The 70,155-nt window shown below is 44.0% G+C and overlaps 1 protein-coding gene across 1 annotated transcript; it reads right to left on the bottom strand.

Moving 5' to 3' along the window:
* Positions 1 to 18,699: 18,699 nt before the first annotated feature.
* LOC139562551 (alpha-2,8-sialyltransferase 8F-like) lies at positions 18,700 to 43,250 on the bottom strand. The gene is made up of 6 exons (XM_071380315.1): positions 43,069 to 43,250; positions 41,498 to 41,584; positions 33,145 to 33,402; positions 32,798 to 32,881; positions 19,269 to 19,551; positions 18,700 to 18,967 (listed from the first exon to the last, which is right to left on the bottom strand). Exons 2-6 carry the CDS (start codon positions 41,560 to 41,562, stop codon positions 18,791 to 18,793), a joined length of 867 nt encoding a protein of 288 aa, XP_071236416.1. The 5' UTR covers positions 41,563 to 41,584; positions 43,069 to 43,250; the 3' UTR covers positions 18,700 to 18,790.
* Between the last annotated feature and the right edge of the window lie 26,905 nt (positions 43,251 to 70,155).

The following is a 70,155-nucleotide window of genomic DNA, read 5'->3' as shown; positions in this document are numbered from 1 at the left end:
CCGATGTCCACCCCTCCATCGTCAGGACCCAGTGGGATTCGGCTCTCGCTCCCAGGATCGTGTGACGGAACAGCAGCCGGGTGCCAGGGGTTCCTACTACAGCTAGAGCTCTACCTGGCGGCTGTTCATCCGTCCCCTTCGGGACGCGAGAGGGTGGGCGCCCTCATCTCCTGTCTGACTGGTAAAGCCCTGGAGTGGGCCAACGCCATCTGGGGAAGGGAAGGCCTAACTCTGGATGACTATGAGGACTTCTCTCGCCGCTTCCGGGCAGTCTTTGATCATCCACCTGAAGGGAGAGCTGCGGGAGAGCGATTGTTCCATCTAAGACAGGGGATGAGGAGCGCTCAAGAGTTCGCACTGGACTTCAGAACTCTGGCAGCTGGTGCGGGATGGAATGAGCGGGCCCTGATCGATCACTACAGGTGTAGTTTACGAGAGGACGTTCGTAGGGAGCTAGCCTGCAGGGACACCACTCTCAACCTGGACCAGCTGGTGGACTTATCTATCCGGCTGGATAACCTGTTGGCCTCCCGCGGACGTCTAGATCGGGGTCCGCCCGTTCCATTTCCCAGCACCTTGGATCCAACACCTATGGAGTTAGGAGGGGCTGCTATGAGGGGGACCGGAGGGGGGACCATTCCCTGCACCAACTGTGGCCACAGAGGGCACACTGCTGGTCGGTGCTGGGGTGTTTCTCCTGGAAGTCGAGGTAGCAGGCGGAGCACTGGTGGGTCATCCCAGGTGAGTAGGCACAAAACTCACCCAGAGCCCCCTGTTGCACACATGTTGTTACCCATAGAATTTCCTGAGTTTTCCCCGCATCCCCAGCATAAGGCGCTAGTAGATTCAGGCGCAGCTGGGAACTTTATTGACCGCTCTTTGGCACATAGATTAGGGATCCCTATTGTTCCTGTTGATGTTCCCTTCCCTGTGCATGCCCTAGATAGTCGTCCTTTGTGGTCGGGGCTGATTGGGGAGGTCACAGCGCCCATAGCTATGAGAACGCAGGGGGATCACGAGGAGAGAATTAGTCTCTTTTTGATCGACTCTCCTGAGTTTCCTGTTGTGTTGGGTCTTCCCTGGTTGGCCTCTCATGATCCGATTATTTCGTGTCAACAGAGGGCTCTCAAGGGATGGTCCTGTCAGTGTTCAGGGAGGTGTGTAGGTGTTTCCTTAGGTGCCACTACGGTGGAAAGTCCAAACCAGGTTTCCACCATGCACATTCCCCCAGAATATGCCGATTTGGCACTCGCCTTCTGTAAAAAGAAGGCGACTCAATTACCACCCCATCGACTGGGGGATTGTGCGATAGATCTCTTGGTAGACGCTGCACTTCCCAGGAGTCACGTGTATCCTCTGTCACAGGAGGAGACGGTGGCTATGGAGACATATGTCACCGAATCTCTGGGACAGGGATACATTCAGTCTTCCATCTCACCTGTCTCCTCGAGTTTTTTCTTTGTGAAGAAGAAGGATGGAGGTTTGCGCCCGTGTATTGATTATCGAGGTTTAAATAAGATCACGGTAAAATACAGTTACCCGCTACCACTCATAGCCAGTATGACCGAGTCATTACACGGGGCGCGCTTCTTCACAAAATTGGACCTCAGGAGCGCTTACAACCTGGTGCGTATCAAGGGGGGAGATGAGTGGAAGACAGCATTTAGCACCACTTCTGGGCATTATGAGTACCTCGTCATGCCGTACGGGTTAATGAATGCTCCATCAGTCTTCCAATCCTTTGTAGATGAGATCTTCAGGGACCTGCACGGGCAGGGTGTAGTGGTGTATATAGATGACATTCTAATATACTCCGCTACACGCGCCGAGCATGTGTCCCTAGTGCGCAGGGTGCTTGGTCGACTGTTGGAGCATGACCTGTACGTCAAGGCTGAGAAATGTCTGTTATTCCAACTGTCCATCTCCTTCCTAGGGTACCGCTTTTCAGCATCAGGGGTAGAGATGGAGAATGACCGCATTTCAGCCGTGCGTAATTGGCCGACTCCAACCACGGTAAAGGAGGTGCAGCGGTTTTTAGGGTTTGCCAACTACTACCGGAGATTTATTCGGGGTTTTGGTCAGGTAGCGGCTCACATTACCTCACTGCTGAAGGGGGGACCGGTGCGACTGCAGTGGACAGCTGGGGCGGACTAGGCTTTTGGTCACCTGAAGGCTCTGTTTACCTCGGCTCCCGTGCTGGCTCATCCTGATCCTTCCTTAGCATTCATAGTTGAGGTGGACGCGTGCAAGGCAGGGATAGGGGCTGTGCTGTCTCAGCGCGCGGGTACGCCACTAAAGCTCCGCCCCTGTGCATTCTTTTCGAAGAAGCTCAGCCCGGCGGAGCGAAACTATGATGTGGGGGACCGGGAGTTGCTGGCTGTTGTCATGGCTCTGAAAGCATGGAGACATTGGCTTGAGGGGGCTCGACACCCTTTTCTCATTTGGACTGACCACCGCAATCTGGAGTACATCCGGGCGGCGAGGAGAATGAACCCTCGCCAGGCAAGGTGGGCCATGTTTTTCACCCGTTTTGTTTTCACCCTTTCCTACAAACCAGGTTCCCAGAACGTTAAGGCAGACGCACTGTCCCGGCTGTATGATACAGAGGGGCGGTCCACAGATCCCACTCCCATAATTCCAGCCTCTCGCCTGGTGGCACCGGTGGTGTGGGAGGTGGACGCGGACATCGAACGGGCGTCACGTGCAGAGCCCACTCCACCTGACTGTCCAGCTGGGCGTCTGTACGTTCCGTTTGATGTTCGCGATCGTTTGATCTGTTGGGCTCACACGTCACCCTCCTCTGGTCATCCTGGCATCGGTCGGACGGTGCGCTGCCTTGCTGGGAAGTACTGGTGGCCCACTTTAGCTAAGGACGTGAGGGTTTATGTTTCCTCCTGTTCGGTATGCGCACAGTGCAAGGCACCTAGACATCTGCCCAGAGGGAAATTACAACCCCTTCCCGTTCCACAGCAACCGTGGTCACACCTATCGGTGGATTTTGTGACGGATCTTCCCCCGTCGCGGGGTAACACCACGATCCTGGTTGTTGTGGATCGGTTTTCTAAGTCCTGCCGTCTCCTTCCTTTGCCCGGTCTCCCTACGGCTCTACAAACTGCGGAGGCCCTGTTCACCCACGTATTCCGGCACTACGGGGTGCCTGAGAATATAGTTTCTGATCGGGGTCCCCAATTTACGTCTAGAGTCTGGAGGGCGTTTATGGAACGCCTGGGGATCTCGGTCAGCCTTACCTCAGGTTTCCACCCCGAGAGTAACGGGCAGGTGGAAAGAGTCAACCAGGATGTGGGTAGGTTTCTGAGGTCCTATTGCCAGGACCGGCCGGGGGAGTGGGTGGCTTTCATCCCCTGGGTAGAAATGGCCCAAAACTCCCTCCTCCACTCCTACACTAACATATCTCCTTTTCAATGTGTACTAGGTTATCAACCGGTCCTGGCACCATGGCATCAGAGCCAGATTGAGGCTCCTGCGGTGGATGAATGGTTTCGGCACTCAGAGGAGACATGGACCGCTGCCCATGTGCGGCTACAACGGGCCATCAGGAGGCAAAAGGCGAGTGCCGACCGCCACCGCAGTGAGGCCCCGGTGTATGCACCGGGGGATCGGGTCTGGCTCTCGACCCGAAACCTGCCTCTTCACCTGCCCTGCCGGAAGCTGGGTCCGTGGTTTGTGGAGCCATTTAAAGTCCTGAGGAGACTGAACGAGGTTTGTTATAGGTTACAACTCCCCCCTGATTATCACATTAACCCCTCGTTCCATGTGTCTCTCCTCAGGCCGGTGGTGGCTGGTCCACTCCAGCAGTCTGAGGTGCGGGAGGTTCCTCCGCCCCCTCTGGACATCGAGGGGGTCCCGGCGTATACCGTACGAGCCATCATGGACTCAAGGCGTCGGGCGAGGGGCCTTCAGTACCTCGTGGAGTGGGAGGGGTACGGCCCGGAGGAGAGATGCTGGGTACTGGTGGAGGACATTCTAGATCCTTCAATGTTACAAGAGTTTCACCGTCTCCGCCCGGATCGCCCTGCACCTCGTCCTCCGGGTCGTCCCCGAGGCCGGTGTCGTCGCGCTGCTGGAGCCGCGCGTCAAGGGGGGGGTACTGTCACGACTTCCGCCGAGGTCGGCCCTTCTCCTTGTTCGGGTGGTGTTCGGCGGTCGACGTCCCCGGCTTTCTAGTCACCACTGATCCATTTTTCAGTTTCGTTTTGTTTTGTCTGTATTACACAGACCTGGTTTCAATACCCCTATCATGTTCCCTATTTAACCCTCTGGCATACATTTCTGTTCTGTCCGTGATTGTTTGTTTTGTTAGTGGTTTTCGTTGGTGCATGTGTGTTTATATTCCCATTGAGGAATTTTGCTTGTATTTTGAGTAAACGCAGTTGTTTTGCTCAACACCTGTGTCCTGCGCTTGACTCCGCTACATCTCTGCACACAAACCCTGACAGGGAGGGAGGGAGGGAGGGAGGGAGGGAGGGAGGCAAAGAGGTGTGAGAGAATGAATGACAAGTTGCCAACAGGGACAGAGCAATGTCTATCAGACATTACCGGCAGAGCTCAGAGAGAGACGTAATCAGACATTACCTTTAGAGCTCAAATAGAGAAAGCAGTAATCAGATGTTACATGGAGAGCTCCGAAAGAAAGAGATTACCTGTAAAGCTCAGATAGACTACAGGGATCAAACATTACCTGTAGAGTTCTCTCTGGGTGATGTTGGGTCTGTGAGGGCAGTTCATCAACTGTCTAACGACCATTATTAGAGTCCTGGTGTTGATACTTTAGAGAGGGAGATAGACAGGGAGAGGGGTAGGGGGGAGAGAGAGTGAGGGGGGGAGAGAAAGAGGAAGAAAGAGAGAGAGAGAGAGAGAGAGGTGGGCAAGAGACTGGATCAAATGTTCAGACATTACCTGTAGAGTTCTCTCTGGGTGATGTTGAGTCTGTGAGGACAGTTCATCAACTGTCTAACGACCATTATTACAGTTTTTTTTTCTCAATCGCTTTGGTGCAATTTTCACAATGAAGTGGTCAATTTTCACAAGTCTTAGAACAAAACTCAAAACAGATCATCAAAATGGCAGTTGTTTCAAAACTCTAAGCACATTTTCAATTGACTAAGTACAACACATAAAACTCAGTTTTTCACCCAACTTAAAAAAATCTATGTTTCATCTAGAAATGCATGTTTCCCATTGCAATACATGTTCATATAAAGTCATTGCCTTTCACAATGCAATGCTCACATTACTTGTGTATGATTTTCTCCTCATTTGTTAAAACACATACTATTACTTAATCCGACTGCTCTTAATTGATAATCCATTTGGTAAACCTATAGATTTTTGACTGGTTGGACTACTACAGATTCTGAGGACTACATAATGAAAAAGCACGTTTGTGAAGTAGAAACACATAAAGTATGATATATGCTGTAATGTACTATTATAGCTATTATCATTTTACTTCACTGTAAAAATTGAAATAGGAGTAATATTAATACTAACATTAACAAGATCAGAAATGTACTGTATGTAATGCATCCCCTATACAGTAAACATGAATCCAAAATGAAGTTACTGGGGTCTTTTTGATAGGGTGTTTCACACTGCTTTTACTAAAATTGCGTTGGCCAATGCAGCACTGTAACACCGTTATATGCTATTTAGAAGGCTGCCGCTTTTATACATTTTCATATGTGACTCCAGCGGAACTCGAACCCACAAATCTGGTGTTGCTAATGCCATGCTTTCACTATCTGAGCAACACAGGAGTTATTCTCTGTAACAGACAAGTTCCTCTCTGTCACCTGAGTTAAGCAAGCAGACAGTATTTTCAACCACCTAAGTTATGCACCCAAGACAAACTGAAGTCTTATCAGACACATGTTTCATCGATTACTCACCAGTCAAACTGATGACACTTGGACATTTTGGGAACAATCTTTCCAATGCTTTAGGGTTATTACATTTCCTCCCCGACACGGTCCCTAAACATCCTCCTAAACATCCTTTACTGGTGACCGTGTTAACTAGATTACTAATGCATTCATTCTATCGATTTAAGCCGTTATTCTGGTGAGCACTGCTTTATTTAGTCTTCAAGTAATAAAAAATGACAAACTTTTTAATTTGTTTTGTCTAAATAAAGGGGGGTTGCAGGAACAAAACAATTAAATAAGGCATATAAAGATCAGCCCCCATCCACCCGCCCGCATCCTCCCCCCACCCTGAAGAAAGCATGCCTCTCACCCCTTCCCATCCCACTAGGCAACCGAGGTTGCTTATCAGTCCCCCTCCCACCCATCCATCCCCTGAGTCTCCCCTTAGATTCCCCCCAATCCCCCCGCCCTAGGGCATCAAGTTATAACAGAAGAGAAGCTGCATGTATCTAGCTATAGTTGTCAAACAGATGAGCTACCAAATGTCGAAAATTATAATATGGCCTCCCAAGTGTTGGAAATTATAAACATAAATGTATCTAAATTAGGTGTGAAATTTGTCTAAGCCAGGAGGCTATACAGTCCAGTACGGAGTATCAGCAAAAATACTATTATGGAATTACTATGGTGGATGGAACTGTAGGTAGCCTACTTTTTGAAGTAATTTGTTCGAAAATCAGATGAAAACATCACACAGACTGCGAAAAACTACAGTAAACGAGATAAGATGTTTACATCCCACAGTATTCCGTCTAAGATCGGCATATCCCAGGCATCTTATCCATGTTTCTCATAACTGGAATACACACTTTTTTGGGGTTCTTGTAAACTGGACATTATGTTTTATATGCGTCAACTCAACAAAACAAAAAATACTTGAGTATCCCGAATAAAAACGGGATATTGGTGTGCATGTAAATGTGGTCATTGATGGAGACATTCGGAAATTGTAGACATGCAAAAGTGAGTTGTCAGTGGAAGTAATGGTAGCAAAAAACAAATGATGAGCTCTTGTCATGTCTAGAAGACAATGTTGCATGGTCCTATTCCATTTCCATACACAATCCACAAGTGTAAGTTAAGATAACTATAGGGGCTAACGGTTAGCAAAAATGGGGCAATAAAAGAGAGTAATGTCATGAAGAAAGAATAAGAGTGAAGGGGGGTTGAAGTTGAAAGGAGAAGGGAAAGGTCGGTGAGTCGAGGAGTGGGAGTGTTAGATTATACAGTATGTGTTTGGATGAATATTCATGACAGTTTATCCGTAAGCTACTCTACCGACTAACTTTTCCATGAGTAGCGTCTCATTCTCGTCTCCTTCCTTAACTCCCCGAATACTGAGCTTATCTGTCTTACCGTCTCAAGTCAGTGGTTCAATATTCACTTAAAAATGTTGCCCTTGGTGTTTACCCACCTTTTTACTCAATTACTGCCATCACAGCAGTAAATCTACCTCACCAGGGGCTCCAATATCTCAGACAATGAATGTACTCTAGAAGAGGAAGAGATGTAGAATGATAAAAACAAGAAGTATGTTATGTTTGGAAAACAAATAGTTCAGATTGAGAAAAGCCGCACTCCCTCACCCGACACACAAATGCACACGCGGACCACGCACGCACAGACACACACCCCATTAACCTTTCATTGCTACTAACCCCGGATCCGGGAGCACCCCCCACCCCCCACACACTGATTAGCATAGATAGCATAGCTTCAGAAGTAGATAGTAGCATCTAAATATCATTAAATCACAAGTCCAAGACACCAGATGAAAGATACAGATCTTGTGAATAAAGCCACCATTTCAGATTTTTAAAATGTTTTACAGGGAAGACAAAATATGTAAATCTATTAGCTAAACACGTTAGCAAAATACACCACTATTCTAACTCCATCAGTTTCTTACTCCTTCAGGTGCTATCACCAATTCGGCTCAACTAAGATATTGATAGCCAATAACCTATAAAAAAAACCATCAGATGACAGTCTGATAACATATTCATGGTATAGGATAGTTTTTGTTAGAAAAAAGTGCATATTTCAGGTAGAAATCACAGTTTACAATTGCACCGACCATCACAAATCCACTAGAATTACTAGATAGAGCAACGTGTATGACCAATTTACTCATCATAAAACATTTCATAAAAATAGACAAAGCATAGCAATGGAAAGACCCAGTTCTTGTGATTTCAGACCATATTTCAGATTTTCTAAGCGTTTTTCAGCGAAAACACAATAAATCGATAAGTTAGCATACTACATGTTCCAACGTTACCAGAGCATCGATTCCAGCCAAAGAGCGCTATAACGTAACCACCGAATCTGGAGCTGGGCCCTGGGTGGCTGCACAAACAAACTCAGCGGGCCCATTAGAGACAGGCCCCTCTGTGGCGTCACTAAGGTGTACCCTCCCTCCGTGCTTCCCTCCATCCCCCTGACCAAACTTGTTTCAAAGACTAAACACTACACGTTTCTACTTGAATCCTTATCCATCTTGCATTGGACACCACAGGAAATGATGGTATGGTTGTTTGATTACGTACTTTTGATTCCCCTGCCTATGTCATGTCTTTGACTAGTCTGTTTACTATTCTTGGCAATGCCATATAACGCCCTAGTAAACAGAGTGTCCCGGTACCCTAGTGTTGGCTATGCCCTAATTCCTTGTTCACTATACTGAATAGGCTGTCCCAGTACCCTCCCTGTCTGTGTGTCTCGGTTTACTCTGTTGTCTGAGGTGACTCAGTGTCTGGGCCAGTTATATAACTGCCTGTGGAATAATAATCTCTCTCCTTTCCTTTCTCAGCTATCATCTCCCTTCCTTTCTCTTCTTTTCTCTCTCTTTCCTCTCTCCGCTGTTCTACCACTGTTCTGTGTTTGTCCACCTGACTCCTGCACACACCCCCCCCCCCACACACACACACACACACACACACACACACACACACACACACACACACACACACACACACACACACACACACACACACACACACACACACACACACACACACACACACACTTAAGGCCTCCTGGCAGAGACATCAGCTCAACTGACACAGAGACCTGAATGGTCTTAAAGGTGCAGTGCACACATTATTAGACTCTTAACCTGTATTGAAACTGTATTTGACTGAATTGCAGGAATGGTGATGTAACCAAGGAAAAACATGTGCAAGTTATAATGAAGTGCCAGTTCTTCCTGTGATTTTAAAATAACAAAGAGAGATACAGGCCAGTGTTGACTGCATCACCTGTAGACCTGGAAACACAGGGTTGGAAAAGGATTGTCTGTGGGAACTTTGGGACGATGATAAATGCTGGGAAGATGTGGTAAATGTGTCCCTCTGGTCCATGGTGTATCTTGTTTTGACAGTGATTTCCTTGTGAGGTTGTGAGGATAACTACTGCTACCCTGGATATCATGTAAGGTGTGTGTGTGTGTGTGTGTGTGTGTGTGTGTGTGTGTGTGTGTGTGTGTGTGTGTGTGTGTGTGTGTGTGTGTGTGTGTGTGTGTGTGTGTGTGTGTGTGTGTGTGTGTGTGTGTGTGTGTGTGTGTGTGTGTGGGGGTGGGTGACTAACCTCTGTTCCCAGGGAGACGTAACGGAAACAGGTCTCATCCCAGAATCTCACCTGTTTTTCTGTCTTTCCCAACATAGCCTCTCTAATCCTGGGAAGACTGTATAAACACACAGACACTATGTACGGGTAAAGGAATACAAAACTGTTGTTAATAAAATAAAATATTTGATTAATATATTGACATTATTTTATATTTTATTTAACTTTTACTTAAGCAGGGAGTCATGATGAGATGAGTTGCCCTGGCTGTGTGTTTCGGGTCGTTGTCATGCTGGAAGACCCAGCCACGACCCATCTTCAATGCTCTTACTGAGGGAAGGAGGTTGTTGGCCAAGATCTCGCGATACATGGCCCCATCCATCCTCCCCTCAATACAGTGCAGTCGTCCTGTCCCCTTTGCAGAAAAGCATCCCCAAAGAATGATGTTTCCACCTCCATGCTTCACGGTTGGGATGGTTTTCTTGGGGTTGTACTCATCCTTCTTCTTCCTCCAAACACGGCGAGTGGAGTTTAGACCAAAAAGCTCTATTTTTGTCTCATCAGACCACATGACCTTCTCCCATTCCTCCTCTGGATCATCCAGATGGTCACTGGCAAACTTCAGACGGGCCTGGACATGCGCTGGCTTGAGCAGGGGGACCTTGCGTGCGCTGCAGGATTTTAATCCATTACGGCGTAGTGTGTTACTAATGGTTTTCTTTGAGACTGTGGTCCCAGCTCTCTTCAGGTCATTGACCAGGTCCTGCCGTATAGTTCTGGGCTGATCCCTCACCTTCCTCATGATCATTGATGCCCCACGAGGTGAGATCTTGCATGGAGCCCCAGACCGAGGGTGATTGACCGTCATCTTGAACTTCTTCCATTTTCTAATAATTGCGCCAACAGTTGTTGCCTTCTCACCAAGCTGCTGCCTATTGTCCTGTAGCCCATCCCAGCCTTGTGCAGGTCTACAATTGTATCCCTGATGTCCTTACACAGCTCTCTGGTCTTGGCCATTGTGGAGAGGTTGGAGTCTGTTTGATTGAGTGTGTGGACAGGTGTCTTTTATACAGGTAACGAGTTCAAACAGGTCCAGTTAATACAGGTAATGAGTGGAGAACAGGAGGGCTTCTTAACCTGTCTAGCCCCCGCCCCCACATTCCACTGAAAAGGCAGCGCGCGAAATTCAAAAAATATTTTTTTGAAATATTTAACTTTCACACATTAACAAGTCCAATACAGCAAATGAAAGATAAACATCTTGTGAATCCAGCCAACATGTCCGATGTTTTAAATGTTTTACAGCGAAAACACCACGTATATTTATGTTAGCTCACCACCAAATACAAAAAAGCACAGACATTTCTTTCACAGCACAGGTAGCTTGCACAAAACCCCCAAATAGAGATAGAATTAGTCACTAACTAAGAAACAACTTCATCAGATGACAGTCTTATAACATGTTATACAATAAATCTATGTTTTGTTCGAAAAATGTGCATATTTCAGGTATTATTCATAGTTTTACATTGCAGCTACAATCACAAATATCACCAAAGCAGCTAGAATAACTACAGAGAGCAACGTGAAATACCTAAATACTCATCAGAAAACATTTATGAAAAATACATGGTGTACAGCAAATGAAAGACAAACATCTTGTGAATCCAGACAATATTTCAGATTTTTTAAGTGTTTTACAGCGGAAACACAATATAGCATTATATTAGCTTACTACAATAGCCAACCACACAACCGCATTCATTCACCGCAAAGGTAGCGATCGCAAAAAAACAGCAAAAGATATAGATTTATTCACTAACCTTGACAAACTTCATCAGATGACAGTCCTATAACATCATATTACACAATACATATATGTTTTGTTCGGAAATGTGCCTATTTAGCGGTACAAATCATGGTTTTACAATGTGAATACGTAGTCAAAATGCACAAAATTGTCCGGAGAAATCTTGGACAGTCACCTAATCTAATCAAATAACTCATCATAAACTTTAATAAAAAATACATGTTGTGGAAGTGGTCTGTGGTCACCACCTGCAGAACCACTCCTTTATTGGGGGTGTCTTGCTAATTGCCTATAATTTCCACCTTTTGTCTATTCCATTTGCACAACAGCATGTGAAGTTTATTGTCAATCAGTGTTGCTTCCTAAGTGGACAGTTTGATTTCACAGAAGTGTGATTGACTTGGAGTTACATTGTGTTGTTTAAGTGTTCCCTTTATTTTTTTGAGCAGTGTATATATATATACATACACAGTTGAAGTCTGAAGTTTACATACACCTTAGCCAAATACATTTAAACTCAGTTTTTCACAATTCCTGACATTTAATCTTAGTAAAAATTCCCTGTTTTAGGTCAGTCAGGATCACCACTTTATTTTAAGAATGTGAAATGTCAGAATAATAGTAGAGAGAATGATTTATTTCAGCTTTTATTTCTTTCATCACATTCCCGGTGGGTCAGAAGTTTACATACACTCAATTAGTATTTGGTAGCATTGCCTTTAAATTGTTTAACTTGGGTCAAACATTTCAGGTAGCCTTCCACAAACTTCCCACAATAAGTTAGGTGAATTTTGGCCCATTCCTCTTGACAGAGCTGGCGTAACTGAGTCAGGTTTTTAGGCCTCCTTGCTTGCACATGCTTTTTCAGTTCTGCCCACAAATTTTCTATAGAATGAGACCAAGCTTTAACTTCCTGACTGATGTCTTGAGATGTTGCTTCAACATATCCACATAATTTTCCGTCCTCATGATGCCATCTATTTTGTGAAGTGCACCAGTCCCTCCTGCAGCAAAGCACCCCCATAACATGATGCTGCCACCCCCGTGCTTCACAGTTGGGATGGTGTTCATTCGGCTTGCAAGCCTCCCCCTTTTTCCTCCAAACGTAACGATGGTCATTATGGCCAAACAGTTCTATTTTTGTTTCATCAGACCAGAGGACATTTCTCCAAAAAGTACGATCTTTGTCACCATGTGCATCTGCAAACCGTAGTCTGGCTTTTTTTATGGTGGTTTTGGAGCAGTGTCTTCTTCCTTGCTGAGTGGCCTTTCAGGTTATGTCGATATAGGACTCATTTTACTGTGGATATAGATACTTTTGTACCTGTTTCCTCCAGCATCTTCACAAGGTCCTTTGCTGTAGGTTCTGGGATTGATTTGCACTTTTCGCACCAAAGTACGTTCATCTCTAGCAGACAGAACGGGTCTCCTTTCTGAGCGGTATGACGGCTGTGTGGTCCCATGGTGTTTATACTTGCGTACTATTGTTTGTACAGATGAACATGGTACCTTCAGGCGTTTGGAAATTGATCCCAAAGGTGAACCAGACTTGTGGAGGTCTACAATTATTTCTTAAGTCTTGGTTGATTACTTTTGATTTTCCTATGATGTCAAGTAAAGTCGCATTGTAGATGTCTACAAAGTAGATGTTCTAACTTACTTGCCAAAACTATAGTTTGTTAACAAGAAATTTGTGGAGTGGTTAAAAAACGAGTTTTAATGACTCCAACCTAAGTGTATGTAAACTTCCGACTTCAACTGATATATATATATACACACACACACACACACACACACACACACACACACACACACACACACACACACACACACACACACACACACACACACACACACACACACACACACACACACACACACACACACACATTACACTGGATTGCCCTATAGAGACCAACTCAACCAACTTTAAGAAGTTTTGGAAATCATTCCACAAGAGGTGCAAAAAAACTAAAAGCAGATTTACCTAACTCGGTGGAGATTGAAGGAATCTCCAGGGTTAGCCATCCCTGAGTCTGGGTCTGGTAACTTATACGTCTGAAGGTTGATAATGAGGTAAGGTATGGCGGAAGCTTATGCAAGAGGGCTTTATAAACAAAAATGGTGCAATGCGTACATCTACGAGACTTCAAAGAGGGACAGCCTAATTCCTGATACAAAATGCAATGATGTGTACTTAACGTATCGCCCGTAATAAAGCGCAATGCGCTATGATAAACTGCATCCAATGGCTTCAATACAATGGCAGCTGCATTCATATAGACGGTATTGCCATAGTCAACAACAAGAATGAATGTTGACTGAAGGATTTGTTTTCTGCCGTTTAACGAAAGACAACAACCTGTTCCTATAGAAGAAGTCTATTTGAATTCTTCATTTCTTAACCTGTTGGGGATGAGGGCGCTGTTGTGGCTATTTATGCTAATCGTGTAATTTTTTGAAACGGCTTCCCACAAAGTTCTTGATCGTACAATATGCATATTATTATTATTATTGGATAGAAAACAGTCTATAGTTTCTATAGGAGTTGAAATTTTGTCTCTAAGTGGAACAGAGCCCATTCTACAGCAATTTCCCTGACATGGAGTCAGATTCCAGAAATTTTGGCCACTGGTCTGGAGTCAGTTAAAAGGCCACTGTTATTGCTATGACTATACGGACACTGCTTACGTCTTCCCCTGGATGTCTTTACGTGATGACGATTTGAATCGTGTCGATTGCGCGTTCACAGGCACTATAAATTAAAAAACCCTGAGGCTAATCAGTCTTTCCTTGCTGCGTAACGCGCGTGCTGGACACCGACCCGCTCCTGTTCCAAGCGTTAGTTTAGCCTGTTATATTTCTCCGGTCATCTTTTCACTCGTTATAGGAGTTAAAAACATCATAAGGTAGTTAATTTAAAGCGTTTTATAGCAATTTATATCCGTTTAGTGCGATTTTGGGACATTTATTTTTGCAACGATGTGAAAAGTTGGGCACGCTTTTCAGTTCATCCCGAACGCAGTTGACATTTCCACATGGCAAGAGGACAGCTTTCCACCAAAAGACGATTTCTCCCAAGAAAGGATCCTTTGCCCAAGATACTGATGGAAGAACAGCTCAAGGTAGGACATTTTTATTATGATAAATCGTGTTTCTGTCGAAACATTTTAGTGGCTTCGGACGCCATGTTTTTTGACGTAGCATCGCTTGGCGCAAGCTGTATTGAAAAGTAAGGATAATTTAAAAAATGTAATTCCGCGATTGTATTAAGAATTAAATTGTCTATCAATCCCTGTCCACCCTATATTTTTTAGTCACGTTTATGAGTATTTATGTATAAGAGTAGATCACTGTCTAAGTGGCGCACAGACTTTTTCTGACCAGCTGAGCTACATTCCACATTGTCTAACCATGATTTTGGTGGCTAAATATAAACATTTTCGATCAAACTCTATATGGATTGTGTAATATGATGTTACAGGAGTGTCATCTGAAGAATTTTGAGAAGGTTAGTGAAAAAATTAATATATTTTGGCGATGTTTACTTTTATCGCTCACTTTGGCTAGAATCAATGCTGGGCTGCTATGTGCTATGTGCTATGCTAATATAACGATTTATTGTGTTTTCGCTGTAAGACACTTAGAAAATCTGAAATATTGTCTGTATTCACAGGATCTGTGTCTTTCGATTCGTGTATGCTGTGTATTTTTACGAAATGTTTGATGATTAGTAAGTAGGTAAACACGTTGCTCTAAGTAGTTTGTCTATTCCATTTGTGACGGTGGGTGCAATTGTAACCGATGCCATCTACCTGAAATATGCACTTTTTTCTAACAAAACCTATCCCATACCATAAATATGTTATCAGACTGTCATCTGATTAGTTTTTTTCTTGGTTAGGGGCTATAAATATCTTAGTTTAGCCGAATTGGTGATAGCTACTGGTGTTGGTGGACAAATAAAAGATGGTGGATTATGCTAATGTGTTTTTAGGTGCTAATGTGTACATCTTTACATATTGTGTCTTCCCTGTAAAACATTTAAAAAATCGGACATGTTGACTGGATTCACAAGATCTGCGTCTTTCATTAGCTGTATTGGACTTTAATGTGTGAAAGTTAAATATTTAAAAAAAAAATTTTTTGAATTTCGCGGCACTGGTTTTTCAGTGGGGGTGGGGGGGGAGTGCCGCTAGCGCCACTCTCATCCTAGACAGGTTAACTAACTCGTCAACATGCTTTTTGAAAGATAGCTTCTCGTCATTCCAGATGCCCAGATATTTATACGTTGGACACGAGCAATGAGGGCACCATCCAAGCACGTATGCATAAATCGTCACATAAATTTTTACATGATTTGGAAAATAACAAATACTTGGTTTTCCCTGCATTAAGTAGCAATTTTAGTTCAACAAAGGCGTTCTGCAGGACAATATAGGCAAAGTAAAGCTCTGGCAGAGCCTGGTCAGCTATTGGGGCAATAGCATACACCACAGTGTTATCTGCATACAGGTAAAAGTTTAACCATTTTATTTTACAGATAAACCAATATTGTTAAAAGAACTGGACAAAGAATAGATCCCTGTAGGACACCCTTTGCTATGTCCAGAAAACCATCAGTAAATACACACTGCGGTCTGTCCTTTAAAAAATGTTCATACCAGCTACACTCAGCCTGGTCCAGGGCAACTGATGAAAGCATCTGAATAAGTAATGGCTGATCCACAGTGTCAAAGGCTTAAGGCAGGTCAATAGAAAAGGGCCACACTCTGCTTCTTCTTATCCAAACAAAATGTAATACCAAAGAAGTAGCAGAGATGGTGCTATGAGCTGGTCTGAAACCTAACTGGTGTACATGTATAATACATTTTGTAGTTTAACTTCTTGCAACTATAGGGGGTGCTGTTCCGCATTAGCATATTTGGGTCTCCATATTAAACTGCCTCGTGCTAAATTCTTGATCGTACAATATGCATATTATTGTTATTATTGGATAGAAAACACCTTCTAGTTTCTATAGAAGTTGGAATTTTGTCTCTGAGTGGTACAGAACAATATCTACAGCACTTTTCATGACAGGGGTCAGATTTCAGAAATTTTTACCCCTGATCTGGAGTCTGTTTTTAAGGCGACAGTGAATGCTATGAAGAAACCGACACTGCCTACGTCTTCCTCTGGGTGTCTGTACGTCATCACGTTTTGAATGGAGTCTATTGCACAATCCCAGCCCATATAAAACCACAAAACGTGGGACGACCTTTCTCTCTCTCCGCGCGCCACAAGCAAGATGGACATCGGACCTGCCTCATTCCAAATCGTTGTTTAACTAGTTAGATTTCTCCGGTCATGTTTTCAGTCGTTATAGTTGTTAAAAACATCATAATGTAGTTAATTTGAACCGTTTTATAGCAATTTATATCCGTTTAGTGCGATTTTGAGGAATTTCTTTGTCGTGCCCTTTTTAGCTTTGGAAACGTTTCGGGGTGTCGGTCGTTGGTGGTGGACATTTCGAAGGACAGAGGACATCTATCGACCAAAAGACGTTTATAACATAGAAAGGATACATTGCCCAAGAATCTGATGGAAGAACAGCTCAAAGTAAGCAATATTTAATATGATAAATCGTTGTTCTGTCGAAATATTTTAAACGCATATTTCGCCATTTTGTTTGTTATCGCGTCACTTGGCGAACCCTGTATTGAAAAGTAAGGATAATTTTAAAAATGTAAGTCAGCGGTTGCATTAAGAACTAATTTGTCTTTCGATTCCTGTCAACCCTGTATTTTTTAGTCAAGTATATGATTAGCTTTCAATTAAACTAGATCACTCTGATAGATGACGTCAGACATATTGAGGCTTGATTTCCTAGTATTTTTATTGTGTAACCACGGTTTTGTATGGCTAAATATGCACCTTTTCGAACAAACTGTATATGTATGTTGTAAAATGATGTTACAGGAGTGTCATCTGAAGAATTCTGAGAAGGTTAGTGAAAAAATTAATATATTTTGGCGGTGATTACGTTATAGCGCTCTTTGGCTGGAATCGATGCTCTGGTAACGTTTGCACATGTGGTATGCTAACTTATCGATTTATTGTGTTTTCGCTGAAAAACGCTTAGAAAATCTGAAATATGGTCTGAAATCACAAGAACTGGGTCTTTCCATTGCTATGCTTTGTCTATTTTTATGAAATGTTTTATGATGAGTAAATTGGTCATACACGTTGCTCTATCTAGTAATTCTAGTCGATTTGTGATGGTCGGTGCAATTGTAAACTGTGATTTCTACCTGAAATATGCACTTTTTTCTAACAACACCTATCCTATACCATAAATATGTTATCAGACTGTCATCTGAAGAGGTTTTTTATAGGTTATTGGCTATCAATATCTTAGTTTAGCCGAATTGGTGATAGCACCTGAAGGAGTAAGAAACTGATGGAGTTAGAAAAGTGGTGTATTTTGCTAACGTGTTTAGCTAATAGATTTACATATTGTGTCTTCCCTGTAAAACATTTGAAAAATCTGAAATGGTGGCTTTATTCACAAGATCTGTATCTTTCATCTGGTGTCTTGGACTTGTGATTTAATGATATTTAGATGCTACTATCTACTTGTGAAGCTATGCTAGCTATGCTAATCAGTGTGTGGGGGGGGTGGGGGGTGATCCCGGACCCGGGGTAGAGGCTCGTGAAAGGTTAAAGGGATCTAAGTTGAGAATTTACTAAGTATTCACATTTTTTAGGTCACACGTGTCACCACCTTTGTGAAGTGGGAGTATATGGGCCACCTTCCAGACCCTGGGGATGGTACCAGAAATTATTGTAAGGTAAAAAATATGTGTTAAAGATTCTACAATCAGAGGAGCATAAATCTGCAGCAAGAAAGGATCAAGCAAATTAGCCCCAGTAGATTTTTTTTACATCAATTTTGCACAAGGCATCTAACACATCACAAGTAGAAAGTTGTTGAAATGAAAACAAAGACTCACTAGAATTTGACAAAACTTCCATCGAGCCCAAATAGAGACTGGGATAGGGAAGAGCAGTCGATTGACTGACCAGGGTCAGCTAAACCACATTTTCTTTAAAATAAAAAGCCTGCCAAGATAAAATGCTGATTAAAAGCATCACTTATTTTTTTTTCGCAGTAATGATGCCAGTCTGACACAATGTGCTTAGGTAGGTGTGCACTTGGTGTGCAGTGTGCACACTTAGGTGTGCAGTGGGTGGGTGGTGAATCCCTGCAACAGATAAATGTGTGTTTTGTCATATGGCCGAAACACAATATATACACTCCACTTACCATCAGTAGACTGGCCAAGCCAGCCAGGGAACAAGAGAGAGGGAGAGACATTCTAATATTAAGAAAATGTTTATTTTTTTAATCAAAATAAAACGCTCAACAATAAAGATGGAGTGTGTGTGTGTGTGTATTTGTGCATGAGTGTTTGCGTGTGTTGGTTCAGCAGCGTCCCAGGTGTAGTTGCAGCACTCCCTGTGTGTGTAGCTTCAGTAGCAGTTGGAACTCATCAGGCATGGAGTGGACGCCTTTTTTAGGGCCCACATTGTCATAGTAATGATGGGGCAAAGGATTGTGGTTTAGATCCAGAGAGAAGGGCCAGAAACCGTAAATATGAACCTGACAGAGATAGAGGTAGAACCTTAGAGACACACACACAACACAACACAAATATGCACATACATACATACTCACTCACTCACTCACTCACTCACTCACTCACTCACTCACTCACTCACTCACTCACTCACTCACTCACTCACTCACACACACACACACACACACACACACACACACACACACACACACACACACACACACACACACACACACACACACACACACACACACACACACACACACACACACACACACACACAGTCAATCACTTACTCACTCTCACACACACACACACCCTTACCTCTTCGCAGAGTTCCATGGCGACACTAGCCAGCATCAGCCCGGTGCTGAGGCGTGGCTCTTTTAAGCCCTGCCCTTTCCACTTCCTGCCCAGATTAAGCATGAAATTGGGGTTGAAGAATACCACCTTCTGATTGGGCCTCAGCGGTTGAAGGGCGTGGTAAGCATTCAATGACAGTCCAGTACAGAATTGGTAGCTGAATGCCGGCAGGAGCAGGGAGGCGTTCCCATAAACTGCGACACGATTGGCCAACGGTTGAGGGTCCTTCGTCAGATTGCGGTAACTATGGAAACACGCAATGGTAAGCTAGATAACTTTACTACTACTGATGAACAGAAGCTTTGTATTTATTAGTTTAATAAATCTATATTCAACCACGACAGCAGCCACACTTGATATTGTACAAATTATTTCTTACTTATAGTTAGGCGGGACTTGTGAAGCAAAAGTCACAACTTTAAATCTTTGTAAACAGTATGAAAATGAAGGTCTTAAGTTAAACCATTCGACTGCAATAGTTTTACGAGTGTAAGGGCTGTGGAATAAGGATCAGTTGCTCGTTGGATTGTACAACCCAGAGTGAAGGGTTTGAAAGGATAAGGTGTCTGGTTTTATGCATTGATTTCACTTACAAAACTAAATGTTTTGATAGTTTAAGCAATAATCTAATGCTAATCTTAAAATGTAATTATAGTTATCACATATGGTGATAAAAGGAGGGAGTGTAGTAGACATTTTTTGTGTCCTCTGTGTATCACAAATGCGTGACTTCATGTAGCATATTGTTTCTTGTTATTGTGTTACGACGTTCTGTGACTTTGCTCTCAGGGAAAGTGCTGATAGAAGAACAGAAAGATGAAAGAACACATTGTTACTTTGGCCCAACGCCTATAAACTTTTGTGCAAGGTCATGAGCAGCCTATTGCACCCTGAGAGCAGAGACGCCTAGTTTGTGCATGAGTATAAAGAGTGCTGAAGGGAGAATTTACTGAGTCAGAAATCAGAATATAAATACAGTTCCTGTAGAAAAGGCCCATGGAGTTGGTGGAATAATCCTTTAATTCATGGCCACTTACTCAGCTGGGCCAGGGGCGCTTTAATTAGGTCAGGTGGCAATGACCGACAGATCTCATCCCCATAAAAGAAGGAAAACGCCATCGCATTATATCGCTGCTTTCTCTTCCTTAACTCCGTCTGCTCCAGAAGTTCTGTGCGTCCATGAATCCACACTACTCAGTAAATATACCACTTTATGGTTAAAGGAATTCCTGTCTCAGTCTCATCCATTCCTCTGTCACCTGACTCGTGACCACCTGTTCACCTTCACTATCAGTCATCCTACCTGTCCAGCTACCCACACAGATTCCACTAATCTTTCAATGGTCCTTCGAGCTGGATGATGACTGAACCAAAGACAGGTGAAAAGGAAATGGAGGAGGAGAGGGAAGAATTGTCTCCACTGGAAGGAAGAAGAGAGGAGGAGAGAGCAGCTGAGGGAAAGGTCTTGGAACAAAGGAAATATCCAGGAGCTAAGCCTAAAGCAACAAAGGCTTCATCCTCAACCACCAGCAGCACCAGAAGAACCAGGCAAGCACCTGGTTATCTTAAGGATTATGTGGTCGAGTTTCCGACATCAAAGGGCAAGCCCACCAGAGCTCAAAGTGGTGATGGATCAAATGTACGTTTCAGCCATCAACCATCCCCTCTGAGCCAAGGACCGGAAACTGCGTTGGAGCAGGAAAGTGGTCTACAGGAAGAACCCATGGAGGTGACTCCCACAGCACAGGTCGACCAGCTTCCTGAGGCAGGCTCCGCTCACCCCTTAACTAATGTGAAATCGTCGAGGCACTCTAGACGGAGTGGGAGTTCGACCAGTGGATACCCCTTTGGAAGTGGCCATGGCAGCCGCCATTCACTAGCCCTCAGCGATTCACAGACCTCTGTCCTACAAGAGAGGATGAAACTATTAGCTTTGGAGGAAATTGAGTGTCAGATTGAGGAGGAACGACAGGCTGACAAACGTTGTCACCTATTGGATGTGCAGGCCCGTAGAGCTCTACAGGAACGGGAATTCATTGCCAAGGACCTGGTACAGCAGCGACGGCACCGTCAAGCCAGAAGGGAATTGGAGGAGGCACGGATGGTCTCATCATTCCTGGAGAGGAACGAACAGGGAGTTGACCTGACCACCCCTCCACATGGACCTGACCTGTCTGCCTTTCTTTCCCAATCTGCCCCTCTGGTACAGCATGGCACACAGTCCCCGGAGGCTCCGGGGTCAACAGCCATCACGGAGCACAGGGGACAGGCCGCTCCACCAACACCCTCTATGCCAGTGACACAAGTTAGTATTCCTCCATCTGGACAAAGCATCACTCCTTCGCCTTTCCGCCAATTACCAACCACGGCAAATCATTCCTCTCGTCCAGGCCCAGGCCAGTCCTCAAACATCAGGTGGGAGGGCTCTCACCCAATTCCGGCTGCCACCAATGGAGGGTCTGGGACAGTAGGGGACCGGCCCAATGAGGCCACAGTGGGCTCATCAGAAGTCCCGGGTTTATCCTTCACGCAAGCAGAAGAGGGAGCCAACATTATGAAACTTCTAGTAGCCTCAGCCTATGGAATTCCCAGACCCAAAACTGCCATACTTTGTGAGCGGAAAGGAGAGTGAATTTGTCCTTTTGGAAATGGCATTGGAGAGCCTACTGGGTATTCACAGTCATCTGTCAGAACGCTACAAATACCAAGTATTAATGGATAATTTACGGTTTCCCAGTGCATACAGGCTGGCCCAATCCTTTATGAACTCCTCAACACCATACACTGCCGCTCTCCAGGCCCTGAAGGCGAGATATGGTGAGCCACGCCAGCTAGTCCAGAATGAACTAAACAACATCCTGAACACGTCTCCAATTAAAATAGGAGACCATGTTGCCTTCCAAGAGTTCTCCCTGGCTGTCCAATCCCTGACCTCGATGCTCCAATCTGTTGAAGGAGAAGACGGGAATGAGCTGTATTGTGGTTCCCACGTGGACAGGCTTCTTAGCAAGCTTCCAGTGTACCTCAGAGACAGTTTCATTGAACATTGTTTGAAAAAGGGCATCCTGAAAGAGAGCTCGAGAGCCCTGGCCGCATAGTTGGAGGTGTAGGCAAAGGTGAAGAGCATCACTCACCAGGCCACAATCTCAGCCATAGCCACCGGGGGAAGGAAGGAGTTTGAACGCCAGGAGGGACAGAAAAGGGCAAATCCCACTACCATGTACTTAAATAGTGAAGCTGGGGAGAAGACCCCTCTCAAGAGCAAGAACATCAAATTCCAGCCTTACTGCCCATATTGCAATAGTAAGGGGCACTTCCTTGGCTCATGCCCCAGGGTAAAAAAGCTCACTCAAACTCAATTGAAGGCCTGGATCACTTCAGGCGAGCGATGCTACAAGTGTGCCCGCAGCCATAAGGCGGAGACCTGCACATTGAGGAAACCCTGAAATCGCTGTAAGGAAATCCATCTCACAGTGTTGCATGATGTAATTCCCCAAGCACAGAAGGAGCAGAGTATGCTCATGGTAGGAGCTGCAAAGGAGCTGTACCTCGACCAGCAGAACCGTTCTCCAAGGGTCATGTTGAAGGTGGTCAAGGTCACTCTGCAAAGTGAAGGGAGAAGCATTGATACATTCGCCGTTCTAGATGATGGGTCAGAAAGAACGATCATTCTCACGGCGGCCACCCGTCAGCTAAACCTGGGGGGGACCCCCGAGACCCTTAATCTCAGAACGGTGCGACATGATGTTATCCAAATGAAAGGCTCTGCTGTGACCTTTAGCATTTCACCTTCAGGAAACAGGGACCAATGCCTTCACGGCAGATGGCCCGGTTAATTGGCCGTTTCCCATCTGTAAAATGATTAGCCCCTCTGTTGTCCCGTACCCTCGTAAAACCCCACTTTTCATAGCCATACCTTCTGCCCGAGACGATACCGGGGAGCCGGGGTCCAATGGCAATCCGCTTGTCGTCGATACCTGGAGGTGGTCTTGAGGAGGGCCGACCGGGCTCTCCTCCAGGTACAACAACAGCGGTGGACAAACATCTGGGCAGAAGGTACGCCAACCTCTTCCTCCTGCTTGGGGAAGAGCGGGAGCTGTTACCCCAGGGAACATTCAAAGGGCGAAAGACCTATAGCAGAGCAGGGAAGGGTGTTGCGTGCACCCACACAAGCTGCTGGCTCCAGGTGGTGGGGTTGGTGGAGACCTGGCAGTGAGAGTTGTCTCAAGGTCCTGGTTGGCTCGCTCCGACTGGCCATTGGACTGGGGGTGGAATCCAAAGGACAGGCTGGCCGACAACCAAATGAGGGTGCAGAGAACTGAGGACCAAGGTCGGACCATGTCCACGGGCAGTCCATGGATCCGGAAGATGTGCTGCTCCATCTCCTTGGCCGAGGGTAGTTTGGAGAAAGGAATGAAGTGGGCGGCCTTGGAAAACCGGTCGACCACAGTCAGGATGGCAGTGTTACCCTCAAACGGGGGGAGACCCGTGACAAAATCCAGGGATATGTGGGACCAGGGACGGTGAGGGACAGGCAGAGGTTGCAGAAGGCCAGCCGGAGCTTGCCGAGGAGTCTTGTTCTGAGCACACACTGTGCAAGCGGCGACGAATGTGGAGACGTCATGGTGGGACCATGGTGGGTCACCAAAAGCGTTGTCGCACAAAAGCCAGGGTCCGGCGGGAACCCAGAAGACAGGCCAGTCTGGAGCAGTGGGCCTAAACCAGGACCGCGGAGTGGACCGCCACGTCAGGCACGAAAATCTGGTTATCTGGACCCCCCGGGGTTTGGCTGGGAACGCTGTGCCTCCTGGACCTGTTTCCCTATACCCCAGCTGAGTGCAATTGCCAGGCACGTGGTGGGAAGGTTGGTCTCGGGCTCCGGGGTAATAGCTGTGGGGCTATAACGGCAAGACAGTGCATCCAGCTTGACATTCTTGGATCCTGCCCAATATGAGAGGGAGAAGTTGAACCGTGTGAACAGCAGGGCCCATCTAGCTTGCCTGGAGTTGAGGCATTTGGCGGTACGGAGATACTCCATATTTTTGTGGTCGGTCCATACGATGAATGGATGTTCTGCCCCTTCCATCCAGTGCCTCCATTCCTCCAACGCCATCGTCACTGCGAGAAGCTCACGATTTCCCACATCGTAGTTTTTCTCTGTGGCGTTGAGGCGATGGGAGAAGAAGGCGCAGGGTTGTAGCTTCAGGTCCAGGGAAGAACGCTGGGACAGGACTGCCCCCACTCCTACATCCGATGCATCGGCCTCCACCACAAACTGACGGGAAGGGTCAGGATGAACCAGGATGGGAGCAGTGGTGAAGCGGTGTTTGAGGTCCCGGAACGCATGGTCAGCAGCATGGGACCACGTGAACGGAACCTTGGGAGAAGTAAGTGCTGACACGGGGAAAGCCATGGTGCTGTAACCCCAGATGAAGCGGCGATAGAAGTTGGCGAACCCCAGCAAACGTTGCAGCTGCACCCTGGACAAAGGCTGGGGCTAATCCACCACCGTTGTCACCTTCCCAGGATCCATCTGGACACTCCCAGCGGAGATGATGTACCCCAGAAATGGGATGGTGCAGCGATGGAACTCGCACTTCTCTGCCTTAACAAACAGCTGGTTCTCCAGGAGGTGTTGAAGAACCTGTCGGACGTGGAGCACATGTTCTTGGGGGGAGCGGGAGAAGACGAGGATGTCATCAATGTAGACGAAGACGAACCGGTTCAACATGTCGCGGAGAACATCATTTACCAGAGCCTGGAACACAGCAGGGGCGTTGGTGAGGCCAAATGGCATGACCAAATACTTATAGTGGCAGCTGGCCGTGTTGAAGACTGTCTTCCACTCATCCCTCTCCCGTATCCGCACCAGGTGGTAGGCGTTCCGTAGATCCAGCTTGGAAAACACAGTGGCCCCCTGGAGCGGCTCGAAGGCCGAGGAGATGAGTGGTAACGGGTAGCGGTTCTTCAGCCTTATGTCATTGAGTCCCCGGTAGTCGATGCACGGGCGTAGGATCTTGTCTTTCTTCTCCACAAACAAGAACCCTATGCCGGGAGAGGACGAAGGACGTATAAATCTTGCACGAAGGACGTATAAATCTTGTAATAATGCCTACCCTAGAGAGATTAACAAGAAGTTAACCTCTCTAGGGTAGGCATTATTACAGACATTATTTTAACAGTTTTGGAAACTTTAGAGTGTTTTCTATCCAAATCGACCAATTATATGCATATCCTAGCTTCTGGGCCTAAGTAACAGGCAGTTTACTTTGGGCACGCTTCTCATCCAGATGTCGAAATAATGTCCCCAAGCCATAAGGCTGGTTTACAGTTGGTCTATTGACATGTCAAATCAAATCAAATTTTATTGGTCATATACACATGGTTAGCAGATTTTATTGCGAGTGTAGCGAAATGCTTGTCTGTAGACAGTTGCCGCAGTGACATCATGAACATTCTATTGTTGTCCGGCATCAAACTTGTCCTTGTCGTTATGAAAAGTATAAACACAAAAACGACAGTCTGCATGACCTCAGCAGCCCGGTGGTCCAAATATCATTCCTGCTGTATTTTAACACCAATAAAACCATCCATTTAAAAATGAATACACTTAGTACGTATATGTCAATCTAACCAGGCGACTAAAAGAAACATTCTAAATAATGTTCTGGTACGTTACTAGCTTGGTAGCTAGCTGGCTGGCTTGCCAGTTCAAATAATGACCAGAGCATAGCTGACAACCCTGCAAACAAAAATAAGTCATTAGAACGTCCCCGGAATGTCACAAAATGGTTGACTAAAGTCGTCAGGACGTTGTGTCATCGTCCTGTGGAGGTTTTGTCTAAATATCGGTTTGTTCCCGGGAAGTCCCCAAGGACGATTTTAGAACGTTCTTGGGACATTGAGTCATAGTCCTGTGGAGGTTTTGTCTAATTTCTGGTTTGTTCCCGGGATGTCCCCAAGGATAATGTTTGGATGTTCTCAGGACGTTGTTTCATGGTCGCATGGAAGTTTTTGGTCTACTTCTCGGTTTGTTCCGGGGAAGTCTGCAGGGATGTTTATAGGATGCTCTTAGAACTTTCTGTCATGGTCCCCTAGAGGTTTTTTGTAGTATCCTTTTTTTCCGCAGATGTCCCCACGGATGTGTATAGGACATTCTTAGAAAGTTATGTTCTGGTCCTAGGGCACGCGCAGCCATGTTTTGTTACACATCACCACTTGTTACTGTTGCCAAGCCCATCAAGGCCTGGATTGGTGAACCATTGTTTCATTCACAGCTCTTTGTATGTTGGCAATGTTAGGGACATCCCCCCCATGCACACAGCGCTTTCAACGTACATGGTGTATATTTATTTAAACAATAATTATTATTCAACATGTCCTCATCTGGGATTTGAACTCACAACCTCTTTGTTCATGGCATTCCAATCTTCCTATTACACCACCATGTCTGTCAATTATTGATTTCACATGTATTCCTACACTTTACATTTCAAAGTAACTCTAAACTCTGTTAACTTCTTGCGACTACAGGGGGTGCTGTTCCGAATTAGCATTTTGTCGTCTCCAAATTAAACTGCCTAGTACTCAATTCTTGCTCGTACAATATGCATATTATTAATTATATTGGATAGAAAACACCTTCTAGTTTCATACAACGTTGAAATTATGTCTGTGGGTGACCCAGAACACTTTCTACAGCGAAATCCATGACAGACAGTGAAAGGTCTGAGAGCGAAGCTCTGGTTTCAGATCAGTTTTTAAGGTCTCTGTCTATCCTATGGAACGACACGAACTGCACCCGCCTTCCCCTGGATGTCAGTAACCAATGAGAAGTGGAATGGGCCTTCTAGGTAGCTCTCAGAGGTTATAAAACACCAAGGAGTGAGAGTAGCCCCCCTTTCGACGCTCGCCCTTACGCAGGATGGGACCTCCGGACGCCATTTTCACAGGCTCGGTTATCAACTTGAAATGTATCCGTCTGTAATTTAATTCGATATAGGACTTAGAAACATCATAAGGTAGTTAATTTAAACCGTTTTATAGCAATTTATATCCGTTTAGTGCGATTTTGAGGAATTTCTTTGTTGTGCACTCTGAAACTTTGGACACGTTTTGTGGTCCCGTTCGATCGTTAGTGGATATTTCGAAGGACAGAGGACATCTATCGACCAAAATACGTTTATAACATAGAAAGGATACATTGCCCAAGAATATGATGGAAGAACAGCTCAAAGTAAGCAATATTTAATATGATAAATTGTTGTTCTGTCGAAATATTTTAAACGCATATTTCGCCATTTTGTTTGGTATAGCTTTGGTATAGCTTCACTTGGCGAACCCTGTATTGAAAAGTAAGGATAATTTTAAAAATGTAAATCAGCGGTTGCATTAAGAACTAATTTGTCTTTCGATTCCTGTCAACCCTGTATTTTTTAGTCAAGTATATGATTAGCTTTTAATTAAACTAGATCACTCTGATAGATGACGTCAGACATATTGAGGCTTGATTTCCTAGTATTTTTATTGTGTAACCACGGTTTTGTATGGCTAAATATGCACCTTTTCGAACAAACTGTATATGTATGTTGTAAAATGATGTTACAGGAGTGTCATCGGAAGAATTCTGAGAAGGTTAGTGAAAAAATTAATATCTTTTGGCGGTGGTTACGTTATAGCGCTCTTTGGCTGGAATCGATGCTCTGGTAACGTTTGCACATGTAGTATGCTAACTTATCGATTTATTGTGTTTTCGCTGAAAAACGCTTAGAAAATCTGAAATATGGTCTGAAATCACAAGAACTGGGTCTTTCCATTGCTATGCTTTGTCTATTTTTATGAAATGTTTTATGATGAGTAAATTGGTCATACACGTTGCTCTATCTAGTAATTCTAGTCGATTTGTGATGGTGGGTGCAATTGTAAACTGTGATTTCTACCTGAAATATGCACTTTTTTCTAACAAAAACTATCCTATACCATGAATATGTTATCAGACTGTCATCTGAAGAGGTTTTTTCTTGGTTAGTGGATATCAATATCTTAGTTGAGCCGAATTGGTGATAGCACCTGAAGGAGTAAGAAACTGATGGAGTTAGAATAGTGGTGTATTTTGCTAACGTGTTTAGCTAATAGATTTACATATTTTGTCTTCCCTGTAAAACATTTTAAAAATCTGAAATGGTGGCTTTATTCACAAGATCTGTATCTTTCATCTGGTGTCTTGGACTTGTGATTTAATGATATTTAGATGCTACTATCTACTTCTGAAGCTATGCTAGCTATGCTAATCAGTGTGTGGGGGGTGGGGGGTGCTCCCGGATCCGGGTTTCTGAGGCAGTAAAAGTTAATAATACTATTTTATTTATCATAGTGATTCAAGAGCAGTGGGGAAATGTGAGGTCCTTTTAGAGGCCTAAGGATAAATAAAATGTCTCTATTTTGTGTAATAAAATGTAGTCTTAGTTTTCTATTTCATCTTTTCAATAACTCGGATTTCAGATTTCATCTCTTCAGTTTGTGTTGGAAAGAGAAAGATTAATACTCAAGAAAAACATATCCAATCATGATTTTTCTTTGGTGGTCTCTGGGTAGAAAAATCTAGCTAGCTCAGCCAGACATTGGCTAGGCCTTCAGAAGCTGGACAGAAGGCCTCTGCCATTCAAATCAAATCAAATGTATTTATAAAGTCCTTTTTACATCAGCAGATGTCACAAAGTGCTCTTACAGAAGCCATCATAAAACCGCAAAGAGCACATTAGCTAGGAAAAACTCCCTAGAAAGGCAGGAACCTAGGAATAAACCTAGAGAGGAACCAGGATCTGAGGGGTGGCCAGTCCTCTTCTGGCTGTGCCAGGGGGAGATTATAAGGCCATTAAGGCCAGATCGTTCTTCAATATTTTTGTTCATAGATGACCATTTTATTACAATGTGTTTTGTACTGTTATGATTGGGGCCTACTGGAGTGAATGGATGAGCTGCTTATAATTTAACATGATTTGATGCTGTGTGTGTCTGCTGTCTATCTGCCGGGTCTATGTGTTCGACCAAAACTGCACTCTTTCAGTGGAGTCCACAGGTATTACGCTCACTGTCCTTTCAGCACCAATACCCTGTCACTTTTTTTTTTCGCTATTAGTGATAGTGGTGTTAGGCTACCATAGGTTGTGTAAATGTTAATTTTTTTGCTGTTCGCATTATGTTATGCTGTGTGTCACGTTTGTGTCCGTGCCGGTTTTGTCTCTGTGTGAGCGACAGCCCGAAGCGTGGCCAGCCTGTTTGATTCATTCATAATGTCATCAAAAAGCATTACTCCTCCTTCACTACAACTAGAATGGTCCGACTACAGAAGATACAACGTAGGCTATTGGAAGATTTTTGGATACCTCTACAGTATAGTCACGGTTCGCCACTATTCAGGAGAAACATTAAAACATAACAATATGCCCCATCAACATTAGACAACTGTAGAGAAAACCATCAAATTGCTGAAATAACTAAATGAAATCATTGATGAGAGTCAGATTAACTGATAACTAAAATAGCAGTGCAGATTCTCTAAATGCAGAGATGTATTATAGGTAATGAATGTGTAGGGGACTTTAGAGAATGATACAAACTTTGTGGCACAGCAGAAAGATAAGTGAACCTCAAATCCAGAAGTTGTGAGTTCAGTGATGGGGTCATATTGAAAAGTCATTACTAAGTACTCATGTCAAATGTTATCATATTGCCCATTATTTGGTTGTTGATTTATTTATTTTATCATGTTATAATTTATCAAATATTTTTTACACAATTTTAGCTGTACAACCTCCCGCTTACCTTAAAACCCCTTTAATAACTTTACATATAATGATTTGGGACTTCTGGGACCATCACATGGCGTCCTGATGGCTGGTAAAACAAATGTCATGAGAACGTCTTACAAACGTCCTACCATTGTGGCGAAATCCTGCACGGAGCCTTCACCGTGCGCTGCCACTTTAAGAGCGCGTCAGCAGTAAGGAAGGAGGAAATAAAGACAGCTCGTTCAGCTCTATGGGGAGGAGCTCTTGGTTGGCGCGACAGTTTGATTGTGTGTGCGATGCTGCATAAGTTCTGTTTGTTTTCAGCGTGTGTAGTTCATAAAGTATTTGTACTGTTCCTTAATGACGTCCTGGTAACGTACAGGGAACTACACAAAGGTCCCCCAGATAACCATCGCGTGACGTCCTGAGAATGCCCTATAAAACTCTTGACATGGTTCTCCTCAGTGATGTAACTACACAAAAGTTATCCCTTAACGTCAGTGAGGTAACATCTCGCCAAAACCCTAAGAGGGACCTAATAGGAGCGTCGTCTAATGTCCTTAGGACGTCCCCTGTTTGCTGGGAACGTAGGCTATTTTTGATATTTTTCTTCATTATTCCAGGAAAATAAACTCACAACAACATAATTATTTACTAGGTAAATGCTAGCTTACGGTTATTAGTGTGCCTTGGTTCACAAGACCACTAGAATTCCACTGACTTCTGACTTATAGTTAATTAGCCTTACTTCACAAGACCATTCCAGATATTCAACTACTTCTACTATTAGGTCTACCACCACACTCACCACTACCATATCAGGGGTCTCCGACCTTTACTAGCATGGGAGCTACTTAAAAAAAAGGAAACAACTCGTGACCTACAATTTTGTTTCTAGCTTTCAAAAAGGCACATTCTCCAACTCTTCCCCGGGTCCTTACTGTACAAGAGAAAGTACGCGGGAATGTTCCGTTTTAATGTGCCGGTCTAGCGAGGGTTCTGTACTGCTGCTGCTCATTTCATGGCAAAGTTAGCAAATTACAAATAATATATGCAAATTACATACTTACTCATGATATACTTCTGCCAGGTAAGCCTATTTGAAGTTAACATTTAATTGAGAAGGTTTTGGGGAAAGTATTTCTGTCAACCCACAAGATGGTTATCACATCAACTAGCAACACATGGAGTGATAGACAAACGTGAACACCACACAGGCAGACAGGGACAATATTGCTGGAAATGAATTGGCAGATATTGTGTTAGGTTAGGCTTTTTAAGCCAATAGTGTATAACCAGGGGTGGGATAATGTCAAGAAGGAGGGGAAGAGAAAGAAAGAACAAAGCGTGAGCGTGCTGTATTTCTGATACAGTATATCCACAGTAAAACAAGTACTGTATCAACATAACATGAAAGGCCGCTCAGCAAGGAAGAAGCCACTGCTCCAAAACCGCCATAAAAAAAGCCAGACTACGGTTTGCAACTGCACATGGGGACAAAGATCGTACTTTTTGGAGAAATGTCCTCTGGTCTGATGAAACAAAAATAGAACTGTTTGGCCATAATGACCATCGTTATGTTTGGAGGAAAAAGGGGGAGGCTTGCAAGCCGAAGAACACCATCCCAGCCATGAAGCACAGCATCATGTTGTGGGGGTGCTTTGCTGCAGGAGGGACTGGTGCACTTCACAAAATAGATGGCATCAAAGGGACGGAAAATGATGTGGATATATTGAAGCAACATCTCAAGACATTAGTCAGGAAGTTAAAGCTTGGTTACAAAAACACATGTACTTTCAGAATTGTTTGGCAACCTACTCATAGTTGGGCTACGAGCTACTGGTAGCTCACAATCGACCTGTTGGAGACCCCTGCACTATATACTACTACTACTTCTATTACTACTGCTGCTACTACTACTACTTCTACTACTTCTTATATTACTGCTGCTGATACTACTACTACTACTACTATATACTACTACAGTTTTTTTACTTTAAACTTCAACACTTCTTAGACAACTATAAAAATAATTCTGGCCGGCTGAAACGACTCACACAGTTTTTCTTCATGGAAAATGACCTTCTAGTTAGATTTATTATGATCCCAATTGGTCTCTCTTCCTTTCCTCCCTCTCTCTCCCCTCCCTCCCTCTCTCTCTGTCCCCTCCAGGAGAGAATGACTGCTAACTCTCATTGAAGCCACAAAGTTCAATGCTGACCGCAGTAGTGCAGGCATTGTTTTCAGGAAACAGGTTCCCCTTTAAAAGTGAATGGGGAAATGGTCATATTTGTGTACATATTTTTTTTAAAGACAATCGTGGTACCAATAATTGCTTCTATTACACAGATTATTGAAAAATTCGCACACAGAAGAAGTTATAAGGATAATTCAGTGGCTACTGGCAACCAACAGTACCCAGACGGCCTTGAACTTGAGATACTCAATGAGAGGGCGCAGCACTGAGCTAACCTGCAACGTCACTTCCTGGAGTAGCTCCAACTGTGCATGTTATGTCTACATAAGTTTCCCCCCCGAGACGTCATCTTAGACGCTAAACGCGACATTCTTGGCTTCAAGTGTGCTATTGAGTCTTCAATTAGGAATGAATGTGATCGTCGGCTTTGTCCGTTCATATAGTGAGTCATTGGTCCCCTTCCTCTCTCTCTCTCTCTCTCTCTCTCTCTCTCTCTCTCTCACCCTCTGATCTGACTGGGGTTGATGGTCATCAGGTGGGTTTTGTTCCCCACATCCTTACTGTTGGTGACCGGACCCAGGTTAAACCTAGAGAGAGCGAGAGAGAGAGCGAGCGAGAGAGGAGGGAGGCGAGAGAGAGAGTGGAGAGGGGGAGGGGAGAGGAGGGAAGGAGAGAGAGGAGGCAGGGAGAGTTAGGGGGAGAGGGGGAAGAGGATGGAGGGAAAAAGAGAGAGGGGGAGAGAGAAGTGAAGTGAGGGGGGAGAGAGAGGAGGAGAGAGAAAGAGAGAGATGTTGTTGAGGATGATGGTGGTGATGCTGGTAATGATGATGGTGATAATGATGAAGGTTACCTGATGATGTAATCAGCATTGTCTATCTCTGCTCCACAGCTGCTATTCTGCAGGATTCCTCCGCTTCCCACCACGGCACAATGACCCAACAAACCTTTACTCCAGGGTAAGGCCTTTGGCAGCATGCTGTGTAGTTTCTTGTCGACCGTTTTAAATAGCTTTTGGTTGTTCTCATAGTGGATCTTCTGGCCCGACTTAGTGTTCTGATTGGTCAGGATCATCTCGCCTGTAGCATTACAACAGGAACGTAAGATCACCCTGGGATAGGAGAGGAGAGAGGAGGGAGGGAGGGAGAGCAGGAGAGGGAGAGAGAGCGAGAAAGATGAGATGCTCAAACTCACTAGTGCACATTTTCAATTGGCCATATTAAAACTGTTTAATTTGATCCTGAGTGTAGGTTATTTCCCTGACATCTGGAATCAAGGACTCATAACCCCCAATCTTTAAGAACGGAGACAAATTTGACCCTAACATCAAAACAGACATTTGTGTGAACAGTAACCTGGGGAAGGTTTTCTGTAGTATTATAAATGTAAGAGTTCTAAACTTCCTTAATAGGCACAATGTCTTGAGTAAAAACCAAATTGGATTTATACCCAAACATCACACGACCGATCATATATGCACCCTACACACCCTGATAGATAAACATGTCAACCAAAATAATAACAAAGTGTACGCTTGCTTCATCGACTTCCAAAAAGCATTTGATTCTATTTGGCATACAGGACTTTGGCATACAAGTTATTGAAAGTGGTGTAGGGGGTAAAACATATGACATAATTAAATCAATGGCAATACTTGCAGCATCAAAATTGGCAAGAAAATAACAGAATTCTTTAAAAAGAGGCGGGGCCTTCGCCAGGGTTGCAATCTGAGCCATACACTCTTCAATATTTACATCAACGAATTGCCCACTATTCCAGAAAAATCCTCAGCCCCTGGTGTTAGTCTCCACAATTCAGAGGTTAAATGCCTGCTCTTCGCAGATGAGCAGGCATCTTTAAAAGTGCTTTCCTCACCATCTTAAATAATCATGCCCCATTCAAAAAATGTAGAACTAAGAACAGATATAGCCCTTGGTTCACCCCAGACTTGACTGCCAGAACAAAAACATCCTGTGGCGTTCTGCATTAGCATCGAAAAGCCCCCGTGATATGCAACTTTTCAGGGAAGTCAGGAACCAATATACACAGTCAGTTAGGAAAGCTAAGGCTAGCTTTTTCAAACAGAAATTTGCATCCTGTAGCACTAATTCCAAAAAGTTTTGGGTCACTGTAAAGTCCATGGAGAATAAGAGCACCTCCTCCCAGCTACCCACTGCACTGAGGCTAGGAAACACTGTCACCACCGATAAATCTATGATAATCGATCATTTCAATAAGCATTTTTCTACGTCTGGCCATGCTTTCCACCTGGCTACCCCTACACCAGGTAACAGCTCTGCACCCCCCACAGCAACTTGCTCAAGCCCCCCCGCTTCTCCTTCACCCAGATCCAAACAGCTGATGTTCAGAAAGAGCTGCAAAATCTGGATCCCTACAAATCAGCTGGGCTAGACAATCTGGACCCTCTCTTTCTAAAATTATCCTCCGAAATTGTTGCAACCCCTATTACTAGCCTATTCAACCTCTCTTTCGTATCGTCTGAGATTCCCAAAGGGGGAGAACCTCTAGACCCAAACTGTTATAGACCTATATCCATCCTACCCTGCCTTTCTAAAATGTTCGAAATCCAAGTGAACAAACAGATCACCGACCATTTAGAATTCCATCGTACCTTCTCCACTATGTAATCTGGTTTCTGAGCTGGTCACGGGTGCACCTCAGCCAGGCTCAAGGTCCTAAACGATATCATAACCGCCATCGATAAAAGACAGTACTGTGCAGACGTCTTCATCGACCTGGCCAAGGCTTTCGACTCTGTCACCACATTCTTATCGGCAGACTCAATAGTCTTGGTTTCTCAAATGACTGCCTCGCCTGGTTCACCAACTACTTCTCAGATAGAGTTAGTGGGTCAAATCGAAGGGCCTGTTGTCCGGACCTCTGGCAGTCTCTATGGGGGTGCCACAGGGTTCAATTCTCGGGCCAACACTTTTCTCTGTATATCAATGATGTCGCTCTTGCTCCTGGCCATAATGACCATCGTTATGTTTGGAGGGAAAAGGGGGAGGCTTGCAAGCTGAAGAACACCATCTCAACCTTGAAGCACAGGGGTGGCAGCATTATGTTGTGGGGGTGCTTTGCTGCAGGAGGGACTGGTGCACTTCACAAAATAGATGGTAACATGAGGAAGGAAAATTATGTGGATATATTGAAGCAACATCTCAAGACATCAGCCAGGAAGTTAAAGCTTGGTTGCAAATGGGTCTTCCAAATGGACAATGACCCCAAACATACTTTCAAAGTTGTGGCAAAATGGCTTAAGGACAACAAAGTCAAGTTATTGGAGTGGCCATTACAAAGCCCTGACCTCAATCCTATAGAAAATGTGTGTGCTGAACTGAAAAAGCGTGTGAGAGCAAGGAGTCCTACGAACCTGACTCAGTTACACCAGCTCTGTCAGGAGGAATGGGCCAAAATTCACCCAACTTATTGTGGGAAGCTTGTGGAAGGCTACCTGAAATCTATGACCCAAGTTTAACAAGTTAAAGGCAATGCTACCAAATACTAATTGAGTGTATGTAAACTTCTGACCCAATGGGAATGTGATGAAATAAAAAGTATCTGAAATAAATTATTCTCTCTGCTATTATTCTGACATTTCACATTCTTAAAATAAAGTGTTGATCCTAACTGACCTAAGACAGGAAATTTTTACTAGGATTAAATGTCAGGAATTGTGAAAAACTGAGTTTAAATGTATTTGGCCAAGGTGTATGTAAACTTCCCACTTCAACTGTATATCTCCCTCTCTAACTTTAAGCATCAGCTGTCAGAGCAGCTTACCGATCACTGTACCTGTACACAGCCAATCTGTAAATAGCACACCCAACTACCTCATCCCCATATTGTTATTTATCTTCCTGCTCTTTCGCACCCCAGTATCTCTACTTGCACATCATCATCTACATATCTTTCACACCAGTGTTAATGCTTAATTGTAATTATTTTGCCTCTATGGCTTATTTTTTGCCTTACCTCCCTACTCGTCTACATTTGCACACACTGTATATAGATATTTTCTATTGTGTTATTGACTGTACATTTGTTTATGTGTAACTCTGTGTTGTTGTTTTTGTCGCACTGCTTTGCTTTATCTTGGCCAGGTCGCAGTTGTAAATGAGAACTTGTTCTCAACTGGCCTACCTGGTTAAATAAAAAATAAAAATAAAAATGACCTATGCCTGCTGTCATCCACGGCACATGGCCTACAGCAGAGCCTGGACCTGCTAGAGCAGTACTGCCAGACCTGGGCCCGGGCAGTAAACCCCAAAAAGACTAAAATAATGATTTTCCAGAGAAGATCCAGATCTAGATCAATGTTCTCAATTGGTACAAAATATATAGAGTACTGCACTGTAACGACTGTCGCTTTCCTCATCCTCAGATGAGGTGAGGAGAGAAGGATCTTCGGACCAAAATGCGGAGTCAGGGAAATATGCCATCTTTATTTTTAATACGAAAACTGATGACACGAAAACAAACACTTTACAAAACTTACAAAATAACAAAACGACGTAGAACGAAACCTGAACATAAACTCACATGACTAAACGTAAACTTACGGACAGGAACGTTACATCAAAACACACGAACAGCCAAACAGCCCCGAAAGTGAAAATACATCGACAACGACGAAGACATCACTGGAGACAATCACCCACAAACAAACAGTGAGAATGCCCTACCTAAATATGACTCTTGATTAGAGGAAAACGCAAACCACCTGCCTCTAATCAAGAGCCATACCAGGCAAACCAAAAACAACATAGAAACAGATAACATAGACTGCCCACCCAAAACACATGCCCTGACCAAAACACATAAAAACAACATAAAACAGGTCAGGACTGTTACAGTACCCCCCCCTCAAGATGCGCACGCCGAGCGCACAAGCACAAAGTCCAGGGGAGGGTCCGGGTGGGCAGTTGACCACGGTGGTGGTTCCGGCTCAGGACGCTGTCCCCATACCACCATAGTCACTCCCCTCTTCTGTCTACCCCTTCTAATGACCACCCTAACACTACCTTCCCCTAAATAAACAGCTAGCACCGGGACAAGGGGCAGCACCGGGACAAGGGGTAGCACCGGGACAAGGGGCAGCACTAGAACAAGGGGCAGCACCTGGATAAGGACCATCACCGGAATAAGGGGCAGCACCGGGACAAGGGGCAGCACCGGGACAAGGGGCAGCACCGGGACAAGGGGCAGCACCGGGACAAGGGGCAGCACCGGGACAAGGGGCAGCACCGGGACAAGGGGCAGCACCGGGACAAGGGGCAGCACCGGGACAAGGGGCAGATCCCGGCTGAAGGACTCTAGCAGGTCCTGTTTGGACGGCTCTGGCAGGTCCATGCAGGCTGACGGCTCTCGACGCTCATGGCAGACTGACGGCTCTCTACGCTCATGGCAGGCTGACGGCTCTCGACGCTCATGGCAGGCTGACGGCTCTCGACGCTCATGGCAGGCTGACGGCTCTCGACGCTCATGGCAGGCTGACGGCTCTCGACGCTCATGGCGCTCTGACGGCTCTGGCTGCTCATGGCTCTCTAACGGCTCTGGCTGCTCATGGCTCACTGACGGCTCTGGCTGCTCATGGCTCTCTGACGGCTCTGGCTGCTCATGGCTCGCTGGCGGCTCTGGCAGATCCTGTCTGATTGGCGGCTCTGGCAGATCCTGTCTGGTTGGCGGCTCTGGCAGATCCTGTCTGATTGGCGGCTCTGGCAGATCCTGTCTGATTGGCGGCTCTGGCAGATCCTGTCTGGTTGGCGGCTCTGGCAGATCCTGTCTGGTTGGCGGCTCTGGCAGATCCTGTCTAGTTGGCGGCTCTGGCAGATCCTGTCTAGTTGGCGGCTCTGGCAGATCCTGTCTAGTTGGCGGCTCTGGCAGATCCTGTCTGGCGGGCGGCTCTAGCGGCTCCTGTCTGGCTGACGGCTCTAGCGGCTCCTGTCTGGCGGATGGCTCTGTAGGCTCATGGCAGACGGGCGGCTTTGCAGGCTCATGGCAGACGGGCGGCTTTGCAGGCTCCTGGCAGACGGATGGCTCAGATGGCGCTGGGGAGACGGATGGCTCAGATGGCGCTGGGGAGACGGATGGCTCAGATGGCGCTGGGGAGACGGATGGCTCAGATGGCGCTGGGGAGACGGATGGCTCAGATGGCGCTGGTGAGACGGATGGCTCAGATGGCGCTGGTGAGACGGATGGCTCTGGCCGGATACGGCGCACTGTAGACCTGGTGCGTGGTGCCGGAACTGGAGGCACCGTGCTAATGATAAGCACCTTCCTACTAGTGCGGGGAGCAGGGACAGGGCACACTGAACTCTCAAAGCGTACTCTATACCTGGTGCGTGGTACCGGCACTGGTGGCACCTGGCTGAGGGCACGCACCTCAGGACTAGTACGGGGAGAAGTGACAGTGTGTACAGGACTTAGGAGACGCACAGGTGGCTTAGTGCGTGGGGCCGGAACTGGAGGCACTGAACTGGATACACGCACTATAGGGAGAGTGCGTGGAGGAGGAACAGGGCTCTGGAAATGCACTGGTAGCCTAGTGCGTAATGTAGGCACTGTAGGTACTAGGCTGGGGCGGGGAGGTGGCGCCGGAAATACCGGACCGTGCAGGCGTACTGGCTCTCTTGAGCATTGAGCCTGCCCAACCTTACCTGGTTGAATGCTCCCGGTCGCCCGCCCAGTACGAGGAGGTGGAATAACCCGCACCGGGCTGTGTAGGCGAACCGGGGAAACCATGCGTAAGGCAGGTGCCATGTATGCCGGCCCGAGGAGACGCACTGGAGACCAGACGCGTTGAGCCGGCCTCATGACACCTGGCTCAATGCCCAATCTAGCCCTACCAGTGCGGGGAGGTGGAATAACCCGCACTGGGCTATGCACACGTACAGGAGACACCGTGCGCTCTACTGCGTAACACGGTGTCTGCCCGTACTCCCGCTCTCCACGGTTAGCCTGGGAAGTGGGCGCAGGTCTCCTACCTGCCCTTGGCCCACTACCCTTTAGCCCCCCCCCAAGAAATTTTTGGGAGTTACTCACGGGCTTTTCGGGCTTCCGTGCAAGACGTGTCCCCTCATAATTCCGGTTTCGAGCTTGAATCTCCGGCTTCCATCCACGTCTCCTAGCTGCCTCCTTAAACCACCGCTCCTGGGCTGTGGCTGCCTCACTCCTCTCACGAGAGCAGCGATATTCTCCAGTTTGCGCCCAGGGTCCTCTACCAGACAGGATCTCCTCCCAAGTCCAGAAATCCTTGTTGCTCCGTCGAGCATTCCCATACCGCTTGGTCACATTTTGTTGGTGGGTGATTCTGTAACGGGTGACGCTCTCCTCATCCTCGGAAGAGGTGAGGAGAGAAGGATCTTCGGACCAAAATGCGGAGTCAGGGAAATATGCCATCTTTATTTTTAATACGAAAACTGATGACACGAAAACAAACACTTTACAAAACTTACAAAATAACAAAACGACGTAGAACGAAACCTGAACATAAACTCACATGACTAAACGAAAACTTACGGACAGGAACGTTACATCAAAACACACGAACAGCCAAACAGCCCCGAAAGTGAAAATACATCGACAACGACGAAGACATCACTGGAGACAATCACCCACAAACAAACAGTGAGAATGCCCTACCTAAATATGACTCTTGATTAGAGGAAAACGCAAACCACCTGCCTCTAATCAAGAGCCATACCAGGCAAACCAAAAACAACATAGAAACAGATAACATAGACTGCCCACCCAAAACACATGCCCTGACCAAAACACATAAAAACAACATAAAACAGGTCAGGACTGTTACATGCACACACTATAATTACTTAGGTTTAAAAATAAGCTCAACCTTAATGATGCAGAGAGAAAGCACGGAGGGCGTTCTACGCCAAATTTAAATTTAAATTCCTATTAAAATTAGGCTAAAACTAATTGAATGTGTCATTGAACCAATTGCACTTTATTGCAGCGAGGTGTGGGGTCCACCTGCAAAACAAGATTTCACCCGATGGGACAGACACTCCATTGAAACCCTGCATGCAGAGTTCTGTAAGATTCTCCTACATGTCCAGAGGAAAACTACAAACAATGCATGCAGGGAAGAATTAGGCCAATAACCACTAATAATAAAAACTCCAAAAGAGCAATGAAGTTTTGGAAACATCTGAAATACAGTGACCCCCCTCATATCATTACCAAGCCCTGCAATACCAGTTGCTGAGCAAAGAAAAGAGTCCACTCATCCAGCTTGTCCTTGGACTGAGTTCACAAACCTGTTCTACTAACACACTGAAGCCGCAGGACCAGAACATCCAATTCATCAGAATAAACCAAATTACAACACAGTCAAAACAAAACTACATTACTTATTGGGAAACACGAGCACAAGCACAAAGCAAAATGGAGTGCTATCTGGCCCTAAATCGACAGTACACCGTGGCAAACTATTTGACCATGGTTACTGATCAAAATCTTAGAAAAAAACTTGACAAAGTACAGGTTCAGTGAGCATAGCCTTGCCATTGAGAAGACAAAAGAAAACATGGCCCCCTGTAGACAGGAAAGGCTATGCAACCACTACACCACAGCAGAACCTGAGACAGAGCTGCATTTCCTGACAAAATGTAAAAAATATAAAACAATTAGAGGGTGTCATTTCCCCTTATTCAAGGTTTCAAAGACCTTTCTGATGAGGATAGGCTACCCGTCCTGTTGGGGGAGGACGCAGAGAGCTGTGGTTTGGCAGCGCACTACATTGCTGCCTGACATAAAATGAGGGACAGTGTCTGACAAGACCAACCAACCTACACATGTCCTCTATGCTTATTGTTATTGTTAAATGTATGGTTATTTTGACCTTTGGTTATTGTTGATACTGTTGTCCCGTTGACAATATTGATTATTATTATTAATTATGTTCATATTTTTAAATGTCCAAAGTAAGCTTTGGCAATATGTTCACTGAATTGAATTGAATTGAGAGAAATATGGAATGAACCAAATAGGGTTTAGAGAATGGATGACAATATGTAAACAGGTACTGCGCAATGTCTATCAGACATTACTGACAGAGCTCAGAGAGAGACGTGGTCAGACATTATCTGTAGAGCACAAATAGAGAGAGCCGTGATCATGCATTACCTGTAGTTCACAGATAGGCTACAGGGATCAAATATTACCTGTAGAGTTCTCTCTGGGTGATGTTGGGTCTGTGAGGGCAGTTCATCAACTCTCTAACGTCCATTATTAGAGTCCTCGTGTTGATACTTTAGAGAGGGAGATAGACAGGGAGAGGGGTAGGGGGAGAGAGAGTGAGAGTGAGGAGGGGGGATAGAGAGTGAGGGGGAGAAAGAGAGAGAGAAAGAAAGAAAGAAAGAAAGAAAGAAAGAAAGAAAGAAAGAAAGAAAGAAAGAAAGAAAGAAAGAAAGAAAGAAAGAAAGAAAGAAAGAAAGAAAGAAAGAATGAATGAATGAATGAAAGAAGAAAGAACAGAAACAAACAAAGTGTGAGCGTGCTGTATTTCTGATATATTTTACGGTTAAAATACACCACCGGTCCAAATTTTAAGAACACCTACTCATTCAATGTTTTTTATTTATTTTACTATTTTCTACATTGTGGAATAATTGTGAAGACATAAACACTATGAAATAACACATATTGTCACGCCTGCTTCCGCTCTACCTCTCTGGCGCTCGAGGGCGCCAGGCTGCCCTTCATTACGCACACCTGTCACCATCATTACACGCAGCAGCGCTCAATGGAGTCACCTGGACTCCTTCCCTTTGTTGATTGCCCCGTCTATAACTGTCTGCTCCACTGTTTGTTCCCTGTATCAGCATTAATGTTGTTATGGGTTCATGTCCAGATGCTGTCCTCTCCTGTTCCATGTCCGTTGATAATTAAATGTTCACTCCCTGTACCTGCTTCTCGTCTGCCAGCGTCGACCCTCACACATATGGAATCATGTAGTAACCAAAAAAGTGTTACTCAAATCAAAATAAATGTTATATTTGAGATTCTTCAAAATAGCCACCCTTCGCCTTGATGACAGCTTTGCACACTTGGCATTCTCTCAACCAGCTTCATGAGGTAGTCATCTGGAATGCATTTCAATTAACAAGTGTGCCTTGTTAAAAGTTAATTTGTGGAATTTATTTTCTTCTTAATGCATTCGAGCCAATCAGTTGTGTTGTGACAAGGTAGGGGTGGTATACAGAATATAGCCAAATCCGTAAAAGACCAAATCCGTATTATGGCAAGAACAGCTCAAATAAGCAAAGAGAAACAACAGTCCATAATTACTTCAAAACATGAATTTCAGTCAATGCGGAAAAATTTCAAGAACTTTGAAAGTTTCTTCAAGTGCAGTCGCAAAAACCATCAAGCGCTATGATGAAACTGGCTCTCATGAGGACCGCCACAGGAATGGAAGACACAGAGTTACCTCTGCTGCAAAATATATAAAATATATTTTGATTTGTTTAACACTTTTTTGGTTACTACATTATTCCATATGTGTTATTTCATAGTTTTGATGTCTTCACTATTGTACAACAATGTAGAAAATAGTAAAAATAAAAAATAAACCTTGAATGAGTAGGTGTTCTCCAACTTTGGACCGGTAGTGTATGTATATATTGGAATAAGGATCAGAGAATGGATGGAGTGAAATGGATGGATGGAGTGTATATCAGACAGAGATATTTTCCTCTTTGAGTGTGTGGTGTGTGTTTGTGTGTTAACTTACGCCTTGGCTGAAGTGACAGTGAGGAACTTGAGTCTCAGTCTCTTACAGAGAAAAGCTGCATAACTGTCAAACCCACCACTCCTGACACACACACACACACACACACACACACACACACACACACACACACACACACACACACACACACACACACACACACACACACACACACACACACACACACACACACACACACACACACACACACACACACAGTTCTTATGGTATTTCACAAAACACTTCCACAGATAGCCACTGTTATGTAAATGCCAGTTGAAAAGTACCAGTGGCCTAGCCTTTGCCCCAAGTCAAAGCAGGTCCACTGAGGCCATGGCTTCAGTGACAGTAGAACCGGGCCGTAGAGGTGGAAGCACAAAAGCCTGAGCCTTCTTGGTAAAACACCGTGGTAAGTCCTTAGTGGGAATTCACCATCAAGAGTGTTCGAAAATATACCACTTACATCTGAAATTTGCCCCACAGTTATTTTTATTAATCACATAAAATAAAGAAACGTACCTTTTGTGGGAGTATCTCCTTATGAGTGTGACAGACAACAGAGAAGCAGAACACACCAGAATGAATAGAACCAGATATATATTATAACGCATGGTGACAACTGCCACAATAACCAGTCAAGCATTAATCACCATCAAGTTCCTTCTCACTCCCAAGTTGGTGTTCTACAGAATGAGGTGCTTAATCCTCGTAGATATAGATTTTCTATCATGAACAAGACATCTATCGCCTAACTCATAGATTTGAAATGTATTTTGCATTTAAGGCACAGACACGACCATAAAGTATAACACTATCAGACCAACAGAAAGAGGGAGGGAGGGAGGGAGGGAGGGAGAACGAGACAAAGAGGTGCGAGAGAATGAATGACAAGTTGCCAACAGGGACAGAGCAATGTCTATCAGACATTACCGGCAGAGCTCAGAGAGAGACGTAATCAGACATTACCTTTAGAGCTCAAATAGAGAAAGCAGTAATCAGATGTTACATGGAGAGCTCCGAAAGAAAGAGATTACCTGTAAAGCTCGGATAGACTACAGGGATCAAACATTACCTGTAGAGTTCTCTCTGGGTGATGTTGGGTCTGTGAGGGCAGCTCATCAACTGTCTAACGACCATTATTAGAGTCCTGGTGTTGATACTTTAGAGAGGGAGATAGACAGGGAGAGGGGTAGGGGGAGAGAGAGTGAGGGGGGAGAGAAAGAGGGGGGAGAGAAAGAGGAAGAAAATAAGAGAGAGAGAGAGAGGTGGGCAAGAGACTGGATCAAATGTTCAAATGTTCACATTACCTGTAGAGTTCTCTCTGGGTGATGTTGAGTCTGTGAGGACAGTTCATCAACTGTCTAACGACCATTATTACAGTTTTTTTTTTTCAATCGCTTTGGTGCAATTTTCACAATGAAGTGGTCAATTTTCACAAGTCTTAGAACAAAACTCAAAACAGATCATCAAAATGGCAGTTGTTTCAAAACTCTAAGCACATTTTCAATTGACTAAGTACAACACATAAAACTCAGTTTTTCACCCAACTTAAAAAAATCTATGTTTCATCTAGAAATGCATGTTTCCCATTGCAATACATGTTCATATAAAGTCATTGCCTTTCACAATGCAATGCTCACATTACTTGTGTATGATTTTCTCCTCATTTGTTAAAACACATACTATTACTTAATCCGACTGCTCTTAATTGATAATCCATTTGGTAAACCTATAGATTTTTGACTGGTTGGACTACTACAGATTCTGAGGACTACATAATGAAAAAGCACGTTTGTGAAGTAGAAACACATAAAGTATGATATATGCTGTAATGTACTATTATAGCTATTATCATTTTACTTCACTGTAAAAATTGAAATAGGAGTAATATTAATACTAACATTAACAAGATCAGAAATGTACTGTATGTAATGCATCCCCTATACAGTAAACATGAATCCAAAATGAAGTTACTGGGGTCTTTTTGATAGGGTGTTTCACACTGCTTTTACTAAAATTGCGTTGGCCAATGCAGCACTGTAACACCGTTATATGCTATTTAGAAGGCTGACGCTTTTATACATTTTCATATGTGACTCCAGCGGAACTCGAACCCACAAATCTGGTGTTGCTAATGCCATGCTTTCACTATCTGAGCAACACAGGAGTTATTCTCTGTAACAGACAAGTTCCTCTCTGTCACCTGAGTTAACACACACACACATACATGGATTTTCAACACTAACAACAGAGGACATTAATACATCCACTAACAACAGAGGACATTAATACATCCACTAACAACAGAGGACATTAATACATCCACTAACAACATAGGACATTAATACATCCACTCACAACACAGAGGACATTAATACATCCACTCACAACAGAGGACATTAATACATCCACTAACAACAGAGGACATTAATACATCCACTAACAACAGAGGACATTAATACATCCACTAACAACAGAGGACATTAATACATCCACTAACAACAGAGGACATTAATACATCCACTAACAACAGAGGACATTAATAAATCCACTCACAACACAGAGGACATTAATACATCCACTAACAACAGAGGACATTAATACATCCACTAACAACAGAGGACATTAATACATCCACTAACAACAGAGGACATTAATACATCCACTAACAACAGAGGACATTAATACATCCACTAACAACAGAGGACATTAATACATCCACTCACAACACAGAGGACATTAATACATCCACTAACAACAGAGGACATTAATACATCCACTCACAACACAGAGGACATTAATACATCCACTAACAACAGAGGACATTAATACATCCACTAACAACAGAGGACATTAATACATCCACTAACAACAGAGGACATTAATACATCCACTAACAACAGAGGACATTAATACATCCACTAACAACAGAGGACATTAATACATCCACTAACAACAGAGGACATTAATACATCCACTAACAACAGAGGACAATAATACATCCACTAACAACAGAGGACATTAATACATCCACTAACAACAGAGGACATTAATACATCCACTAACAACAGAGGACATTAATACATCCACTAACAACAGAGGACAATAATACATTCACTAACAACAGAGGACATTAATACATCCACTAACAACAGAGGACATTAATACATCCACTAACAACAGAGGACATTAATACATCCACTCACAACACAGAGGACATTAATACATCCACTAACAACAGAGGACATTAATACATTCACTAACAACAGAGGACATTAATACATCCACTAACAACAGAGGACAATAATACATCCACTAACAACACAGAGGACATTAATACATCCACTAACAACAGAGGACATTAATACATCCACTAACAACAGAGGACATTAATACATTCACTAACAACAGAGGACATTAATACATCCACTAACAACAGAGGACATTAATACATCCACTAACAACAGAGGACATTAATACATCCACTAACAACAGAGGACATTAATACATCCACTAACAACAGAGGACATTAATACATCCACTAACAACAGAGGACATTAATACATCCACTAACAACAGAGGACATTAATACATTCACTAACAACAGAGGACATTAATACATCCACTAACAACAGAGGACATTAATACATCCACTAACAACAGAGGACATTAATACATCCACTCACAAACGACCGCTGACCCAACTGCACTTGATAGATAAGTACGTATACCAATACGATTTCCATTGCATTTAGTAGTCCAACAGCACAAGGAAAAAATTTATATTTGAACACGTTCTTCTTGGCCATGAGCATTCTGAAGCGCCTGCCAGAGGGAAGCCTCTTGAACTAAGGGTGTAGAGGGTGGGAGGGGGTCGCCAACGACAGCCATTACCTTCGTTTTGGTTTCCTTGTGGAACAGACTGCTCAACTGTGCCTTTGGTCAACCAATTACTTTCCTGGCTGTGTTTACTATTCTGGTCAGTTTTCTTTTGCTCCTCATGCTCAGATTACCATACCAGACTGTCATATTGAACGTGAGGATGCTCTTCACCAAGCTGCTGTACACCCTCTCCAGAACATCCTGGCTGACCCCAAACCCCTTTAATTTCCTGATTAAGAACAGGTGCGTGCTTATTTAAAAACACAGTCTGCATTCTCTGTAAAACTCAGCTTGTTATCAATTTGTGTCCCTAGGTATCTAAAATACTCAACCACCTCCACTGGTTGGTCGTTCAGAGATGGTGGTTGGGACATTGGTAAGTTGTTGTCAGTGATGATCAACTCCTTTGTCTTTCCCACATTGAGGTGGAGGCCACTTGACCGGCACCATTCTTGAAGGTTGATGTCCAGTTTAAAATAGCTGTCCCCATCTGACGTAGCATCTTTAAAAAATAGTCCCACCAGAGCCATGTCATCCGCATACTTAAAAACATTGTTTCCTTGGATCTTCATCTCGTGAGTGTAGATAGAGAACAACAGCAGTGAAGCCTGTGTTCAGTACACTACTATCACAATATTATTACTAAACTACTGTCACACTACTGCTAGTACACTACTATCACACAACTACTAGTACACTACTGTCACAGTACTACTACCACTATCACACTAATACTACACTACTACTACTACAACTACCACTACATTATAACACTAATATCGCACGACTACTACACCATCACTACACTACTAGTACACTACTATCACAGCACTATCATGCTACTATCCCAGTCCTACTACACTACTATCACAAAACTACTAGTACTACACTACTACCACACTGCTATCACACCACTATCACACTACTACTACACTACTATCACACTACTACTACTGCCCTACGACACTACTTCTACACTACTATCACACTACTACTACTACCCTACGACACTACTTCTACACTACTATCACACTACTACTACTAACCTACGACACTACTTCTACACTACTATCACACTACTACTACTAGAAACACACACACACAAATACTACAGAACTATTACACTACTACACACATAGAGATTTATATGGCACACACAAATACTCTCACACCCTCTATTTTTCTCTCAGAGAAGTTGAGATGTTGCTCCTGACATGTCTGACACACAAACTCAGACCGAACTATACAAATCTCTCTCTCTCTCTCTCTCTCTCTCTCTCTGAGTTGGGGACAGACAACAGCAAGATCGACAGGTTTTTATCATCAAGATACTGTAAGGTAAAGTCATAAAGAGACATAAAAAGCAGACCGACACATACATTCAGACCAAAGTCCATCTCTCTCTCTCTCTCTCTCTCTCTCTCTCTCTCTCTCTCTCTCTCTCTCTCTCTCTCTCTCTCTCTCTCTCTCTGAGATGCTGCAACTGAACTGAAGTGAACTGAAATGAACTGAAGTGTTGGGGTGAGTTGGGGACAGACAATAGCAAGATCGACAGGTTTTATCATCAAGATACTGTAAGGTAAAGTAAAGAGATTGCATCTAATGATGCAGACCGACACACACACTCAGACCGAACTAGACAAACCCCACAGTCACACTCTCCCTCTAGCCATCTTTTTCTCTCTCTCTCTCTCCCTCTCTCCCCCTCTTTCTCACACTATTTCTCTCTCTCGCTCTCTTCCATCCTCTCTCTCTTCTCTCTCTCACTCTCCCCCTGTCTCTTTCTCTCTATCTGTCTCTCCCTCTGTCACTCTTTCTCCCTCTCAGAGATGCTGCAACTGAACTGAGTTGGGGACAGACAACAGCAAGATCGACAGGTTTTTATCATCAAGATACTGTAAGGTAAAGTCATAAAGAGACATAAAAAGCAGACCGACACATACATTCAGACCAAAGTCCATCTCTCTCTCTCTCTCTCTCTCTCTCTCTCTCTCTCTCTCTCTCTCTCTCTCTCTCTCTCTCTCTCTCTCTCTCTCTCTCTCTCTCTCTCTCTCTCTCTCTCTCTCTCTCTCTCTCTCTCTCTCTCTCTCTCTCTCTCTCTCTCTCTCTCTCTCTCTCTCTCTCTCTCTCTCTCTCTCTCTCTCTCTCTCTCTCTCTCTCTCTCTCTCTCTCTGAGATGATGCAACTGAACTGAAGTGAACTGAAATGAACTGAAGTGTTGGGGTGAGTTGGGGACAGACAATAGCAAGATCGACAGGTTTTATCATCAAGATACTGTAAGGTAAAGTAAAGAGATTGCATCTAATGATGCAGACCGACACACACACTCAGACCGAACTATACAAACACCACAGTCACATACTCTCCTTCTCTCTTTCTTCCTCTCTCTCTCTCCCTCTCTCACAAGTCTCTCTCACTCACTCTTTCTTTCTTTCTTTCTTTCTTTCTTTCTCTCTCTCTCACACTCTCTATCTATATCCCTCTCACTCTCTTTCTCCCTCTCTCTCTCTCTCTCTCTCTCTCTCTATTTCTCCCTCTATCTATAAACACACACTTTTTAAACAATTCTTAGATAGATCTTTCTTCAGAGCTATCTGAGCTCATTCAGATGAGAAATCAGGACTGTGCCAAAGCAAGGAAAACTGACTCTGTAGTGGACTGGCAATCTTTCAGACAATTGAGAAACAGATGTACTATCTCCATTAAGAAAGTGACTCTGCTGGTGATCCTTCTAAGTTTTGGAAAACAGTAAATGCACTGAAGCGTACAAATTGTTTTTCCCTGCCTAAGCAAGTTCTGTCTGACTCTGGCATCATAACTGAGAAGAACGGGATAAGTGATGCGTTGAAATATCATGTTATCTCTGGCAGGCGTTTTATTTGAGAGAAACTGTGGTTTAGTTGATCCTGGTCAGTCAATCAACTGCTCTTCCCTCTTCCAGCCTCTAGCTGACTGGACGGTTAACCCGTCAACTTCTACTGATTACTATTTTTTATTTCAACAATTTACTATCTGTGATGTGCTAGATGTCTTGCTTAAGATTGATGTAAAAACAAATTCCACTGGGGCTGATATGCTTGAGCCATTATTGCTGCAGATCTCTGCCCCTCTGATTGTTGAGTCATTAACCCATATTTTTAACCTGAGGATTATAGAAGGTGGCCCATGTACTCCCTCTTCACAGAGCTGGTGACCCTTGTGACCTCAATAATGATCGCCCTATTTCTAAACTGTTGCCTAGCTAAAATATTAGAATCCTTGATTAAATCTCAGTTAAGATCTTTCATATTGTCACGCCCTGACCATAGATTGCTTTGTATGTTTCTATGTTTTGTTTGGTCAGGGTGTGATGTGGGTGGGCATTCTATGTTTTATGTCTAGGTTGTCTATTTCTGTGTTTGGCCTAGTATGGTTCCCAATCAGAGGCAGGTGTCAGTCGTTGTCTCTGATTGGGAGCCATATTTAGGTAGCCTGTTTTCCTTTGTGTTTTATGGGTGGTTGTATCCCGTGTTAGTGTTTTCACCATACGGCACTGTTTCGGGTTGTTTGTTTTGTACTTTTGTTATTTCGTTCAGTGTTCGTTTTGATTTATTAAATATATCATTATGGACACTTACCACGCTGCGCATTGGTCCGATCCTTGCTACTCCTCCTCAGACGAAGAGGACGAAACCCGTTACACATATCTTTTAAATGTATTCTAAATGTACATTAGTCGTGTTTTAGACCAATGTCACAGCACTATCTCTGCTGCATCCCTAGTTATAAATGAAGGGGTTAACTGTATGGATTAAAGGCAACATTGTGCTGCCCTCTTCATTGATCTGTGAAAGGCTTTTGATACTGTTGATCACTCACTGCTATTTCAGAGGCTTTCCTCTATTGGCCTAGACCAGGCTGCATGTAACTGGTTTAAAAATGACTTGACAGATAGAACTCATTCTGGGTCCTGTACTTTAACTATTTCCATTAACAATATTGACTTGTGTCACGACTTCCGCCGAAGTCGGTCCCTCTCCTTGTTCGGGCGGTGTTCGGCGGTCGACGTCACCGGCCTTCTAGCCATCGCCGACCCACTTTTCATTTTCCATTTGTTTTGTCTTTGTCTTACACACCTGGTTTCAATCCCCCAATTACTTGTTCATTATTTAACCCTCTGTTCCCCCATGTTTGTTTGTGAGTAATTGTTTGTTGTATTGCGGCCCGTATTGTGTGGCCTTGTATTTACGACGTGTATTGTGATATAATTGTGATAAATTGCTTTCTTTACTCTTATTTGCGCCTGACTCATCACACCAGCTACACACAGACGCTTTACAACTTGTATGCCGAGGATACTGTTGTGTATGTTATTGCGGATGACCAGGCTCTATCTGAACCACAGCCTGCCTTCATGGTATTACAAAAAACTTTATTGACCTAAAATTTGTATTGAATGTAGGTAAAACTAAGTATATGTTGTTCTCTAGAGCAGATAAAAATAACTCTAATGATTTAAGCATATGTACTTTTGATGGTGTCCATAATGATCATGTCCCTGCTTACAAATATCTGGGAATCTGGATAAATGAAAAGCTCTCTTCTTTAAAAGCATTTTGATGAGTTAGTTAATAAGCTGAGAATAAATGGGCTTATTCTATATAAATAGGTCCTGCCTCTCGCTAAATAGTAGAAAGCAAATTATTCAGTCGATGTTCCTATCGGTCCTAGACAATGGCGACATCATCTATATGAACACATCTGCCACTTCATTAAAGCTGCTAGATGCAGTTTATCATTACGCACTGCGCTTTATTACAGGTGACAGTTTTAGTACTCATCACTGCATTCTCTACCAGAAAGTTGGTTGGCCCTCCTTGTTGTCAGCTGGTTGATACATTGCTACGTTTTCATTTATAAAGCCCTATTACCAAAAAAGTCCCACTGTACCTACATCTTTACTAAACTTTAGACATAAGAGCTACCACACACGGACCCAGGGATGGCTAACTCTTGAAATTATTTTGGTATCTACTGAGTTAGGTAAATCACCTTTTAGCTTTCTTGCACTGGAATGGAACAAATATGGAACAAATTTCAAAATGTTCTTACATTGGATGTTCTGGTGCCTGTAGGGCAATTCAGAAAGCTGACTGAATTGGTTTGGTGTGACCTAACATAATCGTTTGTAGTGCTTTCGCTGAAAAGCATATTTGAAATCGGACACTTTGGTGGGATTAACAACAAGATTACCTTTAAAATGGTATAAAACACATTCATGTCTGAGGAAGTTTAATTATGAGATTTCTGTTTTTTGAATTTGGCGCCCTGCACTTTCACTGGCTGTTGTCATATCATCCCGTTAGCGGGATTGCAGCCATAAGTTTTAAATAAAATTAAACTACAGCCAAACTGTAACTACAGCCAATTCAGAAAGCTGATTGAGGACCTTATTACTGATGAATGTGCTTGTTTTTTAGACTGTGCTAGTCTTTCAGCTTGCAATTTGGATTTATATTTTGATGTGTGTCTTTTCTGTAATTTCTGTAATTCAGGGCTCATCTGTCAAATAGACCTTGGTCTCAGCATGACTCCCTGATAAAATAAAGAAAAAAAGAAAAAAATTCTCTCTCTCTCTCTCTCTCTCTCTCTCTCTCTCTCTCTCTCTCTCTCTCTCTCTCTCTCTCTCTCTCTCTCTCTCTCTCTCTCTCTCTCTCTCTCTCTCTCTCTCTCTCTCTCTCTCTCTCTCTCTCTCTCTCTCTCTCTCTCTCTCTCTCTCTCTCTCTCTCTCGACTTGTATTGCTGCAACTACACATGGGAAGCTACAAGACCCAGATGTCACTCATTGGCCTTTTTATTTATAGAAAGACCCACATACATCCCACCATTCAGCATGAAGCGTACAGTGCCTTCTCTGTGTGTGTGTGGGTGGGGGGTGGGGGGGGGGGGGTAAAAGGATGAGTACGGAGATGACTGAGCTGTATAATCCCCAGGCTAACAGACACACTGGGGAGAGAAGGCCTCTGCATTAACAGGCCTGCTCTCAAGGCTAGGCCTATCCATCAGCCCTGATTGCCTGGCTGTGTGGTTTACAATGGAACCACACCACACACACACACTTTTTCAATTGGGGCCAGATACTGTATACATTAAAAAGGCTTTGAGACTATTCAGGCCTCAACACATACCACACACACTTTCATACTACTCTAAATAATATAGGGTCTCAGACACACATAAACAAACCACTCGCACGCACGCACGCACACAAACACGCACACAAACACGCACACACATTTCTGATTACGTAGGGGCCACACCACACCTAAATCATGGATCGCCTCCTTTGAATAGGATTCCTTCGTTCTTCAGTGTTATTTCAAATGCCGTGGTTGCATGGATCATCTCCGTTCAACACATCCACAGAGATCTCTCTCGGCGCTACCTGACACAGTGGAAACATACTGGCACGCACACAGAGCCCACCCAAAGACACCCACCACAAGATGAACAAAACATGCAAATATCTGCTCGATCTATCACCTCAATCCCTCGTGGGTTTTCCACATGCATATGTAGTCGCATCATTAACATGAACACTAAAGGGCCTCCTGAGCTTCATTTCAAGGTTTCCCATTTGAACGGTAATCCTTCAGGAAAGAGAGGCATTGTTTTTCTAACAGGGGACTAAAGGGCACCGTAGAAGCAGTTGAAAATGTTAATAAACTTGAGAGGTTTAGCACCATGTTGACCATAAAGTCCGTTGAGCGTGAAATGGAAGGATGGGTTTATTATGCTTGAGCCCCACCCCCCCACCCCCCCTTAACGATATCCTGACCTGAGGGGGTGGGGGAGGGGTGGGGGAACCTGGAGAGAGTGTCCAGTCCTGTTTGCTGGCCCAACCAGGCGCAGAACAACAGCTGAAATGGCTAACACATGTGGCCCGGCTATTACATTCTTTGTGAAGTCAGCAGTCGCTGGGGGTGGATAGGGCCTGCTGAAGACCTTAGAGAGTTGTTGGCGCTGTGTGTGTGTGTGTGTGTGTGTGTGTGTGTGTGTGTGTGTGTGTGTGTGTGTGTGTGTGTGTGTGTGTGTGTGTGTGTGTGTGTGTGTGTGTGTGTGTGTGTGTGTGTGTGTGTGTGTGTGTGTGTGTGTGTGTGTGTGTGTGTGTGTGTGTGTGTTTGCATGCACGTAAGCGTGCGTATGGTCATATCTGTGTGTGTCTTCTCTGGGACTTTGTAAAAGCAACCCCAGAGTGTAGCCGCTTAGCTTCTACGTCCCCTGATTTATCAAACTCTTGCAGTTTTATGCGCAGCGCTACAGAAATGCTACGACTAGGGAAACGAGCTGACAGCATTGCTGTCGTGAGACCAAACCACTGAGACTTAAGTGAATATATAACAGTTTGTTTTTGTAACAGAGGACCTTATTCGGCATGACTTATGTTTTTCCATGACGTATTTTCCATTCAGTCCTAATGAATGGTATTAAATGATCCATTCTTTAATTTAATGACATGTACAGTATTGAAATAAATTCCAGTCATGTGTCTTTTTCACGAGTACAAAGCCCTTTTCCCACTATGGATTTAAACCGTCAGAATTCCGATTATAGGTCTGGTACACTTCTAATACCCTACACACACTGTGCACTCAAGTACACACACTTTATTAACACACACAAACACACACACAGAGAGAGAGAGAGAGATCCTACACCTTACTCACACGTTTCTCAGACACCACAAAAACCCACTGTTCAAACACCCTGCCTGCACACACTGGGCCTGTTTGCACTCAGGCTTTGGCGAACGGGAATGTTGTGGTCTTTCAGAACCCAACTGAAATGCCAAACCGTGTGTGCCAAGATGTTGAAGGGCCTGGTTTTCCTCACACCCCTAACAGAGATGTAATCAACAACCGTAGATCTCACACTAGGGAGCACACACACACACACTGGCATGCACACTAATGCATGCACGCACGCACATACACACACACGCACACGCACACATTGACATTAAACATCAGCAGCAGGGAACGGGCTGTGTAAACAAAGGCTGGGTAAGGAGGAGGCCAAGCCTTCAAACAGTCTACACTCACCCCAGCAGCCTGGGATCAGCTCTGTTTATCAGAGGCCAGGGGTTAGGAGAGAGGGGAGTGGAGGAGAGAGAAAGATGGGGTGGGAGAAAGGTACAATACGGAGTTAGACAGTGTGTGAGCGGATGACATTGAGAGAATGAGCTAGGTAGGGAGGTAGGATGGAGATGGTGAAAGAAAAAGCGACTGAAGAATGGCAAACTGAGACTTTAGAGAAATGAATACTGTTCCTTGGATATGGTCGCTAACAGTGCTGTTCACTCTGTTTTTTCTGGAAATCCCCTCCACATCACCAACGGTGTCAAAAGCGAAACCTAATCTAGGTTCAATAACAATTCCAACACCAGCCCTTACAGATAACTCTTTAAAGGCATACTCCAGTCTCAATTTTCACCTCATTTAATACATGATTTACTTAACAAAAGGCGCATCTCAAAAGATGGTCCAGATATCCTCATGACATGGCACAAGTGTGTATGTGTGTGGAGGGGGGGGTAATTATCTCTGACGTATAGAGAGATGGGGGGGAACAGAGAAGGGGGGGATGGTGTGTGTGTCTGCTTGAGTGTGTGTTGGTCTTCTCAAAGACTGTGTGTGAGCTAGTAGGCACCAGTGCGAGGCCTGATCGCAACACTCAGCTGAAAGGAATGTCCCTCGGGCCCCAGCTGGGCTGAAGTCACCTGTTGGCTCTTGTCTGATCCTGATTTAATGATGGAGTTAGAAAAGTCTTCAGCCTCACTATGACACTGCTCTGGGGTTTTTCCACACACACACATACAAACACAAACACACACTAGGTAGTGCAAAAAGGCAACTCCAGAGAAGTAAGTTTGGCGACATCAGTCATCTTCAGTGTCTTTTATCGAATGAAAATGGATATTCTTGGACTGATCGATTGCGTTGTCGCAATTAAAAGGAGCACGTCTGCACAGCCAGAATCAGTACAGTGGTATCATATCACGTCTACTGCATGAGGATGATGAATGTATATTTACTCTGACCGCGTTGTGCCTTTTAGACAACAATGAATGAGATTATATGGACAGGGGGAACTGATCCTAGATCAGCACCGTTCCTACTCTGAGAAGCTTTATGAATACAGGCCTTGGCCTCTATGAACAGCATTGTCGAAGCAGCAGGTTTTAGGTATAGTCTTCATGGGTGCTTGCTGCCACACTGGTCAACCTTATCCTGTATTCCCTCAGGGCTGGAACAATAGGTCACGTCAGGCCAAGTGCACTCAACCCATTCTCTGGGGCATGCTCAAGTAATAGTGTGTGTGTACACTACCGGTTAAAAGTTTGAGAACACCTACACATTGAAGGGTTTTTCTTTCTTTTTACTATTTTCTACGTTGTAGAATAAAACTATGAAATAACACATATGGAATCATTCAGTAAACCAAAAAAGTGTTAAACAAATCCAAATATATTTTATATTTGAGTCTCTTCAAGTAGCCACCCGTTGCCTTGATGACAGCTTTGCACACTCTTGGCATTCTCTCAACCAGTTTCATCTGGAATGCTTTTCCAACAGTCTTGAAGGAGTTCCCACATATGCTGAGCACTTGTTGGCGGCTTGTCCTTCACTCTGCGGTCCGACTCATCCCAAACCATCTCAATTGGGTTGAGGTCGGGTGATTTTGGAGGCCAAGTCATCTGATGCAGCACTCCATCACTCTCCTTCTTGGTAAAATAGCCCTTACACAGCCTGGAGGTGTTTTGGGTCATTGTCCTGTTGAAAAACAAATGATAGTCCCACTAAGATGGGATGGCATATCGCTGCAGAATGCTGTGGTAGCCATGCTGGTTAAGTGTGCCTTGAATTCTAAATAAATCACAGATAGTGTCACAAACAAAGCACCCCCACACCATAACACCTCCTCCTCCATAATCTACAGTGGGAAATACACATACTCAGATCATCCGTTCACCCACCCCTCATCTCACAAAGACACGGAGGTTGGATTAAAAGAATCTCAAATCTCCAATTTGGACTCCAGACCAAAGGACAAGTTTCCATCGGTCTAATGTCCATCGCTCATGTTTCTAAGCCCAAGCAAGTCTCTTCTTATTATTGTTGTCCTTTAGTAGTGGTTTCTTTGCAGCAATTCAACCATGAAGGCCTGATTCACGCAGTCTCCTCTGAACAGTTTATGTTCAGATGTGTCTGTTACTTGAACTCTGTGAAGCATTTATTTGGGCTGCAATTTCTGAGGCTGGTAACTCTAATGAGCCGAGGTAACTCTGGGTCTTCCGTTCCTGTGGCGGTCCTCATGAGAGCCAGTTTCACCATAGCACTTGATGTTTTTTGCGAGTGCACTTGAAGAAACTTCCAAAGTTCTTGAAATGTTCCATATTGACTGACCTTCATTTCTTAAAGTAAGGATGGCCTGTTGTTTCTCTTTGCTTATTTCAGCTGTTCTTGCCATAATATGGACTTGGTCTTTTACCAAATAGGGCTATATTCTGTATACCACCCCTACCTTGTCACAACACAACTGATTGGCTCGAATGCATTAAGAAGAAAATAATTTCCACAAATTAACTTTTAACAAGGCACACCTGTTAATTGAAATGCATTCCAGGTGACTACCTCATGAAGCTGGTTGAGAGAATGCCAAGAGTGTGCAAAGCTGTCATCAAGGCGAAGGGTGGCTATTTTGAAGAACCTCAAATATCAAATTTATTTTGATTTGAGTAACACTTTCTTGGTTACTACATGATCCCATATTCGTTATTTCATAGTTTTGGTGTCTTCACTATTATTCTACAATGTATAAAATAGTAAAATTAAAATAAAGGAAACACTTGAATGAGTAGGTGTTATAAAGCTTTTGACCGGTAGTGTACCTGTGCGTGCGTGTTTGTGTGTATGTGTGAGCCTCCGATAACATCTCCCAATCATAAAACCTTTCCCTGGCTGGTTGCACCTACGGGTGCGTCAGACCCAGAGAGACAGGAAATTGCAGTGGAATTTGGAGTTTATTACAACTGAGCCCGTTCAAAGGAAAACCAACAAAAGAATCATACAAATCTGTACATTTATTAGACTGGAATCCATCTCGGAGCATACATCACTGCTGCTCTGAATTCCCTTATACCCCAGCAGAGCAATCACAGTATGAGCTCATAAATCAACCTGGGTCTCCCCCTCAGGAACACGGCAAAGAAATACAAGTTTTATAGCAACTCTGATAGAACCAGTCACAGCAGATGACTGTTTCTCCACTCATTTCTCTACTCATCACATTGTAACCAATGTAAAGTGTAGCATAGAAAGCATTGACAGCCAGGACAATACTGAAGACATAACTCTACTGTATGTAGATGGATATGACAGATATGTGTATTCTTTTTGTCCCCACAGACTTTTGTGTGTGCAATCTGCACCTAGAGCCACTGGCACGTAACACTCTACTCAACTCTACTCAACAAATTGGATGCAGTCTCTCACAGTGCCAACCGTTTTGTCACCAAAGCCCCATATACCACCCACCTCTGTGACCTGTACGCTCTCGTTGGCTGGCCCTCGCTTCATACTCATCGCAAAACCCCTGGCTCCAGGTCATCTACAAGTCTCTGCTAGGTAAAGCCCCGCCTTATCTCAGCTCACTGGTCACCATAGCAGCACCCACCCGTAGCACGCGCTCCAGCACGTGTATCTCACTGGTCACCCCCAAAGCCAATTCTTTCCTTCCAGTTCTCTGCTGCCAATGACTGGAACGAACTGCAAGAATCACTGAAGCTGGAGGGTCATATCTCCCTCACTAGCTTTAAGCACCAGCTGTCAGAGCAGCTCACAGATCCCTGCACCTGTACATAGCCCATCTGTAAATAACCCATCCAACTACCTCATCCCCATAATGTATGTATTTATCTTGCTCCTTTGCACCCCAGTATCTCTACTTGCACATTCATCTTCTACACATCTACTATGTCCGTGTTTAATTGCTATATTGTAATTACTTCGCCACCATGGCCTATTTATTGCCTTTACCTCCCTTATCCTACCTGATTTCTACATACTGTATATAGACTTTTTTTACTGTATGTTTGTATTATGTATTATTGACTGTATTATTGACTGTACGTCTGTTTATTCCATGTGTAACTCTGTGTTGTTGTATGTGTCGAACTGCTTTGATTTATCTTGGCCAGGTCGCAGTTGCAAATGAGAACTTGTTCTCAACTAGCCTGCCTGGTTAAATAAATGTTAAATAAAAAAATATATAAAAACATAACACAGACATACACAAGATACAGGGTAGTCAGGTTACAGAGTTACAGAAGTCTTGATAAGTACACATAGTGCATGCACACACACACACACACACACACACACACACACACACACACACACACACACACACACACACACACACACACACACACACACACACACACACACACACACACACACACACACACACACACACACACACACACACACACACACACACACACACACACACACACACAAACGCCCACACACTGTCTTGTAGAGACAAAGATAACGGGGGAGAAACTGGTGTTCTGTTCTCTGCTGAACTTGAGGCCAAGTCATGGAGTGGTGCAACGCACACACACACACACACACACACACACACACACACACACACACACACACACACACACGCACACTTCAGGAAACAGCAGAAGGAGCACCCCCCTATCCACATCGAAGGGACAGCAGTGGAAGAGGTGGAAAGTTTTAAGTTCCTCGGTGTACACATCACGGACAAACTGAAATGGTCCACCCACACAGACAGTGTGGGGAAGAAGGTGCAACAGCGCCTCTGTTGGCACAACAGCGCAACAGATGCACAATCGAGAGCATTCTGTATCACCGCCTGGTACGGCAACTGACCCGCCCTCAACCGCAAGGCACTCCAGAGGGTGGTGCGGTCTGCACAACGCATCACCGGGGGCAAACTACCTGCCCTCCAGGACACCTACACCACCCGATGTCACAGGAAGGCCAAAAGATCATCAAGGACAACAACCACCGAGCTGCTACCTGTTCACCCCGCTACCATCCAGAAGGTGAAGTCAGTACAGGTACATCAAAGCTGGGACCAAGAGACTGAAAAACAGCTTCTATCTCAAGGCCATCAGACTGCTAAACAGCCATCACTAATCAGAGAGGCTGCTGCCTACATTGAGGCCCAATCACTGGCCACTTTAATAAATGGATCACTAGTCACTTTATACAATGCACTCTAAATAGTGCCACTTTAATAATGTCTACATATCTTACATTACTCATATCACATGTATATACTGTGTTTTATACCATCTACTGCACCTTGCCTGTGCCGCTCAGCCATCGCTCATCCATATACTTACATGTACATATTCTCATTCACCCCTTTAGATTTGTGTGTATTAGGCAGTTGTTGGGGAATTGTTAGATTACTTGTTAGATATTACTGTTAGACACTATTGTTAGATTTTACTGCACTGTCGGAACTAGAAGCACAAGCATTTCGGTACATTCGCTAGCTATTTGTATGTGACAAATAACGTTTGATTTGATTTGACACACACATAAACACTGCCATAAAAACACTGCCACACACACACTGCCACACACACACACACACTGCCACACACACACACACACACACACACACACACACACACACACACACACACACACACACACACACACACACACACACACACACACACACACACACACACACACACACACACACACACACACAAATGGTATTAGCTATTGTATTGTTGACAGTTCAGAAGGGTTTCCAGACCTATTAAACCTTGTGTTTACGTCACCAGGACATAGCTAGAAGTAAGGGAATGTTTTCTCCCTTTCCTCTGCTTTCTATCCAAACGCTCTCTCCTGATAACTACTCAGCAATTAAAGGGTTAATCCTAATCGCCAGAGTCCTTAGACACACAGGGGCTCTTTGTTTCACTGGGCAGAATTATTTTTTTTCACAGATAAAGTCTTGAAAAGAAGAAAGACTTAAATCATGACCGTGGTCAAATAAGCTATAAAAATATTTTTGATTTGCTGTTTTGAAACGAGTTAGCCGCACTTCAAATTAAATGTTCTGAGAGTTTACTCTAAAGTGATCTGTAATGGATTAGGTGATACGAAGGCGGTGTGTGGATGGGGGCCTTGGTTCATGAGTGATTTATGTGTGTTATACTGTACAGTGCCTTCGGAAAATATTCAGACCCCTTAAATTTTTTTACATTTTGTTACATTGCAGCCTTATTGTGAAATTGCTTAAATAGTTTTTTCCCCCTCATCAATCTACAAACAATACTCCATAATGACAAAGCAAAAACAGGATATTAGAAATGTTTGCTAATTTATTAAAAATAAAACCTGAAATTTCACATATACAGTGGGGAGAACAAGTATTTGATACACTGACAATTTTGCAGGTTTTCCTACTTACAAAGCATGTAGAGGTCTGTAATTTTTATCATAGGTACACTTCAACTGTGAGAGAAGGAATCTAAAACAAAAATCCAGAAAATCACATTGTATGATTTTTAAGTAATTCATTTGCATTTTATTGCATGACATAAGTATTTGATACATCAGAAAAGCAGAACTGAATATTTGGTACAGAAACCTTAGTTTGCAATTACAGAGATCATACGTTTCCTGTAGTTCTTGACCAGGTTTGCACACACTGCAGCAGGGATTTTGGCCCACTCCTCCATACAGACCTTCTCCAGATCCTTCAGGTTTCGGGGCTGTCGCTGGGCAATACGGACTTTCGGCTCCCTCCAAAGATTTTCTATTGGGTTCAGGTCTGGAGACTGGCTAGGCCACTCCAGGACCTTGAGATGCTTCTTACGGAGCCACTCCTTAGTTGCCTGGCTGTGTGTTTCGGGTCGTTGTCATGCTGGAAGACCCAGCCACGACCCATCTTCAATGCTCTTACTGAGGGAAGGAGGTTGTTGGTCAAGATCTCGCGATACATGGCCCCATCCATCCTCCCTTCAATACGGTGCAGTCGTCCTGTCCCCTTTGCAGAAAAGCATCCCCAAAGAATGATGTTTCCACCTCCATGCTTCACGGTTGGGATGGTGTTCTTGGGGTTGTACTCATCCTTCTATTCCTCCAAACACGGCGAGTGGAGTTTAGAGCAAAAAGCTCTATTTTTGTCTCATCAGACGACATGACCTTCTCCCATTCCTCCTCTGGATCATCCAGATGGTCATTGGCAAACTTCAGACGGGCCTGGACATGCGCTGGCTTGAGCAGGGGGACCTTGCGTGCGCTGCAGGATTTTAATCCATGACGGCGTAGTGTGTTACTAATGGTTTTCTTTGAGACTGTGGTCCCAGCTCTCTTCAGGTCATTGACCAGGTCCTGCCGTGTAGTTCTGGGCTGATCCCTCACATTCCTCATGATCATTGATGCCCCACGAGGTGAGATCTTGCATGGAGCCCCAGACCGAGGGTGATTGACCGTCATCTTGAACTTCTTCCATTTTCTAATAATTGTGCCAACAGTTGTTGCCTTCTCACCAAGCTGCTTGGCTATTGTCCTGTAGCCCATCCCAGCCTTGTACAGGTCTACAATTTATCCCTGATGTCCTTACACAGCTCTCTGGTCTTGGCCATTGTGGAGAGGTTGGAGTCTGTTTGATTGAGTGTGTGGACAGGTGTCTTTTATACAGGTAACGAGTTCAAACAGGTGCAGTTAATACAGGTAATGAGTGGAGAACAGGAGGGCTTCTTAAAGAAAAACTAACAGGTCTGTGAGAGCCAGAATTCTTACTGGTTGGTAGGTGATCAAATACTTATGTCATGCAATAAAATGCAAATTAATTACTTAAAAATCATACAATGTGATTTTCTGGATTTTTGTTTTAGATTCCGTCTCTCACAGTTGAAGTGTACCTATGATAAAAATGACAGACCTCTACATGCTTTGTAAGTAGGAAAACCTGCAAAATCGGCAGTGTATCAAATACTTGTTCTCCCCACTGTAGATATGTATTCGGACACTTTACCAAGTACTTTGTTGAAGCACCTCTGGCAGCAATTACAGCATCGACTCTTCTTGGGTATGACGCTACAAGCTTGGCACACCTGTATTTGGGGAGTTTCTCCCATTTTTCTCTGCAGATCCTCTCAAGCTCTGTCAGGTTGGATGGGGAGTGATACTGCACAGCTATTTTCAGGTCTCTTCAGAGATGTTTGATCGGGTTCAAGTCCGGGCTCTGACTGGGCCACTCAAGGACATTCAGAGACTTGTCCCGAAGCCACTCCTGCGTTGTCTTGGCTGTGTGCTTAGGGTCGTTGTTTTTTTGGAAGGTGAACCTTTGCCCCAGTCTGAGGTCCTGAGCGCTCTGGAGCAGGTTTTCATCAAGGTTCTCTCTGTACTCTGCTCCATTCATCTTTGCCTCGATCCTAACTAGTCTCCCAGTCCCTGCCGCTGAAAACATCCCCACAGCATGATGCTGCCACCACCATGCTTCACCGTAGGGATGGTGCCAGGTTTCCTCCACACGTGACGCTTGGCATTCAGGCCAAAGAGTTCAATCTTGGTTTTGTCAGACCAGAGAATCTTGTTTCTCATTGTCTGAGAGTTTTTAGGTGTCTTTTGGCAAGGTGAGGTAATTACGATATAGCAATTAAACACTGGAGTGATAGATGTGCAGAAGATGAATGTGCAAGTAGAGATACTGGTGTGCAAAGGAGCAAAATAAATAAATAAATACAGTATGGGGATGAGGTATTTGGATGGGCTATTTACAGATGGGCTATATACCTTCTCTCCCGATTGCTCAGTTTGGCTGTGCGGCCAGCTCTAGGAAGAGTCTGGTGGTTCCAAACATCTTTCATTTAAGAATGATCAAGGCCACTGTGTTCTTGGGAACCTTCAATGCTGCAGACATTTTTTGGTACCCATTCCCAGATCGGTGCCTTGACAAAATCCTGTCTCGGAGCTCTACGGACAATCCCTTTGTCCTCATGGCTTGCTTTTTGCTCTGATGATCAATGGAAACAGGATGCACCTATGCTCAATTTTTTGTCTCATAGCAAAAGGGGTGAATACTTATGTAAATAAGGTATTTCTGTTTTTCTGTTTAATAAACTAGCAAAAAATCTGTTTTCGCTTTGTCATTATGGGGTGTTGTTGTAGATTGCTGAGGATTTTGTTTTATTTAATCCATTTTAGAATAAGGCTGTAACATAACAAAATGTGGAAAAAGTCAAGGGGTCTGAAAACTTTCCCAATGCACTGTATGTGTGAACATGAAGCGTTGATCTCCAGTTCAAATCCCTGTGTTGTCTGACTCCCCACCAAGGAGAATATGAGGATAGACCATAGTAGGTTTCATACACTAGGAAAAGGACTCTTTACTCCTAAACCAACCAAACCAGATTACAAATCCATTGAAAATGAAGTGTAAAAGGTTAAGTGTACTTCATAAAAATAAAAATAAATAAAAAATTAATATGGCACATTAAGTACTGTAGTTTGTTTTTGCCAGAATATATGTATATCCTTGTCTGAGTCACCTATGCCCTAAGGTTCTAAAACATCCAGATTGACTGCTGTTTTAACAAACACGACTCACAGCCAGTCAAAACACAAACAGTATTCTGTGTTCGTTTCCCCTTGCTCCGCCAAAATAATATGAATCATAGCATACATTGTATTGTTGCCATCAGGCTTTGCCATTCAAAGACTGCCAAGGCCTTTTAGTCACTCTCTATTTCAAGTGCGGTTTCACTGTTCAGAGTGCCAGTGAGTGGCAGCCAGGGCCAGAAGTCACAGAGTTCACAAAACCACAGTGTCTGTCATTTCCTGTAAGGCCAGAGGAGATGTCCTTGCTGTGTGGACCAAGGCTGGGACTCCCCCCTGTCCAAACTTGTTCAGGAGTTTGTCCTGCTGTGTACCAGGAAATTGCTCCATTCTTAGGGAGAAACCACACGTTTGTTTGTTGCCGTCCTCCTTACAGACATTGGAAAACCACAGACATACACAACAGCCCGCAGAGCCATCACCACCGGCACACACACGCGGCTGTGCGAACAAACACACACACGCTCACACACACACACTTAGAGGACAGGTATAGCCTTGACATGCTGACAAATGGCTGTGTGTATTTTTAGTGGCTTAGTGCCCAGCTATATTGTTCTCTATAGCAGTACTAGAGGCTGTTGGAGACCTGATGACGAATCTATGGCTCTTTAGTAGAGCCATTTCCTGTTTACACTCCAGCGGCTTTAAACAACTACTGCAGTCTGACGTATTCTCTGTGAGTGTGTTTTCTATGTCCCTGTGTGTGCTTGTCCTACTGTCTCTGTTTGATTTGTGGTTTTGTTATGTTTAAAAGCTCAATAGAGACATTAGCTATGGTCTACAATCATGATACTGAAAATAAATATTATTTTTCAGATCGTTTTTCTCTCCATTTGTTTTTTATAGCTATGAACTCAGTGAGTTTCTATGAGTTTCTATTTCTATTCAAAACCCAAAAGTGCCCCCATCTGGAATGATAATGAAGACAGCAGCAAATAGCATTCATCAGGGTGTGAATCATGGTGAAAATAAACAGTTAAGGTGAAGCTGACTTGTAGGTATGTATATGAATAAGATTTATTTTGGTAGTATTACAGCAGTCATCCAGATACACGTTATAAAAGTAGGTTGACCCTTACCATGTCCTCCCTTCTCTGCACACACACACAAACATTACCCATGTGTGAGAATCCGACATCAGCCTCTGCTCACTACCCTGCACTTGGAGAGACAGTGTAAACATCATAACTATTAGCAGAGGAATCTTATTCTCTGGAGGGTTTAAGCGTTGTTTTCCTTGTGTTTATGTATCTCTCTGTGAATAGCTGCATGTACAGTTGATGAGAGTGCCTATGTTCAGAGTGACCGTGTATGTGTGTGTGTGTGTGGGGGGGGGGGGGGGCGCAGCCTGGACGAGCTGTTTAAATCAGCCCTGAGTTATGGGCGATAGGACCTTCAGCCAGGTCACCCGTGATACAAGTCAGTATTTGGCGTCCATCCATGTCTGAGGACGACGTGGAGACCAGCCACCAGGGGCAACTAGGGGATGGCGGGTGGCAGATTTGGAGTTAATGCCCAAACTTAACCTTAAAAATCATAGAAATTTGACGTCTGGAACAACTTAGAAATTTGATGTTTGAGAAACATGGATGAATATGTAATTCTGACGTGAGACTGTATTTATTTTACAGTTTGTGCTCGGGTAAATAGAAAATTCATCCCCCCCCGCCCCACTGGAGAACAGGCTAGGAGAGAACGCTAATGAACGCTCTGTCAAGATAGCGAAGACCAGCAGTGGAGAAGGAGAGGTGAAATGAATGTGGAGGGACTGGAGGACTGGACGGTTGATAAGACTACCAGTTACTGTAACGTACAACTTCCCGCTTCATTAGTTTCCACTCCCCTGGTTAGGCAACCAGTGGCAGACCCCTTTCCCCATCTTCAGCGCCAAATGATATGACAGAAAACTATAGACGACTACTTGGATCTGAGCTCACTTTACAGAACAACTCTTCATTGCGACTTTCAAAATGTGTCTCAGAACGTTAGTGCCGGGAAACACAATAACAACAGCATAGTCAATTCATTCAGTATATACAGTACATGACCGCCTTCACCAGTTTGTTGGAAAAGGGGTTGGGGAAAGACATAAGTTCACTTTCCTGTTCCTCCACCGACTCCCTCAGCTCAGCCACTAGGCCCTTACTGGAGCTGACTGCAGTTAGCCTCAATGAAACAAGGAGTCATTTTCAAAGGAACATCAACAGTCCATCTGGAAGAACTTTAAACACCAAGAACATTATTACATCCAACAATCTGCCAAGATGTCTTTATACCGTTGAGGAAAAAAATGACTGGATGTAATAGGGTGTAGCAATCAGTGTGTGTGTGTGTGTGTGTGTGTGTGTGTGTGTGTGTGTGTGTGTGTGTGTGTGTGTGTGTGTGTGTGTGTGTGTGTGTGTGTGTGTGTGTGTGTGTGTGTGTGTGTGTGTGTGTGTGTGTGTGTGTGTGTGTGTGTGTGTGTGTGTGTGTGTGTGTGTGTGCGTGCGTGCGTGCGTGCATGTGTGCATTTTATGAGTGTGCGCTTGTGTGTTTGCCTGTGTATGTGTGTGTGTTTGTGCCAGTGTCGTGTATTCATAGATGCCAAGTAATAAATCATAAATAAATAAATAATGTATCCTTTGTCTCTCTGTGTTTCATCCTTTTCCTTGAATTCACAAAAGGCTGAATGTCCCACCGAAGAAAGCATTCAGCGAAACAGCGCCCCTCTGTCTCTGTATGTGTAGCCCATCTACCTGATCCTGTCTGGTTAAAAAGAGTATGACATTGTTGCCACCCGTACCATTGAATGCAATGGAAGCCAGCGAGCATTTCACCTCCTTTGGCTATTATTTAAAAAAAATAAAAAATAATCTGCGTTGAGCTAAACTGAGTGAGCTCAACTGTGAATAGTCCAGGCGCACCAAAAAAAGTGTCAAGGGAAGCCAGTTTGGATTTGGCTTCATACCAATCACATCAAATCAAAAGCAAACTGTTATTGACAGAAAAAAATGAATTGTTGCATCTCATTGTGTCGTTGTCCTCCAGTGGCTAGCTAGCTAAAGTTGTCCCTTTCCTAAATTAGCCATGGATGGATATAGGGATTTGGACTTCTGTTTTTACTGAATTCTCCATACTGGCCAATGATTATAACAGCGATTCTGATCCAACCATAATTCATACATTGTGTTCCTGGCCTGAAAGGATGGAAGTTCAATATACAGCTATTGCAGATATAGTGGGCCAATGTTAACTAGCTGGCTCATTGTTGCCCATGAAAGGAAGTTAGGCTAGCGAGCAAGCATTTTAGCCAGGTAGCCTAGAACAACAAAAAATAAAAGTGTGTACTGTATGACAGAGTGATAGACCCTTTAGCCAACATGAAACCGGTGCCCCCGCACATTGACTTTGTACCAGTACCCCCTGTACAGTCTCGCTGTTGTTATTTTACTGCTGCTCTTTAATTACGTGTTCCTTTTATTTCTTATTCTTATTCGTATTTTTTTAACAGCATTGTTGATTAGGGGCTCATAAGTAAGCATTTCACTGTAAGGTCTACACCTGTTATATTCGGCGCATGTGACTAATAAAATTTGATTTGATTTGATTTGAAAGAGAGGAAGACGGCATTGGCATAGGGTGAGTCAACATGTTTTTCCTACTTGTGTGAATGAACGCACACACACACAAATCAGAACCATGGACAGCCACATCCTATTTAGCTTACGTTGATTGGACTAATTATAGTAGTTTTTGGTGTCTTTTAGTTGTCACTGTATTAGATTAAGCATGGCTGATTAGATGGTGTTGAAATGGTGCTGGAATAATCGAGGCAGCTCCTGTCTTCTTTGCGACTTGCAGTAACTCTCCGTGGTTCTAAATCTATAGTTGTTTAGTAGCCCGAAAATGTTGGAAACATTAACTTACTTCACCATGCTGTAGGTCATCTAACTGTTTGTTACATGCAGTATGTTTTGTGGACTTCACCGGACAGATGTTGCTCTCCAGTTTTGTGGTGAAACAAAGGTGTGGTTGAATTTATTCTGCCACTGTGTCTTCTTATTGTCTCGGCTTTAGGCCTATATATCACAGTGGCAAGGCATATGAACTAACAGGTTATAAAGCAAACAACATAAATAACACATAGGTTGTAATATGGCATTTTTTTCTGTCTTGGCTTCCCCAGTGATTTTACCCACGCACCGCTAATGGTGTCCACTTAGCAGTATTGATCTGTCCCAAAATCAAATGACATCATACATATACCTTATCAGACTTCAGGTTTGAAATAACAACCTGGAGAAAGGAAGAAGATTAGGGAATGTTGAAATCACGGGGGAAATGACATGACAGATAAGGGATCGGGCAGGCCCAAGCGTTGCAATATTTATCGTTCTCAGTGAATGCAATTCAACACATCCCACTGTGCACACTGGTTGAATCAACGTTGTTTCCACGTCATTTCAATGAAATGACATTGAACTAACGTGGAATAGACGTTGAATTGACGTCCGTGCCCGGTGGGATATATGCTCCGCGCTCTCTCTCTCTCTTTTTCTCTCTATCGCGCGCACTCGCTCTCAAAGGCCTGAGGCGAGCTCTCCCGCTCCGACATGCTCCATGGCTTGGGGGCGCTCGCGCTCACACACCCCGCTCTGCCTGCAAGTGTGTATGTATGTGTGCTTCAGTATATTCCCATCCACATGGACCCTCCATTAGGCAACCAACAACCTGTAGCTGGATGTTCACGTACCCAGGGGAAAGTGTTTAACCCAATTGAAGTGTATACTTTAAATCCAATCCAAGACAAATAATCCCCCTGGTTTTCATTTTAAACCCGTTCTAGCCTTTAATGGCGAAATCAACAGGACTGTGAAGTAGCTGCTTTGAATAGCATTACTAAGTCCAGCATCAAAGGGTAGGGTGTGGTTGTTTTTCACAGAAGCAACCCTTGTGTGTTCTAATACACAGGTAGCGTTATGACTCATAAGGCCTACAACCTCTTCGGCAAATACATGCGGTACTTGAGTACTTGTATACTATTGTGTCCCAGAGATGCATCGGATACTCCTTCAAGCTCTCAATCTAGGATGTTTTTTTTAATACAAAATGTGTACATTTTCCCACTATAATTCTTTCCAGTGTTCATTCACCTCCAAAATGAACGGAACCCTCAATAAAGATGAGCAGAAAAGACTGTATAAAATAAATAATACTAACACAATTACTCAGAGAAGTAATATATTTTTGTCAAAATTATTGACACCCCCTGTTTTCAATACCTGTTTTGAATACCCTCCCCTTGAGAGGATAACGTTACTGAGCCTTTTTCTAAAATCTTTTCTGAGTTGGAGAACACATTGGGAGGGATCTGAGACCATTTCTCCATACAGAATCTTTCCTGATCCTTGATATCCTTCGGTCTGCTCTGTTCAATTCAAACCACAGGTTTTCAATGGTCCGGAGACTAAGATGGCCATTGCAAAATGTAGATTTTGCAGTCAATTAACCATTTCTTTGTGTATTTTGATGTGTACTTGGGGTCATTGTCTTGCTG

This window comes from Salvelinus alpinus, chromosome 32 (assembly GCF_045679555.1).
Source record: "Salvelinus alpinus chromosome 32, SLU_Salpinus.1, whole genome shotgun sequence".
NCBI lineage: Eukaryota > Metazoa > Chordata > Actinopteri > Salmoniformes > Salmonidae > Salvelinus > Salvelinus alpinus.
Note: the sequence above shows the minus strand (reverse complement) of the source record. Positions and strands in the feature narration are given on the sequence as shown.

Bases quoted from the DNA above. Each gene is read 5' to 3' on its own strand.
- LOC139562551 (XM_071380315.1), bottom strand. From the start codon at position 41,562: ATGGACGTTAGAGAGTTGATGAACTGCCCTCACAGACCCAACATCACC. The intron at 19,552-32,797 runs GTGAGAGAGAGA...GTGTTTCCATAG, and splicing joins AACCCCAGTCAGATCAGAGG to TTACCGCAATCTGACGAAGG. The intron at 18,968-19,268 runs GTAAGGGTGTGT...TATCTCTGTCAG, and splicing joins CCATGGAACTCTGCGAAGAG to GTTCATATTTACGGTTTCTG.